The sequence below is a fragment of the Macaca mulatta genome, chromosome 14 (genome assembly GCF_049350105.2).
Source record: "Macaca mulatta isolate MMU2019108-1 chromosome 14, T2T-MMU8v2.0, whole genome shotgun sequence".
Taxonomy (NCBI): Eukaryota; Metazoa; Chordata; class Mammalia; order Primates; family Cercopithecidae; genus Macaca; species Macaca mulatta.
In genome coordinates, this window is record NC_133419.1 from 82,102,062 (window position 1) to 82,174,150 (window position 72,089).

Here is a 72,089-nt window from a genome sequence, read left to right on the forward strand (position 1 = left end):
ACAAACAAGTGAAACAGGGGACTTTTAGGGCATTGAAACTATCACGTATGAGTACGGTATAATGCATTTGGCAAAACCCAGAAACTGGCATGACGGAAAGACTGATCTTAATATACACTATGGACTTTGGTTTAAAATAGTATATCAATATTTATTCACCAATTATAACAAATGGGCCATACCAATGTGAAATATTAATAATATGAGAAACCAGGGAAAAGTGAGTGAGTGAGAGAGACAGAGAAAGAGAAAGAGAAAGGATGGAAACTGTATTTTTCTGCTCACTTTTCTGTAAACCTACACATGCTCTAAATATAATTTTCAAAAAGGAAAAAAAGACATAAAAACCAACTGCACATATGCTTATTTCTGATTTAAAACCTCAACATGTTGAACTCCGTGTTTGTGGTGAATTTCAAGTGCATGTTTCCAAATCCAGCATTAGACATCTTAAAGTCTGACTATATAAAATACATTATATTGACAATGGTTCATTTTCACTGTGACTAGGATGGTTAAAACACAAGTACAACTAGCAGCTAGTTCAAAATAGTATATATTCTTACATTATCTTTATAGCTAATGTAGACACTATTGTCCCCCTTTAAAAACTGAGGAGATAGGCTGAGTACTGAGGTCAAATGTCAGACAAGGAGCAAACAAGTACAGATCCAAACCTTGTCATTTTTCTTAACTTCCATGCTGCTTTTAATAACACAAACATAAATTACATAGGCATTGGATCAAACAAAATATATATCTTGACCGTTCATAAGAAAACCCAAGTCTAACTTTTTACTCAACAGGCAGCACTACTTGTACCCATGATGTGCCAGAGAACCGTGTATGTCCTCAATTTTTTACTCACTTATTGAGCAATATTCTGCCAAAAAGTTATCATTTACATAAAGAGAGCAATAAAGCAATGGACGAATTTTGGGATCAAATACTGTTTGCTAATTCCCCTTGATTTATTTACAGGCATATCTAATGTTTATAGTAGAGAGAATTTCCTTCCCAAGCAAGCAGCTATGATTCTAGAATTAGCCAGAATCACCCTCAGTTCAGCATAAAGCTTGAAATGTAATATATAGGTGGATGTTCCAGTTGAGTCTGTGACTCTTCCAAAGGGTACAAGACTTTCTTACTCCTGGCTTTGGATATACATGACATTTTTTGGTGGAATGAATTGTTCCCTATGCAGAGTGCTGCCCTACATTACAACATACCTAACCTTGGGTTTCATGTGTACATGCTTTCACATGTACACTTTTGAGGACTGGAAATGGCTTCTCTAGTACACAAGTACAGGTGCCTCATAAAAAGTGTTAAAAGAGTTTCACCACTGAACCAAAAATGTAAAAACAATTTACTGAAAGCAAATAAGAAAACAACACAATAAGAATAATGCTGAGATAGTCCCAAGATAATTAACATTATATTTTCAGATAAATATGTTATACCCAATTTATGAACACTTAAATATTAGTTTATTTATTTTTACTAATTTCTTACCTTTCCATGACATCATAAATGTATTATATAAAACAATGTAACTATAGATCTAATTTCCAGGTTACAGATCCTGATATGGCCTATATATTTTTATGAATAATACTTACATAGTGTGGTGTATGAGTCCGTCTTTCCCCTTTATTAAAGACAGTATAATGATCTATTGTTATTATTATCATATAAACTGACTCTACCCTGTTGTGTAACCTGAGATCCACAGTAAGAGTTCTGGGATCTACACCGCACAATCCCCCTCATTTCTTAACAAGAATTATTCAGGTAAATCATTTTACTCTTTGACAAGTCAGTCAAACTTGGAGGTATTTTGTGTGTGTGTGTGTGTGTGTGTGTGTGTGTGTGTGTGTGTGTGTGTGTGTGTGTGTTTTAATACTTTAAGTTCTGGGATACATGTACAGAACGTGCTGGTTTGTTAAATAGGTATACACATGCCATGGTGGTTTGCTGCACCCATCAACCCATCATCTACATTAGCTATTTCTCCTAATGCTCTCCCTCCCCTAACCTCCCACGCCTCAACAGGCCCAAGTGTGTGATGTTCCCCTCCCTGTGTCCACATATTCTCACTGTTCAGCTCCCACTTATGAGGGAGAACATGCGGTGTTTGGTTTTCTGTTACTGTGTTAGTTTGCTGAGAATGATGGTTTACAGTTTTATCCATGTCCCTGTGAAGGACATGAACTCATCCTTTTTTATGACTTCATAGTATTCCATGGTGTATACATATCACATTTTCTTTATTCAGTCTATCATTGATAGGCATTTCGGTTGGTTCCAACCTTAGCTATTGTAAATAATGCTGCAATAAACATATATGTACATGTGTTTTTATAGTAGAATGATTATAATCCTTTGGGTATATACCCAGTAAAGGGATTGCTAGATCAAATGGTATTTTTGGTTCTAGATCCTTTAGGAATTGCCACACTGTCTTCCACAATTGTTGAACTAATTTATACTCCCACCAACAGTGTAAAAGCATTCCTATTTCTCCACATCATCCCCAGCATCTGTTGTTTCCTGACTTTTTAATGATTGCCATTCTAACTGGCATGAGATGGTATCTCATTGTGGTTTTGATTTGCATTTCTCAAATGACCAGTGATGATGAGCTTTTTTTCATATGTTTGTTGGCTGCATAAACATCTTCTTTTGAGAAGTGTGTGTTCATATCCTTCGCCCACTTTTTGATGGAGTTGTTTTTTTCTTGTAAATTTAAGTTCCTTGTAGATTCTGAATACAGAATGTTCTCCCATTCTGTAGGTTGCCTGTTCACTCTGATGATAGTTTATTTTTCCGTGTAGAAGCTCTTTAGTTTAATTAGATCCCATTTGTCAATTTTGGCTTTTTTTGCCATTGCTTTTGGTGTTTTAGTTATGAAGTCTTTGACCATGCATATGTCCTGAATGGTATTGCCTAGGTTTTTTCTTGGGTTTTTATGGTTTTAGGTGTTTTGTTTGTTTGTTTGTTTGTTTTGAGACAGAGTCTTGCTCTGTCGCCCAGGCTAGAGTGCAGTGGTGCGATCTCGGCTCACTGCAAGCTCCGCCTCCCAGGTTCACGCCATTCTCCTGCCTCCACCTCCCGAGTAGCTGGGACTACAGGCGCCCGCCACCAGGCCCAGCTAATTTTTTGTATTTTTAGTAGAGACAGGGTTTCACCATGTTAGCCAGGATGGTCTCCATCTCCTGACCTCGTGATCCGCCTGCCTCGGCCTCCCAAAGTGCTGGGATTACAGGCGTGAGCCACTGCGCCTGGCCGGTTTTAGGTCTTATGTTTAAGTCTTTAATTTATCTTGAGTAAATCTTTGTGTAAAGTGTAAGGAAGGGGTCCAGTTTCCATTTTCTGCATATGACTAGCCAATTTTCCCAACACCATTTATTAAATAGGGAATCCTTTCCCCATGGGTTGTTTTTGTCAGGTTTGTCAAAGATCAGACGGTTGTAGATGTGTGGTGTTGTTTCTGAGGCCTCTGTTATGTGAAAATATCCAAACCTAGTGATATGGTTTGGCTGTGTCTCCATCCAAATCTCACCTTGAATTGTAATAATCCCCACTTGTCCAGTGCAGGGACAGGTGGAGATAACTGAATCATGGAGGTGGTTTCCCCATACTGTTCTCATGGTAGTAAATAAGTCTTACCAGACCTGATAGTTTTAGAAATGGGATTTCCTCTGCACAAACTCTCGTGCCTACTGCCATGTAAGACTTGACTTTTCTCCTCATTCACCTTCTACCATGACAGTGAGGCCTCCCTAGCCTTGTAGAACTGTGAGTCAATTAAACTTCTTTCCTTTATAAATTACCCAGTCTCTGGTATGTCTTTATTAGCAGCATGAGAACAGACTAATACACTAGTATTATATTATATTATAATATATAACACTCCAAACCCATTTCTAGTCATTTCTTTCCTCTATACCAACCACATTTCTCTAGGACTCACCTGAGTCTCTAGTCTTCTGCAGGGCCAAGCAACAGTCAATTGCGCCACACTTTCTCTTCACCCAGGGCCCTGTAGCTCGGCTTCCAATTGTCTCCTCTCGCTCCTTGCTCTCTTACCATAAATATTCTCCCTGCTACCCATCATCAGTTCTTCTTAACCACTGACTGACCAAATCATCCCACATCTTTCAACACTCCCTTAGGAAACACCTTCTCTGTTAACGTTCTCCAGTTTGAGATTTACTTCCCTCCCTCCCTCCCTCCCTTCCTTCCTTCACTTTTTTTCTGTCTTTCTCTTTTTTTATGACAGGGTCTTGCTCTGTTGCCCAGACTGGAGTGCAGTAGTCTGATCATGGCTCACTGCAGCCTTGACCTCCTGGGTGTAATCAGTCCTCCCACATCAGCCTCCCGAGTAGCTGGGACTATAGGCATGCACCACCACCCCTAGATGATTTATTCCTTTTTTGTAGAGACAGGGTCACACTATGTTTCCTAGACTGATCTCTAGCTCCGGGGCTCAAGTGATCCTCTCAGCCTCTCAAAGTGCTGGGATTACAGGTGTGAGCCATTGTGACCAGTAAGATTTATTCTTATAATGTAGACACCTGGGTGCCTTCACAGAATTCATTCTCTCCTTTTGCCTTCCGAACACCACACCAATTTTGTCCTCTTCAAATGCCGGTTTCTCTGACATTCGTTGTTGTTTCAGAGTGAAACTGCTTGAGGAAGAGGCAGAAAAAAAGAGATCTAAACTGGGAAGGCGGTATTCTACATCTGCTTTCTATATGAGAGATCATGAGGTGTGCTGGTCTGGATAGTTGGAGTCAGGGAGATCTGGGTTCAAATCTAAATTTTTCTGTTTACTAGCTGCATAATCTTTGACAAGTTTACTTTTCTGAGCTCCAGTTTGCTAGTATTACAATGAAAATTACAATGCCACCTCTATAAGATTATTGTAAGGCTTAATTGATGTTAAAGGCCTAGAACAGTTCCAGGCACATAGTAGGTACTCAAAGAGACAGAAATCTTTATATGGAGATATAGATAGTTGTTTTTCTGTGCAGAAGACTGGAAGCATTTTCAATGAAACCCCAGTGTCCTTCAGCTGTACTTAATTACAGCAAATATATTGTATAGATAGGCAGACACATACAGACAGAGTAGATGACTATCTATGTTTCTATCTATGTATGTATCTATCTATCTATGTATGTATCTATCTATCATCTATCTGTCTATCTATCTACCTACCTACCTACCTATCTACATACCTCTCTATATCTATCTATCACCAGAAGAAGGAGACAGTAGTGGAGTAGTGGGCAATTCACTGTAGTAAAAGAAGATCCAGCTCTGGAGTCAGATGGATGGGGTTTGAATCACCATCTATGGCACCTACTAGTGAGGTAACCTCAGGCAAGTTACTTAACACTTCTAAATCACATTTACCCTTTTGTAAAATAAAGAAAATAAAATCTCCCAGGATGAGTTGTTTTTAAGATTTAAGAGTATAATCTAGGTGAGATATATATTTTCCCTCTAGGAGCTTCTGTCTTTACTAAGTCAGTGTCTGTGTGACCTTATAGAACATAACTACCATGAATAATGATAATCAACTCTGTGTATATTATACATATAAATTTATATATGACATTTATCTCCTTGAGGATGTTACCTATCCCTGAATAGAATAGATCACTGTACCATCACTATGCTTATTATATACAAAGGTGGAAGAATGGAGGAAAGGTGAGAAGAGAGAAAGAAGGATAGCAGGGACTGAAGGAAGAATGATTGCATGAAAGATGGCTTTGAAACTCATCACAAAATTGAGATATGGCTACGGCTAATGTCTGTTTTCCCCTCCAAATTTGACTGCTAGGTTTTCATAGAAATGTTACTCTAATGCCTTTCATGCTTGGCATCCTGACTCACTGTCAGTTCTCCCGAATGCCAAATGTACCTCCACATGCTTTTCATTTTTCTTCTTAAAAGATTTGCCACCATTTATAGCATCACCTTCTTCATCTGGGTCATCTGCTTTTTCAGTTATGACAAGCTCTTGCTAAATGTGTAAATGAGCTCAGAGTATTCCTTCCCTTACCAGGGCTCTTTATCTTCCTCCCTCTGCCCTGCACTTCATGCTGGGATTGCTTGTGCCCTGTCTGCATGCCATTTTTCTTTTCAAGCCACCTGAGCAAGAGACTGAAAGAGCAATTTGACAAGAAGCAGTAAAGTTATTTTTTGATCTATTGGAAATCTTTGACTAAAACTGATAGTGATAATACTTCCCTGAGTAAAGTGCCAAACACACACCAGGGACCATATTGGGCCTTTTATTTATTTATTTTTATTTTTTTTATTTTGGGGGACAGGGTCTCCCTCTGTTGCCTAGGTGGAGTACAGTGGCATAATCATGGCTCACTGCAGCCTTGACCTCCTGGGCTCAGGCAATCCTCTCACTTCAGCCTCCCTAGCAGCTGGGACTACAGATGCTTGCCACCATGTCCAGTTACTTTTTTGTAGAGGCAGGGTTTTGACATGTTGCCCAGGCTGGTTTCAAACTTCTAGGCTCAAACAATCCACATGTCTCAGTTTCTCAGTGTTGGGATTGCAGGCATGAGCCATCATGCCAGCCTGCGCCTTTTATGTATTGTTATAGGCTGCATATATCTTCCTCTCCAATTCATATGTTGATGTCCTAAACCCCAACAATACGGAATATGTCTGTATTTGGATAAGGCCCTTGTAAGGTAATTAAGGTAAAATAAATTCATATGGGTGGGCCCTATACCAACATGTCTCTTGTCATAAGAAGTGGAGATTAGGTCGGAGGAAACACCGTGGGAAAGACAGTGGGAGAATATGACCATCTACAAGCCATGGAGAGAGACCTTAGAAGACATGTACATTGCTGACACCTTGATCTTGGATGTGTAGCCAAAGAATTATGAGGAAATAAATTTATGTTGTTTGCCACCCAGTCGGTGGTGCTTTGTGTAGCAGCCTTAGCAAATCAATACATATATTTCATTCCCTTGGTTTCCTATGATATCATATAAAGAACAAATAAGTGTCACTGTCCCCCTTTTATAGAATGTGAAAATAAAGGCTCAGAAATAAAGTTTGACAGTGGGTCATCTGAAGTGGAAGAACAACTCACTAATCAATGAGATTCAATAGTTCAAAGAGCAAAAATAATCTGAGGCCAATGGGTTCATAGTTTGATCCTCATATATTAAATGTGTTTTCTATTTCCCCACAGTATTTAATAAACTGATTTTAATCATCTGTTTTGTGCCAGGAATTGTGATCTGTGCCAAAGATACACAGTGAAATAAAATGTAATTTTTTCTCATAGAAGCTCTTGGTCTTTTAGAGAGGATGTAATCAAAACTTTTTTATTCAATAAGTTGTATTGGATATATTAATTACATATATCTTCACCTATTTAATTGTCTCTATAATTGACACGGACATGATTATTCTGTTGGAGATTAAGAAAGTCCTTAGAGATACAATGATGACTAAACTGAGCCTTAAAACATGAGGATGAAGCAATCAGAGCAATGGCCGAAAGCATCTCAAATGGAGAGAAGGACGTATGTTATTGCTATGTTACTTAGGAGCTGGGTAAATAATCAGATCACCAGAGGCATGTGAACTGAGGTGCTTCAAGCCGTTTCAGGTGTTCATCCAGACCAGCCTTGCTCTGACTTGTTGTTCACAGAATATAACATGGCTACTGCTTCCAGTACCTGCAAATGGTGGAAACTCTATCAATCCTGATGATAGACTGACTGAACAACTGGCCCATTTATTTTTAATCTCGGCTGATAACACTACTATGTTTTTCCCTTGGAATGTACATGAAGATAAATGAGGTAATTTATGCCATGAGGTTCTGAACTCCTCAGAAGAAAAATGCTAAAATAAATTCACAGTCATATTATATATTCTTTAATAAATATTTGATCAGATGTGCATAGAATATCCATGATTCCTTAAAAGATTTAACGGAAGATAGCCAAGAAAAGACCTATAAGCCTTAAACTGCCAAAATCCCAGAAGATGATTTAAGCAATGTAATAAGTAAGTAGGTTGACCTATTTCTGATTTTAAGGGCAGAAATAAAATTACCATTCATATGTAGGGAAAGTCTTCCTTCTGTAGTAACTATAAGCCATATTAACACTGAGTTCTTTTTTGTTTGTTTGTTTGTTTTCAGATATATCTCTAAGTTGAGCTAAGAAAGTATGAAAGAAACTCAGAAAAACACAAAAATACATCCATAAAATATAATCATAGTATCATGTCCTTGATTAACAAATTCAGTCCCTTTTATGCTGTCCCTGAGAGGTTGGGGCACATTGTGGACAAAACAAAGGCTCTGAAGACAGAATGATCCAGATTGCATTCCTTTCTCTTCGAATTATAAGCCTTATAACCTGGACAAGTTACTTAACCTGTCTCACTTATAAAATGAAGATATTAATAGTGAATATGCAGATTTATTATAAGTGCTCAGTAAGATAATTAAAAAAAAAAAAACACCTAGTATTCTAGCCAAGGTATGACAGGTGGTTGCCGAAAGTAATATATTGTTCTTACTATAAAATGTGTAGTTTCTGAAAGACATGGCAATGGGTTAAATTTTAGCACATTAATAATGACATATTAAAAGTTAATTAAGATGCGGTAACCTGCTAGAGCATAGGTATTGGTACTATTACTATTTCTCAGATGGGGAGACTGGGCTTTAGTGAAGTTAATGGACTTACCAGGGTCAGAATGTTAATAAGCACGGGACTCACACCAAGATCAGCGTAGAAGGATTGTGCCCTTATAGTGACCACCAGGTGGTCTCTGCGGCAAAAGAAAAAGTTACCAGAAAAATATTAACTCAGGTAAAAATGTAGCCTAGTTCCTGTTAGATGACTATAACGATTATTGATTACATCTCACATTGCACTTGCATGTTTATATTTTATAAAGTTTTTATACACAAAATCTTGTGAAGCAGGACTGAAGAAACCAAGCATCCCCACTTTTAAGGTATAAAAGTGATTCTAAGAAAGTACAGGTTGAGTATCCCTAATCCTAAATGATTAGGATCAGAAGTGTGTCAGATTTTGGATTTTCTCAGATTTTGGAATATTTGCATTATGCCAGCTGAGCATTCCTAGTGGATAAGTACTTCCTTCAAGTATCATGTTTGTGCTCAAAAACCTTTGGATTTTGAAGCATTTTGGATTTCAGATTTTTTGACTAGCAATACTCAACCTGTATGAATAAATCTATCTGATGTTTACATTTATACACACTCAAATAGTGTAGCTTTGCTTTTGACTAATTAACTTCTTTTTTTGGTGCCGATTGCATTTATTTACTATTTTAATCAATAAATAATAAGTATGTTATCTAACATCTTTTAACTTCCAGATTTCTGTGATGAATTAGTTAAGCAACTATTGGGAGAGTATTATATAATCAGTCCCCCTAGAGTTACATGTGGGGAAATGCTGCTGGGTTCTGGAACAAAAGTCCTGGCCTATCACCTCACTTATGACGCTTATTACTCTTATGGACTTAGTAAATTACTTATATATGCTTTGTCACCTGCTCAGCTAAAGATGGGTAAAAATTTTCATGTAGGTTTATTACTTTATCAGAGTGGATAAAACTTAGTCCTATCACCGGCAGCTATGACCCCACAGCTTAGAAGCTACCTTGGGCTTCTTCTATAGTTGTTTGGCTCCTTCTCTCTTTCATTCTAGTGCTTTGTATTTACATTTTAGTGTTCTATCTATCTTTTTGAGTTGATTATGTCGTTGAACTATCTTCATAGTTTTTGTTTCTCCCCAACAACTCTCTCTCTCTGACTTTTCTTTGTATGTTCATGTACTAGAGACTTAAGGCACTGCCCATTCCATTTGCAGCCAGTTCTGGCCCTAGGAAGGTGTATTGCAGCAAGTTCAGAAGTCTGGGCTCCTTCTGGTCTAGAAGAATGACCTGGACAGAGTATGAGAGACAAAGGAAGTGAAAGATGAAAAAAGAGCAAAATTCAAAAGATAATAGGAGAAACTATGAGAAAAATACGGGTATAGGTTGGTTGTGTTCTCCCCTGCGGAGAAGAGTAAGAGAAAAGTTTTCAGGAGGCAAATGTGCTTTCAAAATCTCATGTGACTCAGACACTTTCAACACAAACACCCTTAAAATCACTAACATATTTTGTGGGAACTCTGGAAATACAGATGTTTCATGTCTTATTCTCAACAATGCCTGTGGTAGCTGGCACAACAGGCTGATAGTAGAATAGGCAGATTTGTTGAAAGGGAAACCCATCCCTCCCAAAAAGGTTTTATCATTTAAAAAGGAAATTAATTATTATCAAAATCTAAACATTAAAGCTCTAGGTATCTCTATTTTTCACTTGTGTAGGTAGAATAGAAGCAGATTCAAACAATTTAGATTCAGATAATCTACTAGTGAAATAAAAGAGTGGAAACATGAAGTCTTACTTAAAAACAAAAATAAATGGAAATGAATGTAGGTTTTATCTAGTTGTGGGTCAAATTTTGATGAGAAATAAGCTTAGAAATGTGTTGATGTATCTGGGAGACATCTCCATTTTTATTCAGAATAATTTATGGCAGTCAATACAAGATGTTTTATAAATTCTCTAGTATGTACATTTTAATTTGTAACGCTTCTAAAACTGGGATTCATCTTAAATTGATATGAATTCACTTAATTGGCAGCATTTTAAAATGATAAATGAGATAGCAGTGCATCTTGAAATCTTCTTAATATCACAGCATCAATGAAATATGTTAATAACAGTATTGTGAATAAGCATATAAATAGCATAAAAAGAGAAACCTTTATAATTAATTAGAAACTTTCAATCATTAGTTCTCAAACGTTGGTGTACATCAGAATCATCTGGAGAGCTTGTTATAACACAAATTGCCACCCTTCCAACTGCTGTCTCCAAAGTTTCAGATTCTAAGTCTACATTTGATGATGATACATCTGGTTTGAAAACCACACTTCTAGAAAAACTACTCTAAAACATTTGAGAATGTGTTTTGTTTTGCTTTTTATTATGTGTTTTTGAATGTCAGTTTCTACTGCAATTAATGTTAAAACTTCACTTAGACTTTAACGATATCACACCCAGAAAATTATAATTATCTTCTGAATTATTTTCATACTACCACTCTCACCTCATTCAGAACCATCCTGCATATAAATAGCAAAGTTATTATCTGTTAGTACCTCCCTCCTGAAACATAGGCACACACAGGCAGACACACACACACACACACACACATCTTAGACTATAATTGAAGGCTGTTCAGAGGAATGCTGTAATCTTCCTCATCTAAGTCTAGTTTCCTAAACAATTTGATTCTAAATTCAGCACAAAATAATGTTATCAACTAGTTCCCCAATATTTCAACTTCTTTTACAAATGTATGGCTTTCTACTTGCTGTTGCTTGCTTAGACGATGAAGGCCCACCTCAGTCCAGCACAGATAGTCTTGCATATTCAGATATAATATCATTTTCTATTTTTTTTTCTGAGAATATCATAAAATATTTATTTCTTGATTTGAGGTTTAATAACATTAGCTCATAGTGAATATTACCTAATGATTTTGTGGTTTTGTTTAGTTCCTCCTTCCTCTAGACTACAATAATTTCATGCTGAGCAAATATTTTATTTCATTTAGTTTTTACTTGATTAAGAGAATTCCTGATACATAGTTGGAACTCAATAAATCACGTAAAAGGGAGAATATATGGAATGAAACTGTGTTTTCAACTAAATTAGTACTTTCAGTCTAGCTTGTATACATGTGGGATCAATTACACAGGACATATATTTGTTGAACACCTATAACATGTTAAGTACCTCTAAGAACTTTGTAGACTCAAAGGCTAATAATATCCCACCAAAAGGCAAAATTCTGAAGGAGCCCATGGAAATATTCTATCAAGTTAGAACTTCAATATTACTTCCTTAGTATTCTTCTGGGGTTTAAACAAAGCGCTATCCAAAAAAAAAAAAAAAAAATTAAATCACACTTACTGGGGCCAGAGGAAAGATGGCCCCTTGCTGATGTGAAAGGAGGCAAGTGCAGTTCAGAAATAAATGACTTTACATAGACACAAGGGCCTCTTGAGGGTGGAGTAGACACTCCAGCTTGAAAGCTCTCAGGCTAAATCAGACAGCGAAAGGTCATGACTGACAAAAAGGGAATCTCTTCTAATATCATTTTTCAACCTTAATAAGAAACTACTTCAAGCCTTTTAGTGACTTAGTTTCAAGTGTAAATTGAAGAAAGGCAAAGATAACGGTATACTTTAGAAATTTTTCTAAACACGTACTTGGTTTCAATAACAGTACTCTTAATAAAAAAATAATTTAAAGTATTTTATTTGAAACATACCCGGGAAACAAAAAAATATTCTCAGGCATGTTATCTACTGTCTATCACGATTCCTAGATACATGGCAGAGGCTCCCAAGCAGCAATAGCAAAGGGGAAAGTTCATGGAGATGGAAAATGTGAGACACAGAGATTTTCTAATTTATGTTTTGACCTGATTAACCTTTTAGAAAGCACTGCATGTCTAATTTGTCTCAGACAAAATCTTATTTACTAATGAAAAAACTGACTTTATCAGTATCACACAACTACCAAGTGGAAGTGCGCATACTCAAACCCACTTCCTCCTGCTACCAAGTCCCTTCATCTACCTGCCTCCCTCAACCCCTCTGAATTGCTAAGCACCACTCTTCTGGATATCTCTAACACTGCTTTAATTATTTTTTAAATCTGTGTTTCTGTGACTAGGCACATTCAATGTTTCCATTGAAGAAATGTGTCTTTACCAGCTGATATGGTTTTGCTGTATCCCCACCCAAATCTCATCTTAAATCGTAATCCCCATAACCCCCATATGTGGTGGGTGGGTCCCAGTGAGAGCTAATTGAATCATGGGCTGGTTTTCCCCATGCTGTTCTCATAATAGCAAGTAACTTCTCTCACAAGATTGGATGGTTCTATAAACGTCTGGCATTTCCCCTGCTGACATTCATTCTCTCTCCTGCCACCCTGTGAAGGGGTCCCTCCCACCATGATTGTAAGTCTCCTGAGGTCTCTCCAGCCATGTGGAACTGTGAGTCAATTAAACCTCTTTCCTTTATAAATTACCCAGTCTTGGGTAATCATGGTAGTGTGAGAATGAACTAATTAATACACCAGGTTTTCAGAATATATCTTTCTGAGAATGTTTGTATATATATTTAGAGGCTATACTAATTCTGCATTCAATTATTTAAATCACTGTTCCAAATCTATATACTTAGTACATAGGCCTGTGCTAAAGAGAATTTTAAAGTCAAATAAATCTGAATATAAAATGGTATTGTTAAAGACTCCACATGGGAAACATATCAAAGTTAGAAAAAAATTAATATTTCTTCATCCTTCCAACTTAGCCCTCCTTGCGAAATTTAAATGGAACTATAAGTTGTTCCAGGTAAAGCCAATGTTTTATTCTCCTCTAAAGTACAAAGTAAGAAGTGTGAAATAAAAATTAATTCAGCTGAAAAGTCATCACTTCTCTTTGGCTTTCTCACTTAGAAATGATAGATTTTCAGTGGTAAAGTGAATTGCTCTATAATCTTCTGATTGAAAAAGCAATATCATTTGAATTTTAGACCTGGTTTCTAGAACCACTTAAATTTTCATGAAATTAATATTGTCTTTTGTAAAATATGAAAAACTGAACTTAAAAAGACCAGTATTTTCTATTTATGTCAAGAACAGAACAAAATTCAATGAGTTTATTCCTTGTGAGTGCTTTAATCTTCCATAGTAGGAGGTCTTTTACTGAACATAGTGCAGAGTGGAGGTAAAGATCACTTTCTCTGGTGTCTGATAACTAGGGTTCAAATCCAGTTCTACCACTTCCTGGTTGTGTGACCATTGCCGTAAGATACTAATTGCTCTGTGCCTTAGTTTCCCAATATATAAAATAGAGATTGATGTAATAGTATCTCTCATAGGATTTTAAAAGGTAATCAATTATTTTTAATATAATTTCAAAGTGTTATATATAAAACAAAGTACTTAGAATTATCTGATTCAGTATAAGCCCTTAATATCTGTTTTCCATTTTTAGTAGAATTTGCATTTATCTGAAAGTCTGAGATTCTGATATCATCCAGATCTCTACCTCTGTAAATGTGAAAAAGTTTCTTCATTCATTCAGCAAATATGAATGTATCCTTGGCTAGATAGTGACGATATAATGTTTGGCAAAATGCAGTTCCTGACCTCAGAGAGTTTATAAATCTTTTGGAATGGCAGACTAGAGTCAATAACTCAGTTTGTGAGCCCTTATTTCTCCATGTATGAAACAAAGGACTGACCTATATTATTTTAGTTTTCTTTCTTCTCTAAAAGGCTAAATCTTAAGAACACAGTTTATGTGTAGGTAACAGTTAGTTGTAACTGTATAGCATCAATCTAATATCTGAGGAGAATTGGAAGCACGAGTATCAAAATATTTTCAGATATTCCTTTGTATAATTAGTAGAGAATAATCACCACAAAATAATTTTTCTTTTTATGGTTTTCATTTTAAATCCACAATAATTATTGAAACTTAATTAGATCTATCACTAAGATAAAGTTAACAATGCAAAGCATTTATACAAAAGATTAAATTCCACATTATTTAAATGAAGATATACTACAATATAAAACTATGTTGGTGACAATGTTGAATGTGCATTGAAGTTGGACATAATTAATCTAACAAGACTAGTTATAAGACCATTCCAATAATAAAATGAAATTAACAAAAATTAATTATCAGCATGGCAATAGGATTAGAATAAGGTGGATATATTCAAAATATATTAATTAGATTGTGTTGACCAGACTCAGAAGCTAACTGAACGAGAAAAGTTAAAATAAAATAAGGATGTTTCATAGAATTAATCTCTACTATTTCAGCCTAAATAACTGCCTACATGACAATGTAATTTATGGATTCTAGAATTTTTTTAGGAATGGAAATTGCTGATTTTAGATACAAAAGATAGAAGTTTTGCATAAAGCAATATCCTATAACCATTTGCATCTAAAATTCAGCAAGAATGTTCTACATTAGACATCAGTAGGAGGACTCTTTTTTAGTTGTGGAAATTTGAATAGTTGATGACATATCTAGACTGTTTTGATCAAGATAGATACAACCATACCTATAGTGCATGCTAAGAGAGCCAAAATAACAAAAAGCTCATAAAGTTTATGTTCGTCCTTGTAGAGGCTTCAAGGCTTGAACCCAAGTCAAGCAAGATATTGTACTGAGAGAAAGGTCGAATAGGGGACTGGATAGGCTAGCTGGAGACTCAAGTTGAACAGTCATAGTTAACCGTTCTTAAATGTCCTTGGTACCCTGTTAATATCTAACACATAGATCATCCTAAACAACATAAGATTTTCTTCATCCCCATTTTAGTCTCAAGTACAAAAGAAATTTCTCCAGTATGGTCATGCTTGGATTGTATTGATTGAGGGCTTGAAGTGGAAGGAGACTGATAGCAGGTCAATACTGTATCGTGGTTAGGGGCTGAAGGAGACAGGTGCTGACACACATAGGAGTCATATGTTCACTCTTTTCTAAAGGGCATTTTGAAGGGGAAAACTGCAATTTTCTCAAAGCTCTAGGGAAACACTTGTCTATTGGAAAGGGAGAAGAAAAAAGAATAGCTAATAAATACAAAACAAAGAACATTCCTTGGAAATCCTTATGAAAAAGTCAGATTTCTTGAAGAATTGTGCCTTTCAGCCCTTATAAATGTTCTACAGTGTGTGACTGACTGTATCAGATAGAATCTGTAAGGAGTAAAGCAAATTACATAGCAGCAGCTGTTAAACTGGTGTGGGAGGGAAGGGTCTTCATGCATCATTCACAGCCTTCTCTAAAGTATTAATAAAAGCAGAAAAACAAACCAAGAAATAGAGCTTCTGCTCTAAGATGATAATTTGTGCATGCATATGATTTGAGTAAAGCCTTTATATTGTATAACTCCCATCATCGTTTCCCTTATTTACAAAGCAATATACATTCACCACAGCTATATAATTTAGAAAGAACAGACACAAAGTATAAACAACCATGAAAATTAAATGTTACTAGATAATCTCACCATATAGAAATAACAGCTGTTAAGATATTGATTTTCCCCCTTCCAGTTACATATTAGAAATAATATAAATTGTAAGTGGAATTACATGGTGAATATAATTTCGTATTTTTCCAAACTAAATATATCATAAATATATTTACACATTATTAGATATTGTATATATGTTTATTGCAGAACTTTGAATAATGCATAATTTTATTCTATGACCATGTAATCTCAGAAGCTAGTTCTTTGTCTTTGGACATTTAAGTTGACTCTCATTTTCCAGCTACAATATGCTAACATTATTATTTTTAAACTGTGCTAATATCTATGATTATTTCCTGAAAATAATTTGGTATAAGTTAGGCTTTTCGTCTTACCATCAGCTGTTGTATGACTATAATTTTTCATCAATTCAAATGCTACCTTTAATGCTATCTTTACCATACACTAAACCAAAATCTAGTCTTTTTTTTTTATATACTTTAAGTTCTAGGGTACATGTGCACAACGTGCAGGTTTGTTACATATGTATACATGTGCCATGTTGCTGTGCTGCACCCATCAACTCATCATTTACATTAGATATATCTCCCATTGCTATCCCTCCCCCCTACCTCTTCCCCACAATAGGACCCGGTATGTGATGTTCACCTTCCTGTGTCCAAGTGATCTCATTGTTCAGTTCCCACCTATGAGTGAGAACATGCAGTATTTGGTTTTCTGTTCTTGCGATAGTTTGCTGAGAATGATGGTTTCCAGCTGCATCCATGTCCCTACAAAGGACACGAACTCATCCATTTTTATGGCTGCATAATATTCCATGGTATATATGTGCCACATTTTCTTAATCCAGTCTGTCACTGATGGACATTTGGGTTGATTCCAAGTCTTTGCTATTGTGAATAGTGCCGCAGTAAACATACATATGCATGTGTCTTTATAGCAGCATGACTTATAATCCTTTGGGTATATCCCCAGTAATGGGATGGCTGGGTTAAATGGTATTTCTAGTTCTAGATCTTTGAGGAATCGCCACACTGTTTTCCACAATGGTTGAACTAGTTTACAGTCCCACCAACATGTAAAAGTGTTCCTATTTCTCCACATCCTCTCCAGCACCTGTTGTTTCCTGATTTTTTTAATGATTGCCATTCTAACTAGTGTGAGATGGTATCTCACTGTGGTTTTGATTTGCATTTCTCTGATGGTGAGTGATGATGAGCATTTTTTCATGTGTCTGTTGGCTGTATGAATCTCTTCTTTTGAGAAGTGTCTGTTCATATCCTTTGCCCACTTTTGGATGGGGTTGTTTGTAAATCTAGTCTTTTATCTGTATGTTTCTGCAGGAGGCCATGGTGTTCTAGATATTAAATAACATTTTATCTGTGTGGTATAATTGTCCATACTTATCACATATCTTCAAACTAAATCTGCCCAAATATAAGTAATCCAAAATTGGTGACTTGAAATGATGAAAACATAATTCTGGGAAACAATGATTCCATTATAAAATTCATTCTTCACATTCATATTTTAATAGACTTTAGAAAAGGTTTATAATTTGTCCTCTTCATAGTATTTTACACATTTCCTTGTAAGCTAGTTTCTAGATATCTTTCTGATGCTATTGAGAATAGCATATTTTATTTTCCAATTATTTCTAATATTATAATCATTTAAATGTTCTAATGACTTCAGTTAATTCTCAAGTTTATTTAGGGAAATACTATCAGAAAAGGATAATTTTATCTCTTCTAGTAAGTATACGGTGATGGTTGATTTTAGGTGTCAAGTAGACTGAATTAATTAAGGGTTATTTAGATAGCTGGTAAAACATTATTTCTACCTGTGTCTGTGAGGGTGTTTCTGGAGGAGATTGGCTGGTAGTTGGTGGACTGAGTGGGGAAGATCCACCCTCAATGTGGGCAAGCACAATCTAATTAGCTGGGAACACGAATAGAACAAAAAGGAAGAAGAAAGGCAAATTCTCTGTCTTTGTCTCTTTTTCTCCCTGTCTCTGTTTCTCTCTCTTGGTCTCTCTCTCTCTCTCTCTCTCTCTCTCTCTCGGTCTCGGTCTCTCTCTCTCTCTCTCTCTCTCTCTCTCTCTCCTGAAACTGGGACACTCTTCTCTTGCTCTTAGATATCAGAACTCCCTGTACTTCAGGCCCTTGGTTTCCGGGACACGTACCAGCATCCTCCTAACCCTATACCCACAGCACCAGGTTCCTAAACTTTCAGCCTTACACTGACAATCACACCATCACAGTTCCCAGTTCTGAGGCTTTCAGATTTGACCTGAGCCATGCTACTGTCATCCCTGAATCTCCAGCTTGTGAAAGACCTATGGTGGGACTTCTCAACCTCAATAATTATATGAGTCAATTTCCCTAATAAATCCCATCTTATCTATCATCTGTGTGATCTCCTATTTGTTATGCCTCTCTAGAGAACCATGACTAATACATATACATTTTATTATTTTTCTTATATTAGTATATGTAGATCATCTACTTTAAAGGACTGCAAGTGTAGTTGTAGTTCTTTGATAATCAAACTTCCAATCTCAATTTTCGCAGACTAATTATATAAAGTTTATATTAATCCAGTTATCTTTAGATGGTGGAGTTACACACTAATTACTTATAATCAGTTTTATTCCTCTACTTTTAGCAGTGCTTTCTTAAACAATTTCAGATAAACAGAGTAATCTAAATGTCTCCAAAGCATATTAACATGTTTCAGCTAATATAACACAAACAAAAGATTGGGAGATATAGTGAAGTTCAGGTTTTCATTTTAACACACATCATTTTGTAGCAGGCACCAACAGTTTATGGTGGAATTATCACACTTTGAATTATCCCACTGTGTTGTGATTGCGTATCTGCCTCTCCCTATATAAATACTCTTTGGCATCATCTATCCCAAATCGGTAAAAAAATTTTAAAAAGCCCCTGATAAATATTAGCTTTTTTATACTCAATTTACAAGTAATAGAGGGCATAATTTCAACTGGAAAGGAGAATGCGAGAAATAATGACATTGCATGTCATGGAAATCGTCTCTTTGGAAGAGAGTAGGGGAAGGACTGGAGGTGCTTCAAGACATTGCAGCACAGAGGCCAGTTGAAGTAGTTTCAGTATCCAAGGAAGAAACGAGAAAAAACTGAACCAGAGGCTTGTAAGAATTATTGCAACACAACCTGAAAATTTGGGAACACAATGATTTCCAATCAGATATAAAGAGAAGCTAGAGTTGGATTTTGTTGTTTGCTTACTTCTGATTGCGCATTTATTAGTTAATCTGCCCAAATGTGTATCTTCGCAATATGAAGTGAGTAAAGTCATATTTTAGAATACCTTTACTGTAAAAGTTTTTAGGGGGTTTATTGTTTGTGTTTTGTTTTAATTATTTTTGCATTAAATATTAACTTAGAAGTTTTAGCAGAAAACAATTCAGAATGTCAAAAGTAGGTAAAAACAATGAAAAGAAATTAATTGGTCCTATTCATTCCCTTAGACCCCAATCAACCTGTTTTACAAAATACCTTCAAACATTAAAAGAAAAAAATACACAGTAATGTTCTTCTATACTCAAGTATTTATCTCTGAATGGATATTCTTCCACCTTCTCCATCCTGATTGCCACCTCCAAATCATCATGTATATGTGTCTGTTTATAGTTTTTCTAAAACACAGTTCTGCTAAGGTGATGAATGCATTTGCTCAGAAATATGCAAAATCGCCCCTTTGTCTATGCAGTCAAATCTAAACTACGCAGTCTGTTTAATCTGTCTGTAATCCAATTTTTCAACCTCATTTCCTCATGAGTCTTTCTATTGCCCCATGACTTGACAAACAGTCCTTAGTTCTCTCTGCCCTTCTTTGCCTTTCTCATTTCCATGCCTCTGTTCAAACAACAAATGCCTTTCTCTATTTTCCCAGCCAATAAAGTCCACTCAACTGACGGTTTCTCCATTCTTTCTTGATTTAGTTGTTCAAAAGTAAACTCTCCCTCCACTGAGTTTACATATATTACTTTTTGTATATCACTTAAGTATTTTTTATATTTCAGCTTTAGTTTTCTATTACACATGTTCTGTCTATCCTACAACATGGAAAGGAATAAAAAGAAAAAGGAATAAAAGGTAAATAGATATGGCTGGGCTTATTTAATTCTCAAAAATAAAATAGGAAGGTGTAAAATCATTACTGCAATTTACAGATAAGGAAACTTAAATATAAATCGTGAAATAATCTGGCCAAGGTCTTGTAACTAAAAATTAATAAATTCAAACCTGAAATCAGCAATGCTCAAATCTATTACACTACACTATTTTACCTCTGGAAAATGGACATAATTGCTATACAGGCTTAAAGAGCTATCCAAACTGAACTATTACCAGTGTTTTTATCATTTCCATTTTCATCTCCATTGCTCTTTACCTCCATCTACTTTACTTCCCCGCCCTCTATATCTCCCTTTACTATTCTGTAGTTGAACATGGGTCTCTTAAGACCATCATCTTTTCTTTCCCAACCATTATAGTCTACCTTGAGCTTAAACTCTGAGGCATACACATGAAAATCTTTTCTTTCTCCGCCCCATTTACAGATTGACCATTTATTTCTAATTCTATTGCAGCCTTGGCAGGATTAGACATCCAACTGGAGCCTCAGTACTGCTGGAATTCTCAGGGGGACACATTGCTTAGGTCCCGTGAAGACTCTGATCAGAGTAGCGTTCTGTGTGAGCAAGAGCAAGAGTTATTATATACAACTTATTATTATATATAGTAAGTAACATGAGAAATGGTTCTTTAGTTCCTGGAATATGTCTCGTTCACATTTCTTGTAAGATTATTCTGTCATTGATTTTCCTTTTCTCTGTTTTTTTCTTTATTCCTCCAACTTGTATGTCTGCTCTGCCACCTCTTTTATCTGCCATTCATTCACCAACCAAATTTGTTGATTCATCCCTATTCTTGTTCATATTTGTTAATGTAAGACAAGGACTTGCATTTAACTGATCTTCAATAACTTCCTAATATTTTCTTCTCTCTAAATTCATCTTCCAACAGTTCTGAAAATACAGAGAAGACTCTTGACATTTTCTGAATGACTACATATTTATTTGTGTGTTTGTATTTCTTCTACTGCTCATAGGAAGCATTGAACTTATCTGATGGAAACATTGTTGTAAATTTCTCTGACATTGTACATCTTGCCAGTATAAGCACTAATCCCTGCTCTATGATGTTCCTACTGGGGCTTTAAGGTAGATGGATCCGGGCTAAATTTCCCTTCCTTATTCTGAAGTTTGAAATAATAACTGATGACAGTTTCCTTCTCTCTGTCTAGAATAACTTACTTTAATCAGATGGGTAAATGCCCAGGGTACTGTAAGAGAAGCAAGATCCATTACCAAAAACACAAAGCCATAAGCTCACTGGTGTACTTACTTTCATCCCCCACTAGAGAAAGAGATGTATAAAAGTGATATGCTTAAGAGTAAGGTCTCTGACGGCATTACTAGATTTTAGTCTTGCACCTGCTGCTGGCTAGCTCTGTGAACTTGAACAAGATACTGTATTGAATAGAGATAATAATGACTACCTTAAGCATTAAATGCAATACAGTGGGTAAAATTCATTGTGTATATAATGTTCAATCCATATTTTCTTGGTGTAACGTGAACTTTTAACAGATCAGGGATGGGTTTCTTATTTATTTTGCTAGTTCCTGGCACATATAGATTTTCAATGATGTGATAGGATGGAAAGTACAAAAAATAGAGAAGGAAAGGAAAGAGAATGAAATTGTCAGATCAGACATCATAATAAATAGACTGCAAAACTTAAATGCCAAGTTAAGAAATTGCAGCCTTATTCTGTAAACGATGTATAATTTTTCCCATTGTAGTTACAAGGCTGTCATCTGCAGCAACCACAGGAAAAGCTCACTTTATACCACGAGCTTTGGGAAGTTCATACTTTAGTCAAACTGTCCTTACTTAAATAAATTAATGAGACGTAGAAGAGCCATAAGCAGGGGCAGATAATCAATTGCTATACATCCAAACTCATATCAATTAGTACGAGTCATTATATGAGTTTCACTCACTACATTCTTAGCAATATATTTTTTTCTTTAGCCAACATTTACTGCTTCTGTTTTGTATCTACCTCCTATACTACTCACATATCTTTTATTCCATGCCCATATGGTGGGCCTCCTATTGCTACATTAAGACACTGCTTAATCCTGCGGGGCTTCCTCAGGGCTCACGCTGCTCCCTTCAACTGGATTTTTTTTTTCTTGTGCATTTAGACACAGAGTGAATAATAAAGCAAACACAGATGTTTGCAGAGTTATTTCTGTGTGTCGGGCATGCAGCTGAGCTCCTTATGCCTCATTTGGTTTTACACTTCACAACAACCTATGCAGCAGCTATAACTATTATAACCATTTTACACTTAGAACAACCAAGGCAAAGAGACATGTACCAACTTTCTTAAGAACATAGAATTTGTTGTTATGATTGGAGTCACTGTTCTGCTTGACATTATTTAATGGGAATTAATAGATTAAACATCCAGATTCTCATTATACCTCCACTCTTTATTCTTTGTGTCTATCTCTCTCTTCATGTTTTAGATAGCTCTCCTGATGTTTTTAGATATCTCTCTTGATTTGTTTTGAAATTTTGTTTCAATGATATATAGCACTGAATCACAGTTCATATGGATGATATGAGGATGAGAATACCTCCCAGATATAATGTTCCTTTCAAATGCAATGTTGACATCTTAGTCTTTCTTTGATTCTGAATCTGTGCCGAATCAGTTGCTGAAGATACAGTAGTTAACAAGTCACAAGAATACCCCATCTAGGAGGTGAGAAAGATAATAAACAGACAACTGCAATGCTATTAATATATAGAACATAGTATGGTGAAGATACACAGAATGTGATGGGGACACACAGAGAAGGAAGTTGTTTACTGGGGCAAGGGTATCCAGGAAAGACTTTTCTAGGAAAATCAACATCTAAGCTTAGCTTTAAAAGACTATCCAGGCAAAATAATGTAGAGGACCTTATAAGCCAATGAACGATCTCAGTAAGGGTCTAGAGATGATAGATCTTGACAGAAGCTACAAATGATCCCTGATACTTGGGGTGAATGATTTGAAGGAGACACTAATAAGAGGTAAAGCAAGATAGGCAGGCAGAGCCTTCTAATAAGTAAATGGCCTTTAATAACAGCTTAAGAAAGCTAGACTTTCTCCTGATTGCATTAAGGATCATTATTTGGGAACTAGTCATCAGAAACAAGTATGAAGTAAAATATATAATACAAGCAATAACTCACCAGTACAAGCATGAATATGCAAAGAACCTGAAATGGTCTATTGGTAATCTGAATTATGAAATATTTTAAATTTATTCCTTCTGGTTTATCTGAAAGTCAATCTAGTCTCACTAAGTTTTTAAAGAGTATTTCAAGTATCAAGATTTTTCAATATTTTAATTTTATATAATAAGTAATATGATCAATAAATTGGAAGGTTAGAAGCCTGAGTTCTAGTTCCTAATTTACCATTAACAAACTATGTGTCCTTGCAAAGGTCATATAACTTCTAGTGGTGTCAGTTTCTATAAAAGGAAGATACGTAACTAATTTAACACTAAAGTAATTTTCAACACTGTGATTATGAATATTTATACCTGAATAATATAATCCATGGATTTGACCTTTTGTTTGTTTGTAACTGAATGCTTTCAAATTGCTCAAGGAATTGAGAACTTATTTTTAACTGACCTGGATCAGTCACCTTGATCAAATCACCAAAATCTCTTTACCTCATCATTTTATTTGCCAATTGGACTTAATGGCAATATACACTAATTAATAATGCTAATCCATTACAGCCTAAAACTTCAGTGTACATATGACAATTTAAGGATTAAGACCATACTGTCTCTTCTCCCCCCTCAGTCTATTTGATTTTTTTCTGGCATCACCATTGTTAATAATATTCATTAGAACCTAAATATTATTTTTATACTCATTTATTTATGTTATGTATTTCTCACCCTAGAAGCATATTTTAACAAGAGATTGCTGAATCAAGCTGGGAATTATAATTTTCATAAATGTCAACATTCATTCTCATGAAAAATAAAGAATTAAGTCAAGATTCTACAGAAAGAGAATAAGATGATTAGATCTTAAACCTAGTAAAGTTGGCTAGATAATTAAGTTAATTTTCCCAAAGAAGATCCAATTTTATTTATATTCTCACAAACGGCCACATTTTCCAAGAGTTTAGATTTAACTGATAACCAACATTTAGTGATTTAGAAGAGGACATCCATTTCAAATACTTCTTAGGACACATTCTAAGGCCACCATTCACTGATGCACGATCCTGCCAAACTTTACTCTTTGTAGTGAAAGTTATAATGTTATTTTTTCTTCTCCATGAGTTTAACATAGACAAAGTATTTTTAATATTCTTTTACCCAACTTTGATTTAAAAATCACTGATCTTATCTCATCGCTGATCAGTTTTATTTGCAAAGTGATTAATGCACCTGGGATATTGTCATTAAAAATAAATTCTTAACGTGGAGATGAGTGAAACAAGAAGATAGATTCAGCAAAATCATTTAAGTAACTTTTAAAAAATATCAGTGTTAATAAAAATTTGAAATGATGAAGTGCTTCTATACAATAACAACTCCCACAGAAGAGTATAGAACATGTACATAAATTGTTGTTATACAATAGAAACCATCCATTTAGGGAGTAGAATTAATTATTTCACATAGATACAAAGTTCATTTAAATAGGAAATATAATATTACTAAAAATAATAAATCAGGTTTTTGGGTTTTTTTCCTCAAAGTTATTTATTTATTTATTTTTGAGATGGATCTCGCTCTGTCACCCAGGCTAGAGTGCAGTGGCATGATCTTGGCTCACTGTGATTTCTGTTTCCTGGGCTCAAGTGATTCTCCTGCTTCAGCCTCCCGAGTAGCTGGGATTACAGGCACGTGCCACCACGCTTGGCTGATTTTTTGTGTTTTTAGTAGAGACAGGGTTTCACCATGTTGGCCAGGCTGGTCTCGAACTCCTGACCTCAGGTAATCCGCCTGCTTCAGCCTCCCACAGTGCTGGGATTACAGGCATGAGCCACTGTGCCCGGCCAGTAAATCAGTTTTAAACATATATTGAGCACCTATACTATTTATATGCTAGCTATTCAGGTATATCATCTCTAATCATCATGCAGCCCTATATGGTATGTATTTTCATGCTTGTACTATGGGTGAGTAAACTGAGATAAGATGTGATTACAGTACTTGTTCAGAGCCACACAGTTAAGAAGCGAAATTGCCAGACTTAAGGCCCAATTCTACTCATCTCCAAAGCCTATTACTTTTTATTACCATCTGGCCCCTCCCATTTTATGGATTATCCCATAATGTCTAAAAATTAAAGCATCTTTATTATGTTGTCATTGTCACTTCAACTTCTCCACTCAGGCCATGATGCCCAAATTACCAGTATCAAGCCCAGCCTCTTCTATTAGAGATGATAATTTTTTTCATGCTTGAATTCTCATAAATCTGACAACTGACCTAGGTTGGCCAGTCCAAAGATAGCCCCAGATTCAAGAAACTATTAGTGTCTTTGTGACTTAAGAAATTAGTATGGCCACTCATGCTTCACTTTTATTTTGTGCTTGTAAGTTTTGGGCTTCTTTAGTATCTTTTGAGTGAAAAGGGACAAAGCTGAGCTCTTCAGCAGAATCTCTAGGCTACAATAACTCTCTGCCCATATATATAACATTGTGAGAACTGGAATGGGTACAAGAGCTTTGTGCAACATATGGCATATATTTTCCATAGAATGAAAGATATGCAACATTCTGATTTCTTAGAAGTGGTCGTCCAGAGTCTCTGACATTTATGAAACTGGCTATTGCCTAAATTCATTGTTGCAATATTAGTCATATCCTCATATTTGCACTTATATTTTGGGCATCACAAACATGACACACAGGTACACACACTACGTAGATTATGCTCAGCAGTCAGTATCAGCAGCTTAATGTGCAAGGCAAAGTTAATTACATTAAAATGTGGTCTGTATCCAGTTCTGTATAAAGGTAAATGGGCCATTTAGCCCATTTTCTGGCTCTATCCTTAATGAGGTATGTTAATTTGGGTAAATTAAATATCGTCCCTGAGCCTATCATGTTGGATGTCACATGGGCATAATACTGTTGCCCATGGTATGTCTGGTGTGAAAATTAAAGAAGAATATATAGAAAGAGCATATGGCATATACATAATACAGTCTAGTGATGAACACACACCAGTGAATAAAATGACTAAAATGTGTGGTAGAATTGAGCTGTTGGATCCCTGATGTACCACGACCTAGGCTGGGCACTGAAGTGTGGCACACCTTGTGGTTAATACAGGTGGTGATTTCCATATAATGATCATTACTGCAGAAGCTGACACCATGGACTTAAAAGCACATGTATATGTGTACAGGGAGCAGAGAATAAAAATAACTTAAATTTTCAGATTTTGAAGAATAAGGTAAAACACATCAAGCAATAAGTATAGAAAAAAGGCAAACCTCAGTTTCTGAGGGCATTTTAGTTTATGCTAAAACAAAGTCAACTTACCTGTTGTTTTCCTCTTTTATCCCTCACATGTCATAGTATGCTTATGTTCAGAAGTCACTTATAAATATTATTGAAATAAAATATTGTAATTATCTAAATTCTAACTACAAATGCATTTTGAACATAGAATATTTCTTCCTTATGACATTAAACACATTTAATTAAGAAATAGATATTGAAAGCTACTATGTGCAGAATATTCCATGAAATCCTCGAACAAATGATGGAGACTGAAAAAGACACAGGAAAGCTGACTGCTAAAAAGGAAACATTAAGTGTTTAGAACATTAAACAGGGAATCAAAAGAGGGAGGGTTTATTTCTAGCTTGGCCCCATAAAGGGTAATATTGGCTACAAAATTATGAATAAGTTGCTTTACTTTTGAGGCTACTTCTTCTTTTTAAAATAGAAATAAAAATTCTTAATTTATCAGGGTTATTTTAATTTGTAACTATGACAAAGGATGTGAAAGTCCTTTCTACAGAGTAAAGCTCATATACTTAGAAAAACAACATGGTTATTAATAGAAAAACAACATAGTTATTAAACACCTGCTCTGAGCTGTTGAAGCATTTTACATACCTTACCTCATTTAACTATCACACACACGCACACACACACAAAAAAACTCTAGGAAGTAGATATTATTATTATTACTATCTCAATTTTAAAGATGTGAGAAAGAGATGCTCAAAGAGTTTAAACAACATCCCCAAAATTCACACAGGTGAAATGTCATAGAGTTACGATTCAAGCCCAGAAAATATGATTTCATTATATTAAAATCATCTCATCTTAAATTTCACAGTCTGTCTCCTTCTCTACTTTTTACAAACTGAAAATGCTATAAGCCTACGCACAAAACCAGGGGCAGCTGAAAGCAAGTAACGTGAAATGACAAACACACACATTCAATATCAGCATCATGAAGAATATAGTTGGGTAAGAAACAAAATATGCGAGAATTTTGTTAAAGCTTGACAACACTGGGAAATGTTACCTGGACAGACAGTATCCCAGGCCTCCAGGGAGCACTGACATGATGAAAAAGAGATGAAAGGGAAGAGCACTCAGGCAAGCATTCATCAGCCAGAGTGGACTCTGAGACTCGCCTGGCCTGCATGCATCAAGAACAGGTATGAAAGCAAAGAGAACCACCCTGTAAGGACAGAAAGGCCCAGCACACCTGGTGAGAAGAGAGGAAAGGGCCCAGGAGGCAAAGGCACCAAGAAAGTACACCAAAAGAGCGCCAGAGAGGGCTAAGGGAGGAAGAGGACTTTAATTATCCTATTACAGGCCATTGGAAAGGCCTCTGAAAGTGAGGGCTCAGCTTGCTGCATGTGGCTATGGAAAAACTTGATGCATTCAAACTGTATGCCACTCAGGAAGGGAGTTTTGTTCTCTACAGGGTGTTTTACTGTGGGGACTAAGGAAATACATTTTATCAAAATAGATTTGTAGGACATATTTGATTTATTCTGTGACAGTTCCAAAGCTAACTCTTGGAGGCCAAATGAAAAGAAAGTAGGGAAGGAAAGAAGAAAGGAAGGGAGGAGAGGAGAGAGGGAGGGAGGGAGGGAGGGTGGGAGAGAGAGAAGGAAGGGAAGGAAGGGAATGAAGGGAAGGAAGGAGGGAAGGAAGGTAGGGAAAACATGAAAAATTGCAGGAGAAAATAATGTGACAGGACAATAAATAAAATTATCCTCATGTATGACAAATAATTGAAGCTAAAAATAGGTTTAAGAAAAAAAAGTAGAGCATTTAGCTCTAGGGAAGAAAAATCATGTGAAACCTAGATATGATCTGAGTCAGTGTCAATGCCCGACATGTGCAAACCTCCACTTCCAACCCTCTTCCCTGTGTAGGTCCTAGCGCCTCAGGAATTCCTCTGACTCTGCAATAACCCTTCCATTCTCAGTCATGTGGGCATGTGACAGTATGATAAAAGTCAAAAAGTCCTGGGGTTTTTCATTCAATTTCTTAAAAGATACTAGCAACACCCAGAAATGAATGACTCATTGGATTTAGCAAAAGTGTTAAAAATATAAGTGTTTAAAGTGCCATGCTCAGGTAGACCAGGAAAAGAGGGGTATTTCTGTGACTATAAATATGGGCTAGGGCCTACTGTGGATCTGAATTCAAATCCTTGCTTAGCTACTTTTTAGTTTTGTCAAAGATTGACACATTAATTATGCTCTCTGAGCTTCAGTTTATTTATCTGTGATGATATGCTACCCCATGTTTTTGTGCAGACTAAGTTACATTTTATGAGCTTTTTCCTTTTTTTTTTTCCTTTACCTGGTACAATAGGTATCCAAGTACTGTTAGTTCTCTTTCTAGGAACAAGGCATGGTGGCTCACACCTGTAATCTCAGCCTCTTCTGAGGCTGGGTTGGGAGAATGATTTGAACCCGGCACTTTGAGGCTACTGTGAGCTATGACTGTGCCACTGCACTCCAGCCTAACTATAGAATACTAATTTTAGTGTTCTTTGCTTCGAATTCCAATGCTGTTTCTGCCTGAAACCTTTCCTCATGAACCTCTAAGGAATTGTACTAGAATTCTTTTTTTTATTTTTAATTATTTTTTGAGACACGGTCTCACTCTGTTGCCCAGGCTAGAGTGCAGTGGCATGAATGTGGTTCACGCAGCCTCAATCTCCTGGGCTCCAGGGATCCTCCTGCCTCAGCTTCCAATGTAGCTGGGACCACCAGGCACATGCCACCATGCCAGCTTATTTTATTTTATTTTACTTTATTTTATTTTATTTTTTGGAGAGATGAGGTGTCACTTTGTTGCCTAGGCTGGTCTTGAACTTCTGGACTCAAGCAATTCTCCTGCCTCAGGCTCCCAAAGTGCCGGGATTACAGGCATGAACCACGCACGCAGCTTCAGAATCCATTTTAAATAAATACGTGTTTGAAAGATAGATATGAAATATTGTTTTATAAATACCAAATAATCCTTTTCAATTGTACAGAGTTGTTTGTATATGTGTGTGTGTGTGGCTTTTTGCCTCTTTTTTTACTACAGAACCACAAAATGAGATATTCCATAACCATGACACTAAGGTAGAACCTGATTTGAGTAATAAAATAATCAAACATTACTGTCCATTAGAGTATATTTACAGAGGCAAAGAAAGAGAAAACAGACATTTTAAGGGAGAAAAAAGACACAAGATATAAAACTTATTTTGCCAGATTATTCAATTTCGTACCAGTCCAGTTTATGAATTAATGTTTTATAGATTTTGTGAAAGCTCTTAACCTTCTTCTCTAAAAGCATAGATTTAGAGATTGGAAATGATCTGTAGCGATGCCTTTGCCATACATACAACATTTATTTCATTAATAGTAGATGTTATTGTGGGGATTTATTGACTTGGGGTTCTTTAAACCTTTTTTATTAATCTTTTTTTAAATGTGTTTATGAACCTGTAGAGAATCTACATCTCCCCTGAGATTATTTGCAAAATAGTCTGTGAAAATCCATGTTTGCATTTTCTAAGAAAATGACCTGTGGGGTTTTGTAAGATTCTTTAAGAAGCATGTGAACTTCTTAAGAAAAACATTGGCTAATTCAACATAACAAATGCTAATTTATTTTCAAATATTTTTTGAAGTTTGGTGTTCGACGTTTTTGTGTTCCCACTATGAATTTGGTACAATTGTTTTGTTTGTTTGTTATTCATTGTTTTGGGATCCCTCAGTTAAATAGGGGTCTCAGTACCAGAGCAGCTAGGAAACCTTCCCAAAGGGGAAGTGAAAGGGAGCTGGACATGGATATTTACAGCGCACCTTTGATGGAATACTTATTTTATCTGGCAGATGGCCTAATGCCTTGTCATGCAACCCTCACATGGCAAATATCCTTAAGGCTCCTCTCTGACCTGTGTCCAGTTGATGCCTGCCTGACCATAGCTCAAGGCACTGGCAACTTGACTTTTTTCCTCATGTCCCAGAAAATACTTGGCCTGGAGAAGCCCCTGGATCATCAGATGGAAGGCACAAATTCCATACACCACAACAATAGGAAACAATTCAAAGATTTTTACTTACAGATCTTAAGCAAGGACTTCATAATGAGTCGGGAAGGTAGACCTCTGTCCTGGGTCACACAAGGGAGGAATGAAGAATGAAGAATCGGGTAGAGAGACAAGAACATATGACTACTAACAGTATATATACGGAAATAGAGTGGACCATTTAAAATTCATGGGCAAATGCCTAAATGATCCATGTAAAGCAGAGATCCTTATCTGTTAGGCAGGAGAGTGCTTCTAAGTTCTTATTTATTTGGGGTCACTGGCTTGAGCCACTTTGGTGTGATGTAGAATTGGAAACTGAATCAAGGCTGACTGAGACCTTCTTCTAGTATGAGAAAGTTAAACCTGTATTCAAAATGGATGCAACATGTCTTAGTCTATTTTGTGTTGCTATATAGAAATACCCGAGGCTGAGTAATTTATAAAGTAAAAAGGGTTATTTGGCTCGTGATTCTGAGAGCTGAAAAATCCAATGAACACCTACAGTTGGTGAGGGCTTCAGGTTGTTTCCACTCATGGTGGAAGGTGAAGGGATGCCCCTGTGCACAGATCACATAGTGAAAGATGAAGTAAGAGAGAGGAGGGATGGGCCAGGCCCTTTTCGACAACCTCCTCTTGGTTAAGGCTGTGGTGAGCTGTGATTGCACTACTACACTCCAGCCCAAGCGACAGAGTGAGACCCTGTCTCAAAACAAACAGCAATAACAACAACACAATAATAACAATAATTTAAAAACTGGCTCTGTTAGGAACGAACAGAATGAAAACTTTTGCCATAGGGAGGGGCATTCACCTATATGCGACCCAAACACCTCCCATTAGACCCCATCTCCAACAATGGGGATCAAATTTCAACATGAGGTTTGTAGGGGGCAGATATCCAAAACATAGCATGGAGGCAATATGAAATTGTAAGAATTCACTCTGTAACATAGTAAGTAAAAATACTGGCAATACCTATTTGAAAATTTGCCTATTTAGAAAATATCATAACATGAGATGGAAAGAAAAAAAAAAACTGGATGGACACTGGTCTTTTCTCATTGAGGTAAGCTGAAATTTTATTTTATAATAATGAAATGATACAATGGATATAGCTTGGTGTGTCACGTGGAGAGGTATCAAATTATGTTGCAATAGCTATGTAACCACTTTTGGCATAATATCCAGAAAATAGAAAAAACAACATGTTTATGAGTCTCCTATACAACTTTAATAAAGCAACATCTAGCAAAGGTACATAATTGGACAACAGAGACTAAAGGCTTTGCATTAAAATTCACAGGGTAAGTAAATCAAACATTCTAGACATGAGAAATATAAAATCAATTAAAGACAAACTGATGCCTTAATAGATTCTGCCATTGATATCAACCTATGAAAAAATGGTGGAACTCCTTACAGAGTTTCTCCAAAGTCCAATTGATGTCATCATATGTAAGTTTAGTTGACATCCAGCAGCATTTTAATTGGCTATATTCTTTATTTCTAAAGGGCAATTTTATGCACGATATCTAGGTGTTCTGTGTTTTCTATTGCATTGACCTTTAGAGATTCTTAGAAATAGTCTTTGAGGTTTTATTTCATTTTTTTCAGATTAAAAATAGCTTATTACATTGCTTCCTTTGAGATAATAACCATTTATAGAAGGTGTATATGGACCTACTAAGGCTGTGTCAATTATATCCAAAGCAAATACCAATACTACTGAATTTAGGCCATTTAAATTTTAGTTTAAATGACTTTAGTTTAAATGGACTTTTAGTTTGTTTGTTCACTTAGTTTTAGCTTTCCATTGTGTTCCCTTGTCTTGCTTCATAAATATAAAATGGTCAATTATGGTGGGAATATTTAATTGGCAAATAATGTTTAAAATAGCAAATGAAATAAAATTGTTTTTATAAAGGGTATGGAGATCTCACAGGATAAAAACGATGTTTGTTTGGAATCTATGCTGTGCCAGGTCTTTATCATATTTTCACCTAAAAATATCATTTATGATTGGGGGAAAATCAAGCCTTATTAAAGAGCACAGCAACTTGGAAAAATCACACAAGTATTTAGTGATGAATCTGGCTTCAATCCAGTGCCATGGGTTCCATAAAGTGTTTTTTGTTTGTTTTTTCTCTTATTTAGTAATATCACCTCAGCAAAGTATCATTGCCTCTGTAATTACTATTATTTCCTACTACCAAACTATGGAATCAGATTGTCTTATGATTTGAAATCATCAGTGCATGTTATTAACTAGCCCAGTAGTAAAATTTAGACAAAAATAATTAACTCATGAAGAGCCTTTAAAGATAAGGTCTGTGACCTTCAAGGTATCAGCATATTCCTCCCTGAATTGCCTCAGATGCTAAAGGATAGTTGAAAGTTTGCTTTGCTGATACATGGCTGGAGAGTGTGTAAAGTCTGCATTGATGACAAGATAGGAAAACAGGCTCCTCAATCAGATTAAAAGATTTGGTAGTACTGGTTCCTTCAGTACTCATTGTATGAAGTTGGGTAAATCATTTAACTTATTTAAATTTTCTTATTTATACATTTAAGATAATAATATTACCTACATTTTCAAGGTTTTGTGGTAGTATGCATAAAACTTGCACCACAAGCTGGAATATGGTAATTACTAAAAACAAACAAATAAACAAAACTAGTATATGAAAGAATTTCTTCATTTTAAAAGGACAAAAATTCAAACCATTTTAATGTAAAAGTAAACCTGTGGCATGTATAACTAGGAATTCCAAAGAGCAGACCTAGCTTTAGGCATGGATGGATCCAGGGGTTTAAATAATATAATCAGAATTATGTTTTTCCCTCTCTCAGATCTGTGTGCTTCTGCCTGGGTTTTGTAGACAAGCTCCTTCTATGGTTCTTTAATATGGCTATGATGAGGCTGAATCTACCAATGGTCCTCTACTACTTCACAATTCCAGAGAGAATATGAACAAGCCAACATAATGGAGACCTGACTGGTCTAACTTAAGTTGCATGTTACGACTGCAATAATCACTGGCTAGAGAGATGAAGCTCTGATTAGCCAGTCTGAGCCATGCACCCACCCATAAGCTCCTGCAGTCAAAGCTAGTGGGGTAATAGTATGAAAAAAAGAGAGAAGAATGCTGGGTAAACACATAGATACACACACACACACACACACCACCACCACCACCACCACCTCCACAACAACAACAACAAATATCCAGCATAGTAGTCTATTATGCTATGCATTTGCTTATTTGGAACTAAATATAATTTGTAGTTAACTTTATTCTAGGCTGGCCAAATCTGTGCATAGACATTATTTACTTAATTCTTGTTCATTAATGGACTGTTCTTCATTCCATAGGAAAATATTTGTCTAGTGCAAATTAATACCATTCTAATGTAAACATTAGTCTAAGGGAAAATTAATTCTTCTGGAAAGTAAAATAGCATTAGAAAATAATTTTAAAAACATATTTATTTTCAACTTTTAATTAGTAGCTTTATTAATTATGAAAAATATTCCTAACCTCTTTGTCCACTTTTGCCATCTATAAAATGGGTACAGTTTTGCATATAAAAGTATACAGAGTAATGTACCAAAGAGTTTAACAAATCTTCTGCTTTTAGTAAACTTTTCACAAACACCAGCTTAATTGTTAATGATATGATGTGTTAAGAGACGCTATATAAGTTACAGAGCATCAATATATTTTTCAAAGTTGTTTTAAAAAATATGTTTCAGCTTCACATTATTAGTGTCTCTTAGAACCTTTATGAGCCCTGGTTTCTTCATCTTTGTAACTTGTGGCAATGATAACACCTGTTTTATAATGAAATCAATAGAAAGTATCCTTGTCTAGCTCTACAAATAATTATTTGAGATCTTACAGATAATTATTGAGCTTCTAACAAATGTACGACAAACTAGATTAGAAACTGAAAATGCAAATAAAAAATGGTCCTTGCTTTTGAGTAAATTAAACGATGACAGGTAAGACAGTGAGAATAACTATTAATTTTTATTTGTTATTTTGGCTTCAGAGACACATAGTTCCTGAGGGTACCACCTATTGTTTAATCTTAATAACATGAAAATAAATTAGAAAACACAGGACATTATTCTCTTTGAATTAAAATATCAGCAAATATCTTCTCACTTACTGAAACTAATAATAAATTACAATATATTAAATGCCTTGTATATATAAAGAAAAAGTTTAAAGCTTAGAGATATATAATGGAAGCATGTACACATTCCTGCATAGATATCAGAGAATACACTTTGTTTTTTGTTGTTGTTGTTGTTGTTGTTGCTGTTGTTGTTGTTGTTGTTGTTAAAGAAAGTCCTTACAATTACTAGGTGGGTTGAAGGTAGGGAAAAAAATGAAATAACTAAGATAGGGTAAATGAGTAGCCATATTAGTGTTAACTCACAAGCAGGGAATGGAATTATTTATGTAGTTGTATAGATGAAATGGTTTCAACAAATAACTTTTGAGTGTGGGGACCAATCTGCTGCTTAATGAGATGGAATAGAAGCAGTGGTTTATGGAAGCTCATCCAAAAAATCAAGACCAAGTGTGTAAAGGACAACTCTGGCTGAATTCTTAGAGGAATTTAAGATCCAAGGAGGAAAATATATACCAGACAATCAAATAATAACTGATGAAAACTGGTGTAGTAATATCAGCATGAGCCAGAAAGGAATCTTAAATACAATTAAAAATAAGGTATAACAGAAGCAGGAATACTATATAATAAACAAAGTTAGATTTATCTAGGTAATTTCATTTCAAATAAAGACCGTCAGTCACAGAAACTGGAAATCATAAAAATAATGATAATAGATAGGATTTTTTGAGGTACTTACTATGGACTGTACAAAGCAATAGGAGCACGTGGTAAGCATTATTTTGTTTCTATTTTATAATTTAGGATATTGAGGCCCAGGAATCTTGAATAACTTGGCCCCCACATTTTCTATTAATAAGAGATTAAAACAGGCCTTGAACTCAGTTACCTTTGTTCCAGAATCCTTACGCGTAACCACTGGGCTACAGAGTAGGAATGGGATGAAAATGCAGATCTTGTCTGGGCATGGTGGCTCACGCTTGTAATCCCAACACTTTGGGAGGCTGAGGCGGGTGGATCACCTGAGGTCAGGAGTTCGAGACCAGCCTGGCCACCATGGTGAAACCTTGTCTTTACTTAAAATACTATATATATAGTCTAGTGCAAATTAATACCATTCTAATGGTATGTGTGTGTGTATGTGTGCATATATATACATATATATGCTGGGTATGGTAGTGAACATCTGTAATCCCAGCTACTCAATAGTCTGAGGCAGGAGAATCACTTGAACTCGGGAGGCAGAGGTTGCAGTGAGCCAAGACCTAGCCATTGCACTCCAACCTGGGCAACAAGAGCGAAATTCTGTCTCAAAGAAAAAAAGAAAGAAAGAAAATGCAGATCTCAACCCACTCTCTGGAGGACAGAGCAGCTCTCCATTGGAATCAAAGACCTAGAAAAGAGGAAGTCTTAAAACCTCAAATGCATATGCAGAAAGAGACATGTAAATGCATAAATCTGACCTGTCTTGTTGCTTGATCCCATGTGTAGCACATAGGAGGTTCTCAGTACAAATGTTTAAAGGTGAATTGATGCAGATTGTCCTCCCCAAAGGGGATGGAAAGGTATGTTGCCATCCAAAACCTTCTTGAAGTATCTATGTGTCCCACTGGCTCCAGTGGTTCCAGCCTCTAAACAAAAATGTTTAACATACTGCTTCTGAACCAAATTGACTAATGTAAAAGGAGCAGCTATCCTACGAAAATTCTACTGGATTCGGGTCATTGGGCTCTTCTTCAAGGGCCAGAGGACCATTGTAAGAAAGTGAGGTGATGGGACCCCAGAGTTGTAGCAGGCTTTAATTTCCATCACAGCTTACAATTTAATTTTAGTTATCCATTGAATTTATCATTTTGAGTAATGTAGAGAAATAACATATGCCTTTTGACTGAATGATCTCATTCTAAATATGACAAATGGAAAATTGAAACATTAAAAAGTATCATGATTCTTTCAGAATAAAAATACACTGTTTTCTAATAGGACATTAGGCTACAAATCTGCCATTTAGTGGGATTGTAAGACTGGATTTATTATTTAAAAGCTTTATTTAATTACTAAGGTTTGTTGAAATTTGGGTTTTTCTTCTGTGAATTGAGGTTGGTGAATCTCATAAATTCCTTAATTCTGTTGTTTTTAAGTTGGAGTCTACCATTTTATTGCAGCCTTTTTATGGGCAGACAGTCTTCTCTCTCTTATTCATTTATGTATTCTTTTGTTCATTATCTAACCAACAAAGAACAGTGTTGCTATATTTAGAAACTATGCTAAGAAACAAGGATACAAGAAGGAACTACAATAGTGCTATTAAACTCACACTACTATTCCTTTTTTACATACCTCCAGACACTAAATAAAGCCAATGGCAAAAGGTATATGATGATAAAGCCGATCAATAGTGAGGAATAAATTAGAAATAGTAGACTCCTAGGAGAAGCATGCACTCAGAATCAGCCCATCATCTCCTAATATAAGGGAAAAAAGATTGCCGCATTAGAATGATGGTTGGGCTTCAAGAGTGGCTGCTTACTTTTGCTGATATTCAGGCATGACCAGAAAACCTGTAAAAACATAGAGAGGACTGTTAAGACAAACATTAAAATAAATAAATTTAAAGTTTTCATGTTCCTCATTGGATCTCTGGGAAATGAAAGAAAAGAGATATGTAAGTTGATGTGGGGAACAACGAATAACTAAATGTTCCTTTCTGAAAGAGTAGTCAGTGGAAATATTTCTTCTTTGGTTGGATACCAGACAGAACAATGTGTCTCTAGTTGAATTACTGATAGATTGAAAGATCTTTAAAGACACAGACTTGGACAGATGCATCTTTGTATTTCTTCCACCCTATCCCAGTATATTGCAACAGATTTCTGTTTACTAAAAGGGTACACTTTTATAAAATGTGTTATATTATATTCAGATATTACTGATATTTGACTCCTGAAATGTTATTTCATCTTTCCTTTATGTCTACTTTGCCTCCTCAACTGCTTTGCAACCTCCTTGATGATAGAAAATGCATGTTTGTTGTCTCCTTGCTCTTGGTTGTGTGGATCATCAATGGATCACTGTCATTATGAAATACACTAAGTTTATGTGTCAGTCTCCATCAGATCCAATAAAGCACTTTTTCCATCATATTAATATCTATTCTGATGTCTAAGCAAATGTTACTAAAGAGAAAAAATAATCCTAATAGAGTTTGAAATCCCAACAATAATATGCCTGTAATGACAGCAATGTTTACAAATAATGAACTCTCTATTAGCAGAAAGATTTAATAATATTATAATATTTGGAATATAAGTGGAGAAAAGCAGGGATACTTAAGGCTATCATAAGACTGTACATGGTACATGAGATGGCAAACAAAATTTACTTTTAAGTGATGTTAAAAAACCTTTACTCAAACTTATTTGAAGCTTTGATATTTTATTTTTAAAAATTAATGTTTTGAGATCTGTAATGAGCATATCAAATATCTAATTTTGTAGTGTCAACAACTGAAGTCAGTAGCAGTGAATACAAACGTAGAACTATTTTGGGAAACATACGTTTGCTTTTAATGAAACTGTTTATGGATGAGTTCAACAAGTAGAATCATTAATTTTATTGGGTGCAACTTTAAATTAATTATGAGGATTAACAGCACATTTATAGTCAACTTTAAAATGAGTGGGAAGTCTCTCATATGTTGGAATTAAAACTCAAATTGATTTTATCAATTTAAAGTAACGAAAATAAAATCTTATATTTGTGAGATAACTGTGAAGCCGCAATATAAAACTTCATCAAAATCATCTGTAAAGATCCACCATGATGATAACTGTGTCTGTTCTACTAATCCTCAAGTTTAACATTATACACACACACATACTCTCTCTCTCTTTCCCTCTAACACACACACACGCACAAACACACAATAGTCAAAACTTAATGTATACTTTTTGCTTATTCTGTGATTATTTATTGGTCTATGTATCTTAATTTCCTAATGTTAGTTTAAAAAAAAAAACCAATGTATATACATGTTTTTAAACCTTGGCTTTTCTCTTTATTCATTTTTATTTGCCTATTCATTTCTGATTCTTTTAAGAATTATGTCTTATTACAGAAGGACTTGCTATATTTAAATATTTATTTCCTATGTAATATCTTTTTAAAAGATATTTAAAAACATTTAAAAAAACTATTGCAATCAATTTTCTGTATGATTTAGGCTCTATGAATATTTAGAATATTTTAAATGAAGGAGAAAATTTTTCTTCTCTGATTTTTTCCCCAAGTTCCTCTTGAATATTTTTAATAGCATTTTATTCAGGGAAACTTCATGGAGAAGAGAGCTATTGCATATCTATAGGCAGTCAACAATTAACATTAAGACTTCTATACTGTGGGAAGTAAAATTGTCAACATCCATTTATTCTGAAACTTAGCCATTATATTTTATTATTTTAAGTAAGAAATGGGGAAGACCCTCACTATGTACTTAGAAATGGAGGCAAAAGGATTTTTAAAAAATTAAATTCAGGGACACATATGAAGGTTTATTACACAGGTAAACTTGTGTCATCGGGGTTTGCTGTACAGATTATTTTATTTTATTTTATCACCCAGGTATTAAGCCTAGTACCCATAAGTTATTTTTCCTGATCCTCTCGCTCCTCCCACCCTCTACCTTCTAATAGGCCCCATTGTGTGTTGTTCCCCTCAATGTGTTCATTTTACTTGGACATTATCATGTAAAACTTGCAACTATCTACTAAGGTTTTCATGATAACTGTAATAAGCAACCTACATAAATTCTTTAAATTTTCTCAGACTCCCTATAGATGGGGTCATTGTTCACATTATATTTATTCTGAAAGTCTTCTACTTGTTCTCTTCTCTGGGCAAAACTGAAGCACACAGTGACTAGCTCAGTTCTTTTTCAGGCCCTACACTCTACAGACAATAGTCTAATCCTGTCCACTTTCTTCTATCCATCTTTTAATAGGAAAAACAAAAACTAAGAAAATCAGGCACTTAAGCTTTCTAGCTGTTACAATCTCATTCTTTAACAGTTCAGGGAAACCCTTACTCTTCTGAGACTTGGTTTCTTTCCCTATATATTGAGATGGTAAGTTTAGCTGAAGCTAGTTTTTTCAATTTCGGCATTCTCCAGTGCCACCGCTAACGTCACAGTGCCACCGCTAACGTCACAGAAAGCACTCCGGTTACCCTAAATTTTCTTCTGCTGCCCTTTCCAGTGAACAATGCTGTCTCCCATCAGAGGTACCTCCTGTAGTGTTTCCTGGAGAGATTTTTTTTAGCATGATTTGCAGAGAATACAGAAGACATTGTTTTCTCATGCTTATTGTTTGGTGAGCAAATTTCACTCCATTGCACTGGCATTTCCCACATCCTGCAGAATCAACATGATACTCTGAACTTCATATGTGAATAGGAGCAATGAAGGTATACTATTTTCTAAGAAAAGAATCACCATGGGTCTGTGCTTTGTTTGGAACTTTGAGTTTAATATCTCTCAGAAAAGGTTTCCCTGTAGTAAAATGTTAACAACAATTTTCTCTGGGAAGGGAAGGAAGAGGAGGATTGTGGGTGGTCCTTTTTTTAATCACGATTATTATCTGTTACCCTGTACTTGTCTTCAGTCCACAGTGATTGCATTTCTGTTATAAATATACAAGTTTTATTTTTTTAATTAAATTTACCATGTAATCAGCAAAAAATAAATAAAATTACTTTCTCAGGAAGATAACATTTGCATTTGTTTTAATATCTTTCATAATAGCTAATAATGCAATTTGTTTATATTTCTCTATACATGTTATTATAAAACAGCATTAAGAGTCGTAATAGACCTAAAATGAGTTTAGGCCTATTGATTTCCTAAAACATATTTGCATCTTATCTCTCTATTTTCACAGAATTTACGCCACGTGGTTAGGCTCATTATTATTCTGGATATATTAAAAATTTTAAAAAGAGGCAGAGAGAAAGAGATCCAAAATCATTACGAGCACTATATATTTCTACACTAAACAGTTGGTTCAAAATAAACAATGATAGCACAGTGATTATAAAGGTATGGAAATACAACTTGAGTTAGTTTAGTTCTAGCATTCTATGTGACTACTTGGAATTTCACTTTCTCTTTAAATTATTTCAATTATAAGGCTACTTGAAAACTTCTGGATCTATCATAAAGAAACACACAGTATGAAAATTTCTAGAATTTCTTTTAAAATGGGATTTGTCGTGACTCTCACACTCTATCTCAATCTCTGACTGCATATAAATATACATGTAAAATAAACTTCTAAAAATAAAATAAAAAGTATTTCTGATCATCTATAAGCAGAGGCAGATTGACAGTTGATGGATTTAATTATAATGGTTATTGTCAGTGAATATTGGAGCAGATCAATTTTGATGCACCCATTGACAACTTTGCAGAAGTTGGGGCTTGATAACTGATATTGCACTGTTAATTCATTGCTAAGATAGTAATACACTGATATAAGATTTCATTTTTTAAAATACATTATGTTAATTTGAAAGTACAAATCAATTGTCTTTTTTTGAATTGTACCTTTTAATTTTTTGTTTATACTGGCAGGATTTTAATTTATGTAAAATTTCAACAAAAGAAAATTTTCACTAAGCATCTTTTCTGTCCATCATTATTAGTTACTTCATTACTTGAAAATATATTAGTTAAAAAATTATCAGTTCTGCATCTTAAATATACAAGGTGCAGCCTGGCAACAGATGTTTTCTTGATGTATTTGACATCAGTAATCAGAAACACTGTGCCCATTGAAAACAAACAAACATCCATCAAAGAAACAACTGCAAATCGCAGTGCCATTGAATCATCTCACTCTGCATCTTCAGGAACCTGCAATTCCATTTCCTGGTCCTTGATATAATATCATGGATTTGAATGTGTTTAAAAGTCAAATAAATAGTACTCCCCTGTATTATTTCAAAAGCATTCTCTATGTGATATCTTATCTTCATTAAATCATTCTGTCTGTTTTTGTTTTTGTATTTTTTTCCTTGTCACCTAAATGAATTAACACTGTGTTCCCTTTGATACTGTTTTGGGGATATCTAGATGCCTTTTTTGAGATTGGTGTATTTTCTGTTAGGCATGTGCACACATTCATCATTTTATATAGAGATTAAACAATTGGCAGTTAATGTTTATACCTGAGATAAAAATAATATTAAATTTATAAATTTTACTTCTGAGTAAATTTTCTTCTCAAAAGTACTTTTAAAACTTAAGTCATACCACTTTGACTAGAACCACTTATTTGAAAAAATATATTTGTCAAATCAGACTTTCTGATGTCAAATAGTGAAAACCAGATAGAAAAACACAAACAATATCATACAGTTTCTACATTTCAGTCTAAATTAAGCAGAACATAATTAACTCACAATTACAGATCTGCAGGGACAAGGTATCTAAATAATTCAAATTGGCAAATTAAAAGTAATTTAGATGATCAACACAGATTTTTGTATGTGGGTTTTAAGGTAGATGTTTCATAGTCTGTGCATATGCTTTATAACTAATAAAGACAAATTAATTCAAAAACAAACATCTCAGGTAAAAATATAGAAATTCTTCTTGAGTCTAGACGAAATCAATGATTACATATTAAAAATACATCAGAACAATAAAACTAACTTCAGAAATGTTTTATAAATCAAAACCCATCCTTCCTCCAAAAAGTTTAAGAAGGATATTTTGAAATCTGAAAAGAATCTGTTTTGGTTTGTCTATGTATTTTTTCCTCTCAAAATTAACTTGGAGGCATAGAGCCCAGTGGATCACAGACAGTGTTCATTACAGTGACACAATTATGTCTCCAGATTAGATGATAAGATCATTGGATTTACCTCACTCCTGGGGGCTATCCCTACTCTGAAAGCCAAAGGGATAATTTTATTGCACTTACATACAGTATCATTCCCTCATCCATGTTCATTCATGCTTAGTACTTATTCCTAGATGAATCATTGAGGTCCAGATATGTGAAGTAAGTTACTTAAGGTCAAAATCAAAGTCAAGGCAAGACAGTAACAACTCCCCTCAATATACCTGGTCTTTAGCACTTTCCATTACCCTTAATTTTTGCAATCACCAAAAACCAAAGACAGAGGCCAAGTCAGTTCTTGCACCACTATTGCCGCTGAGCAAACAACCACCCTCTGTATATATTTGCTTTGATTGTACTAGAAAATAAATCTTCAGATTTTGAGAAATGCATATAGAAACTCTTCCACTCTAAGCAGTCCCTGTGTGCTATGGCTTGAAAAGATGAGTCTTCAGGGCACTGTTGACAAACCATTGATTTCATGAGGTTGTTGTAGGTTTTCCTTGAGTCTTTCTAACTTAGAAAGACTACAAGCTACATGCTTTAATCTCCTAGTTACCTGAATTTTCTTGACAGTGATCTTTTAAATAACCAAACTGAATACTAGGGCTGACAGATGTTCTAAGGATGATGACAGAAAAATTAGAAAGGAAACTACTAACGAACTAAACATTTGCTTCCTGAAGTTGTAAGACATTTTTTAACATATACTAATCCTTCAACTTTCACAAGAATTCTCCAAGACATATATTATTCCCATTTTATCAAAAAGGAAAGTAAAGCTCAGAGATATGCCACAGCTTGCCCATTGTTAGGCAGTCACAAAAATAGAGTTAGGACCTAGTTGTGGCTGATTTGAAAACCCATTCCCAATCTTTACATTGCACTTATCCATTGTATTTTCATTTGAGGTATATGTTGTCCAAACACAACTGATGTAAAATCTGTGGTAACATCATAAGTCACCAAAGCAGCACTCATCTGGGACCTGCCTCAGCCTCATCACCTTTCCTTTGTAGTCCTTGAGTTGAAGCACTTCTGTCTCAGAATGGTTAAGAGTTTGTGGCTTTGAGATCGAAATTGGTGATTAGCTCTGGCTGACTTAACCCCACTCCCTTACTTAGCACTTTCCTGAAGGTACTGACTTCTAGAAATAAAACCCACTCTCAGCAAGATGCAGTACCTGTTCTCTCATATTTTTTCTGAACAGCACATTGGCAAGGTTGGCCTCATGGGTGTGCAACCAGAGCAGTCAAACGAAGTCCCACACCCAGAAGGGTCTTATGCTTGGGGTTTAATGTTCTACACTCACTGTTTTTAAATTCTTAATAAGTTATATTTTAATTTGCATTTTGGCAGTGAATTCCAATGGGTCAATGAAGCATGCTCTGGGAGCTTCGAGGTTAAGCTCTTTGGCAGCCTCACTATTTTCCCACCTCCCTGAGATGAGTTTTCCACTGCATGCTTCACTGCCACCTGGCATTTTGGGTCCCAGGTGGCCTGCTCCTCCCATGCTATCCAGGAACCAATGCTGCCCTGCAACCCTGGAAGGGGCCTGTGCATGTTACAGAGTCAAGATTAGGTAACTGAGGACTCCAGCTGGGATATAAGGCAGTCTTCTCCGTCTTGGGCTGGCCATGTTGTTTAGCAAGTGAGCGTAGAACAGAGGTTACAATCACTTGGATGTGGTCTATCCCTCATGGGTTCAGGCAGGCCAACTCATGGGAAAGGAAGATGCCTCACTTTACTTCCCCATCCTGGCTGGTGGGAAGGAGAATCTTCCAGCCGGTGGGTCATGGTGCTTTCATGCAGATTTGCAGGGTAGGACTGGTGAACCTGTGAGGGTCTACACATGTCGGGGAGTAACCCCTGCCTGAAAGAGTGAGACATTAAATAGCAAATAAAAAATAACTACAACAGGTCAAGAAAGAGACCCTGAGAGAGAGATAAAAAGTTTTATATTCTTGAACAAAAGTAAGTCCCCATATTTTTATTATGCATCAGGCATCGTAAATAATGTAGCCAGCCCTGACACTGGTATAAAGGGATTTGGGTTTCTCTGAATAGCAAGTAAATCAGTGAGCATGCCTGAGCCAGTTTGTTCTCTTTTTCCTGCTCCCTTGCCTGATGAAATCCTGGGGAAAAAAATCTCACCCCTCTGTAGCTCTCTAGTGCATTTACTTTTTCAACTTTATGACACATGTTTTGTATATTAAAAAGTGATGTCCTATATTATAATTTGGGTTCTTAAAAGGAAAGAGCCACATTTTCTTCCTTTTTTCATTTTTTGAATGTGTGTTATCCCTGTTCTAAAAATGAAATGTAATAAAATGAATGTATAGTATATATTAGCATTCTGAAACCTGATTAAGGAAATGCTGTTTAGTTCCACCTTTCCTCTATGTGACGCACTCAAAATAAGTCTTCTAAAACTAAACTAAGCAAATAATAATTAGTTTAACAGAATGGACTCAGGTGTAGAATTGTGCAGGTTTGAGACCATTATTTCCCTTTTGAATGTAACTGTGTGATGGTCAGATGAGCCATTCACTCCAGAATCAGTTACTGAGCGTGTACTGTACACCTGTCTCATACTAGTTGCAAGGAAAAGGAGAATGACATGAACTCACATTTACTGTGCCAGACACCTTGTGCACGCTCAGTCATTTCCTCCTCACAACAAATTAAGAGGTAGATATGGTTGGACTGGCTTTCTAAACAAAAACATCAAGGTTCAATTTGTTAAGGTAAAAAAGTCAATTTTCAGTTAGAAAATGGGAAGGTCATTCAATGGTGATGTTAATGAGAAACCTACCATTGACAGTGACTGATTTTTTTGTTTGGTATTAATATGAAGACTCCACATTTAGGTTAACCTATCACACCCTCCCCTGCAATGTTTATTCTGTACTCCTAGCAGGAGAAGCAGAATATAGTGCTTGGCACCTTTATGTGGTTATCTTTAAAATAAATGGTGAGGCTGAATGTGCACATCTCAGTGTTATTCTCAGCAACTTGTAATCGAAGCCCTTCCTGTTTCTATTAGAATTTGTCAATTGAAGGGCATTGTTTCTAACACCCAGGAAGAAACAGCCATTGGGAATGCACTTTCAGTTAGGAAAGAACTGGCTGTGTTTGTCCTAGAGAAGAAGAAAGATTTCTTACTAATCTAACACCTAGCCACTCCAGTGTTGGTCATGTTACGTCCTGCTTGGAAAAATAACATTCTGCCCATGTCCAAGTTCAAGCTCTTAAGGAGGTCTCTTGTGCTCCCTTCCTTAACAAGTGTGGCTGATGTGTTTTCCCTCAGAAATTACTTAGTATTTTACAGAGCCTTTGAGGAGAAAATCTTGTAATGCTAATTAGCTAATTTACAAACATTAATTAACCAATTCTCAAAAGAGATATGGATAGAAAGTAGGCTACTCTATGCTAGTGTAGCAATGAGAAAGTTCTAGTTAAATAATTCACCCTATCAAGGTCATATTCTGTGTCGAAGAACAAGGAAGGATGGATCAAAGAGAAAAGACCAAACTGGCTGATGTCTTCAATGAGCAAAAATCCATTTCCTCTTAAATTCCAAGTAGAGGTCTTATTTTTCTGCTCACTCTTTCCTTGTTCCAATCCATGTAATTCTATCCCTGAAGTTGCACCTTATGCTTTAACTCATAAGGATATCTCCTTTCTCCAGTACATTTTCATCTATATTACTCAAATCAGTTTGCAAGTGTGTTTAATTGTATAATGCACACACTTGTTATTTTCCCAGAATAATCTTTTAGAGGACAGAGAAAAAGGCCACCCCGGATTGGGAACTCCTCCAATCTCAGTACATGGTGGGAAAACTACTTAACAATTTCCAGTTTGATTTTACAGACTCCATATTGCTTTCACAAGACATGAGAACTAATTATTGTTACTCCACCATGCACATGTGAAAATTGAGGCTTTGTGTGGCTAAAATGCTTCCTAGGATCATGTAAATAATATGTGACAGGGTAGGGTTACATCTCTTATTATTCTTAGGCAAAAATAGATAATACTAGTATGCTTCCAAGTTTACAAATGAGAAAACCTAGGCTCAGAAGAAGATACTGCTTGCTGAAGATGAAAAATCATGTTACAGAGAAGTAGTATGGTATTATAAGAAAGAGAAGACATGAGCAATTAACTACCAAAGGGAAGCCTGCATAAAATGGGTTGACATGCCAGGGGCAGTTGCCCTTGTATGAGTCTCAAAGCAGCTGAACAATAGCCTTTTTGGACCCTGTGTGCCGCTACCTTCAAAATAAGCTTAGAGGCTTGAGTTACAGTACAGAGTTGTAGATTGCATGAACAGGTATGGCAGATATGACGGGATGAAATACTTAGGAATATTCATCATTGGTAATTCTTCCACTTTACTACAGCTGTGAAGTTAAACATTTCAATCTTATCATATGGACCTTATCCAATGGACAACCACCACCATTTTTTGAGAGACTACCAAGTTCTAATCCCAGATAAGTGCTTTATAAGCATTAACTTAATTCTTGAATTACCATGAGGTAAGAGTTGTTTTCCTCATTTTACAGTTTGAGAAAAAAAGCTTGCACATGCATTTATTCATTAATTCATTAGACAGATAATTAATTTCCATTGTGTGCCAAAAACAGTGCTCAGTGCTGGCTAAGAGTTATGGACCTAGTAGACAAGACACCTTCTTTCCTCACGGAGCAACTAATACAATAGTTAAAGACAAACAAAGAGGTAAACATAGATATTTGTGATTTTTATTTGAGAAAGTAACAGATTGCTATGATGGGAGAAAATTGGGATCATGACTGGAAAACTATGTGTGAATGCCTAGAAAAGGTGATCAGGAAAGGTCACATTCTAACTTGAAATCTAAAGCATGAGGCGACTTCTTTTCCAAGAGCTGATGGCAGGGCCATTTAAACTCACTTGACAGTAAAGATTAAAGTTCTGACATAGAAGAGATTTGGGTGTTTTTAAAAGTTGAATGTGGCTTGGGTGGCTAGATCAGTTCAAACATAGAGAAAATGATGGCATAAGATGACCCTTTAGAACAGGTAAAGGAAGAGAAATGAGAAACTATTTAAGAGACTTGGTAAGTTGGTGAGGAATGAAGGAAGAAGGGGCATTGATAGTGTCCCATAGATAGAAGAGAAGCAGCTAGAATTTGTGGCCAAATCTATTTGACCTCAAATCCATGTGCTTGACCATCTAATTCCTACACCTTTACCACTAAATTCCCAGCTTGACAAAATTGACTGACCTAGTCTTGTGACTGTATGGGAGTCAGAGACCATGATGTTTATCCTGGAGAAATTCAAGCCCAGAGATGCTGCGTTCTAGAGTCATAAGACTAGTGTGGGTGTTAGGAAGTAGAGTGGGAAGAAAAAAGCTTGGTCCAACATACTGGTGTTGGGAGTCCGAGAGACAGAGAGTAGAACAGAAACAACAGAAGAGAGAAGAGAGAAAAGAGAATGCGAGTGAATTAAATTATCACATCTTATAGCTAAAACAGATCCTTGACTCCACTTAGACTAAATCATCCTGTCACTGAATCTGAGAGTTCAGTGACTGGCTAAGATTTTACAAGAAATATAAGCATGACTACACTAGAATCCACTTGCCCAGATGCTTGAGAATGAATGTAAACAAGTGACAAACAACAAAACATAGCAAATGTTGAAAATACATATGCATTTTGTAATGAGTCTGGTTAACACGTGACTACAGGCTAGGTGAGAACACAGAGAATGACTATGTTTGAAATTAAGGTGAAGATAGTTTTAATTATCTCCACTGTGAAATGATTTGCAGGTAATTTGTAAGAGCTTGAAGCAGAAAGCAAACACTTGTCTCCCAATGCAGGTGATATGTTGTTCCATGTGTTCGATTTTCACTGCACTCTATAATGTAATAGCTTTTGGATTTGAGAATTTAGTCGTTACAAAGAAATTGCTCTAAAATTAATAAATCCATATTGTAAGGGTAGAGGAAAGCACTTTTAATCCCTCTTTTTCCAACTTTTCTTCTGAAAAATGACTGCTCTTATTATAAAATAGTTGTTTTATTTGATCAGGTTATTATTTTTCCAAGCCTTTTCATCACCTCTTCATTTAGTGGCCTATCAATCTCCTTTCTACCCTCTTTCTCTTTGGGGAAAGATTTATACACCACTCTCCAAACTATGGAAAAACCAGAAGCATCTTTAAAGGGGAATATAATAGATACCTCAAAAGATTTACGGAAGCATTTAAAATTGTTTAAAAATGTTACCAAAAAATGGCTGAAGAAACCCAGCATAGTACTTTACATAGAGTAAATGTCTTCCTATGAGGAAGCTCCTCCCTCTGTGTTTTCATGCCTAATTCATCTCAACATCAACTTCCCCTGTGTATGTTCCACTACAATCTAGTCTGTTTTTTTAGTAAGTTCAACTATCAAGTAATCTAGAATGCCCTGCAATTCGCAGTCAAAGTTAAATGGCAGATTTGTTTGAAAAAGCAGCCAGTTAATTCAGTACTTTTAAAAGAATAACCTCTTTTGTTAAGTGCAAGTTAATAATGATTCCAAGTTAGTATTGGATCTGATTTCCAGGAATGATTATGCCTAATGCAACTTGCATCTAAAACACCATCAACTATATGTCTATAAGAAAAGCAACTCATCTAAAAGACTTGATATACTTACAGTTTGTCTGATTATTTTAGATACGGTAGAATTATATTTAACGTGACTCATTTACTAAAAAAAAATCCTTTGGCCACTTATTGGTCCATCCTAGGTTTTCAGGGTGCAGAAAGAAATAAAGAAATGCCACTGTCTTTTAGTTGCTAATACTTTTTTGTTTTATGGATTTATTGGATGGATGGGGAATAATGCAGATTATCATTTTGATATGGGCTGAAATATGTCTCCATTAAAAACATCAAGCAGAATTCAAGATCGATATTATTCAGTCACTTATATTAATATTATAAAAATAATTAATAAAATTTAGAGGTATATATTATTCCCATATTCACTATACATCATTTTATTTCTATTTCTTATCAAATATATTTAGCAATTATTTGACTAATTCCTATAATTTTCATAGGTGCATCAAAAATGAAAAAGGATAAATAAGTAAACACCTAGTATGTGTTAAGTCCTTAATATATGGCATTTAATCCTTATAATTCACAAGAAACAAAATAAGCTAAATGGAGAAAATGGCAATTGAACTGATTCTTCAATACACAATAGACTCTGGCTTACAGGAAAGAAGAGGTCATGTGTGTATGTCTCTGTGTGTGTGTGTGTGTGTGTGTGTGTGTGTGTGTGTGTGTGTGTGTGTGTGTAGGTGACTGAGGCCAGGATAGGGAGTACAAGTATTTGCGAATCTCAAACCAAAGGGTAAATAGAAACAAAACCCTTCACACAGAAAACTATTCAGAGCATGGTTATTTAAGAATAAGGCACACCGCTAAATGATTGGAGCATAAGGCATGTGCAAAGCAAGGCAAATGTCCTGACCCCTTTGGCTATTGTACCTGAAAAAAAAAAAAAAAAAAAGACCAAGACAGTGAAACAGAAGGTAACCTGCTCATATTCCCCCCAAAAATAAGAACTCTACACCCATCTACAGCTTCATGACTCACGTAAAAATTTGTGAAACCCAAGTGGAGCCAAAGACCTTGAAGGATCATTTCGAGAGTGCAGACTGATACTCAGATAGCTTATCCTCTATGCTTGCTCCCTAGTTCACATCTGGAAATGGCCCGGTCTTCCCAGAGGTTTGGTTATAGCTCAGTTTGTTCTCGAGCCTGCAACCAAAACCATCTGTCAAGGAGTCCAGGAGTTGTGTACTCCAGTGCGTTGGTGGACATGCTTGTCTGCCCAGTGATATCACTCTAGAAAGTGAACCTGAGAGTGGCCCTGTGGCTTCACTCCAGTTCCACTCAGCAGAAGTCACAGCTCAGAGCCGTGTGCACAAGGACCTAGAGGGAGATTCACTTATATCTTTCAGCCCAGGAGTCTGAGCCTCCTAGGTGAGTTCACTAACCTCCTTCTGACAGCAAATCTAGGGGACCCGGTTTCAGCTCCAGCCCCTTCTGCTGCAGTCAAGGAACTATCCTGTCTTTGCAGGGTCCTCCTGGAAGATGCACGTCCCTCTTAACCAATGAGATCGGGCTTTTCAGCCTCTGTCCCACAATAGGTGATGAAGGGATACGGACCCAGCTCCAGTCCTTCTACTGCAGAGAGCTATCCTGCCTGCACTGGGACTTGCTGGGAGACTCGTGCTCCTCGGAACCAAAGAGATGAGGATCTCCAGCTTCCTCCTACAGCAGATCCTGAGGGCACCCACTCTCAGCTCCAGTGCCTGCCTGCTGTAGTCAGGAAACTATGCTATCTGTTTAGAAACTTGCTAGGTAAAATGCACCCTTCTGAGTAGAGACAAGACTTTCCAATCTTCTATCCCATAGCAGATACCAAGGAGGCTCAGTCTCAGTTCTGGCCTCTCCTGTTACAATAAGAGAAAATATCCAACTTGTGCAGAGACCTGCTTGGTAATGTATACCCATCAGAGCCAATTATACAGGCCTATTAGCCTCCTTCGCAAAGCAGATCCTGAAGGGGCCCAGTCTCAACTCCAGCACCTTTCACTATAGTCAGGGAACCATACAACCCATGTGGAGACTTGCTGGGAAACATGCTTACTTGGGTCACCAGGAAAGTCTGCTGGTCTCTGATACTTGGACAGCATTCCCACACAACTCAGGTCCTTCACTGGTCTTCCCCAGGTCCATCTGGGCCCAAAAGATACATCAGTCTTGGAGTCCTCATGAGAATCACAGCTAGCCTGGGCTTATAAAATGTCTTTTAGTGCTGAAACAGCTGCAGTGGTCACAAGTTCAGTAAACTTGCGAGTCTGCTTAGAATCCCTGGAAGGTCCTCTGAAGATGTACAAACACAAAGTCAGAATACATACACTAAAATAAATACCTAATCCCTCAATGCAGAGATATTATTGCTTGACAAAAGCACCAGGAACATTCAGGGGCATATGACCTCACCAAATGAACAAAATGAGGTGCCAGAGACCAAACCTAAAGGGGTGGAGATGTGTGATCTCTCAAATAAAGGCTTCAAAATAGTTGTTTTAAGGAAGCTCACTGAGCTGAAACAAAATGCAGAGAATTAATTCAGAACTTTATCAGAGAAATTTAACACAGAGATTGAAATGATTTTTTAAAAAATCAACAGAAATCTTAGAGATGAAAAATACAATGGATGAATTAAAAATGCAATAGAGCATTATCAATAGAATTGATCAAACAGGAGAAACAATCTGTGAGCTCCAAGACAGACTATTTGAAAATATACAGTCAGAGGAGAAAAATTTTAAAATAAAGGAATGAGCAAAGCTTTTGAGATAGCATAAAAAGGACAAATATTTAGGTTATTAATGTGAAAAAGGGGAAACTAGAAAAACAAAGTAGTGGACATAAATTAAATGTTACTCCAAAAATATTTAAAGAAATAATAACAAAAAAATTTTCAAACCTGAGGAAAAACATAAATAAACAAGTAATAGAAGGTCAAAGGCAACCAATCAAATTCACCCTAAATAAGAATACCCCAAGACCTATTGTAATCAGATTCTCAAAGGACAAAACATTGAGAGGATCCTAAGAACAGCAAAAGGAAAGAAGGAAACAGCGTATAAAAAAGATCCAGTACACCTGGCAGCAGGCTTCACAGTAGATATGTTATAGACCAGGCAAAAGAGGGACAATACAAACAGAGTGCTGAAGAAAAAAAAAAAAAATCCCTGCCCAGAAAATTGTACCCAGAAAAGCTATTCTTCAAAAATGGAGAAAGAGGCTGGTTCCAGAAAACAAAAGCGGAAGAACTTTATTGCTACCAGATCTGACCTACAAGAAATGCTAAGGGGAGTTCTTTAAACCATAAAAAAAAAAGAATACTAACATGATTGTTACACTAATATTGTAACTATGGTGTATAAACCACTAATGTCTTTACTAAGAAGGTTAAAAGTCAAAACAATTAAATGTAATAACAAAAACAATTTGTTAAAAGATAGGCAATGCTAAAAATGTAAATCGTGACATAAAAAACTCAAAATATAAAGAAAGAAGGGGGTTAATGCATATAGTTTTTGTTTTTGCTTCTTTTTTTCTTTTATTTTTAAATTTTGCAGTCAAAATTAAGTTGGTATTAGTTTTAAATAACTTGTTATAATGATAGAATTTTTTTGTAAGCCTTGGAGTACAAAGCAAAAACTTACAATAGATACACTAAAAATAAAAAGTGACAAATTAAAATATATTACCAGAGAAAATTGCTTAACCACAAAGGAGGATATTAAGAAAGAAAAAGAGGAAAAGAGAAGACATTAAGAAAGAAGGATAAGAAGAGAGAAGCAAGAAAACAAGTAGAAAGCAAGTAACAAAATGGTGGTAGTTAGTCCTTACCTATTAATAATAACATTGAATATAAATAGACTGAATTCCCCAATAAGAGACATAGAGTGGTTGAATGAATTAAAAAGCAAGACTCAACTATATGCTGCCAACAAAAACTCACTTTACCTATAAAGACACACATAGACTAAAACTAAAGAAATGGAAAAACATATTCCATGCAAATGAAAACCAGAAAAGAGCAGAAGTGGTTAAACTTATTTCAGATGAAATAGACTTTAAGCTAAAAACTATAAAAGGAAACAAAGAAGGTAATTGTATAATGATAAGGGGGTCAATTCAACAAGCTAATATAACAATATAAACATAGATGCACTCAATACCAAAATATGTAAAGTATATTTATATACTATATATATATATATATTTATATATAACATATACAAAACAAATAATAAATCTAAAAAGAGAAATAGACTGAAATACAAAAATCATAGGAGACTTCGACATCCCACTTTCAGCAATGGACAGATCATCCAAGCAAAAAATCAACAAAATCACTGAATTATAGCCCTTAACAAATTTTAAAAAGTCAAAATCATGTCAAATATCTTCTCTGACCACAAGAGAATAAACTTAGAAATCAGTAACAAATGGATCTGTGGAAACTAAAAGTATGTGGAAAGTAAAAAACATGTTCCTGAATGACCAATGGATCAATGAAGAAATTAAGAAAATTTTTTAATTATTTTAAAAAATAAAAATAGAAACACATATGCTAGAACCTATAGAATACAACAGAAGCAGGGAAGTTTATAGCAATAAGACCCTACATCAAAATAGTAGAAAGATTTCAAATAAAAAATCCAATGATGTACCTCAGGGAACTAGAAAAGCAAGAACAAGCCAAACTTAAAATTAGTAGGAGGAGAGAAATAATAAAAGTCAGAGCAAAAACAGTGAAATGAAGGCTACAACAAACAAACAAACCAACTCAAAGATCAATAAAACAAAAAAGTCATTTTTAAGATAAACAAAATCAATAAACCTTTAGCCAGATTAAGAAAAAAGAGAGAAAGCCCAAATACATAAAATCAGAGAAGAAAAAGAAAACATTACAACTGACACCACAGACATTGAAAGGATTATTAGAGACTACTACAAACAACTATACACCAAAAAATTGGAAAACCTGAAAGAAATGAATACATTTCTGGACACATGCAACAAGGTTGAACCACGAAGAAACAGAAAACCTGAACAGACAAATAACCAGTATGAGATTGAAATAGTGAAAAACATGTCACATCTAAGAAAAACCCAGAACCTGACAGAGTCACTGCTGAATTCTTCCTAACCTTGAAAGAAGAACTAATACCTATTCTACTCAAACTATTGTATAAAATCAAATTGGAGGGACTACTTGCAAAGTTATTCTAAGAGGCCAGTCTCACCCTGATACCAAAACCAAACAAAGACATAAATAGAAAATTACCGGTCAATAACCCTGATGAATACAGGTACAAAATCTCTCAGCAAAATACTAGCAAACCAAATTCAACAAATGTTATTATTCACCATGATCAAGTAAGATTCATGTCAGGGAGGCAAGGATGATTTAACAAACTCAAATCAGTAAATGTGATTCATCACAAAGGTCAAATCAAAGACAAAAACCATATGATTATTTAAATAGATGCCAAAAAAGCATTCGATATAATTTAACATCTCTTCATGATGATAAAAACTCTCAGTAAATTGGGTATAGAATATACCTCAACGTGAGAAAGGCCATATATTAGAAACTCATGACTGGTGGGGCACAATGGCTTATACCTGTAATCCCAGCACTGGGGGAGGCCGAGGTGGGTGGATCACTTGAGGTCAGGAGTTTGAAACCAGCTGGCAAACATGCTGAAAACCCATCTCTACTAAAAACACAAAACTTTGACGGGCATGGTGGCATGGGCCTATAATTTCAACTACTTGGGAGGCTGAGGCACAAGAATTGCTTGAACCTGGTAGGTGGAGGTTGCAGTGAGCCCAGATTGTGCCACTGCACTCCAGCCTGGGTGACTGAGTGAGACTCTGTCTCAAAATAAATAAGTAAATAATAAATAATAAATGAACAAACAAAAAACCCATGAATAATTTCATACTTAATAGGGAAAATTAAAAAGCCTTTCTTCTAAAATCTAAGACAAGACAAAGATATCCACTTTCACTACTTCTGTTCAACGTAATAATGGAAGTCCTAGCCAGAGCAATTAGGAAAGAGAAGGAAATAAAAGGTATCCAAACTAGAAACACAAAAGTCGAATTTGTTTGCAGATGATATGATACTATACTAAGAAAAATCTAGACTCCACTAAAAAATGCTTAAAACTACTAAAGGAATTCAGTGAAGCTGCAGTATTCAAAATCAACATACAAAAATCAGCAGCATTTACATATACTAACAATGATCAATCTGAAAAATAAATAAAGAAAGTAGTTATGCTTATAATAGCTACAACAAGGAGAAATATCTAGGAATAAATTTAGCCAAAGAAGTGAACGATTTCTACAAAGAAATCTACGAAACACTGGTTAAAGAAATTGAAGAGGGTACCAAAAAAATGGAAAGCTATCCTATGCTTATGGAGTGGAAGAATTAATATTGCCAATATACATATACTACTCAAAGTATCTATAGATTCAATGCAGTCCCTCTCAAAATTCCAATGACATTATCAACAGAAATTAAAACAAAAATTTAAATTTGTATGAAACCACAAATGACTTGAATAGCTAACAGAACTCTAAAGAAAAAGAACAAAGAAGAAGGCATCACACTACTTGATCTTGAATTATACTACAAAGCTATAGTAGCCAAAACAGCATGAAACTGGCATAAAACCAGACACACAGACTCATGGAACTCAATGGAGAACCCAGAAATAAATCAACACACTTACAACCAACTCATTTTATAAAATCACCAATAATATACGTTGGGGAAAGAACAGTCTCTTTCATTAATGGTCTGGGAAAACTACATATCCATATGTAATAAGAATGAAACTAGATACCCACCTTTCACTATAAACAAAAATCAACTCAAAATGTACTAGAGAATTAAATGTGTAATCTTAAATTGTGAATCTATTAAAATAAAACTTTGAAGAAACACTTGAGGACATTGGACTGGGCAAATTTATTTGATAAGACCTCAAAAGCACAAGCAACAAAAGCAAAAATAGATAGGATTACATCAAGCTAAAAGACTTCTGCACAGCAAAGGAAACAATAAATAAAGTGAAGAGATAGCCTATACAATGAGAAAACACATTTGCAAACTATTCATTCAATTAAGGCACTGATGTGGGGAATACACAAGAAACTCAAACAAACCCAGAAATAAATAATACAATTTAAAAATGGGCAAAGGATCTGAATAAATGTTTTTCCAAAGAAGACATAAAAAATGGCCAACATGTATATAAAAATATGTTCAGCATCTCTAATCATAAGAAAAATGCAAATCAAAACCACAATAAGATATTATCTCTTTTCAGTTAGAATGGCTATAATTAAGAAGACCAAAAAAAAAAAAATAATAATGCGGGTGAGGATGCAGAGAAAAATAAACTCATATATTGTTGGTGGGAAGGTAAATTCGTACAGCCATTATGGAAAACAGTATGAATGTTTCCTAAAAAAGCTAAAAACAGACCTACAATATGAACCAGCAATGCCATTACTAGATATATATCCAGTATGTTGAAGAGATATCTGCATTCCCATGTTTATTGCAGCATTATTCACAGTAGTCAAGATATGAAATCAACCTACATGTCCATCACCAGATGAATAGAAAAATAAAGTGTGGTCTATATACACAATGGAGAACTATTCAGCCATAAAAAAGAATGAAATCTTGTCATTTGCAGTAACATGGATGAACCTGAACGACATTGTATTATGTGAATGAAGTCAGGCACAGAAAGTTAAATACAACATGATCTCACCCGTATGTGGAAACTGCAAAAGTTGACGTCTGAGAAGTAGAGTATAATAGTGTTTACCAGAGGCTGAGAAGGGTAAAGACGCAGGGGAGAGGGAGAAACTAGTTAACAAATACAAAATTATAGCTGGATAGGAGGAATTAAGTTCAATTTTCCATAACACTGTAGGGAGACTACAGTAACAGTAATTTATTGCATATTTTCAAATAAAAGAGAGGATTTTGTTATAAACCTGAAAAAATGATAAAGATTTGAGTTGATAGATATGCTAATTACCATGATTTAGTCATTACACATTATATTCATGAATAGAAATATCACAATATATTTTAGAAATAATTTAGTATGTGTCAGTTTATACACACACACACACACATATATATAATTAAAACAAAACAAAACAAAACAGAGTATCCTCATCGTGGATTTTAAAACTGGAAATTTGCTTCTTCCATTGACCTGCTGATTGTAGAGCATAATTAATCCTTGACTCTTTGCACCAATCCTGGACACAGCTCTGAGTGGACCTATCAGCTTGCTGCCTGTATATGAGGATTCAAGGATTCTGCACAGTAACATTTAAGATTTCAAAGTTAAGAATATTAGAACTACATCCAAACTAAAATAAAAAGAAGTATTATAGTAAGTTGGAATAAATGTATTGATTGGAATCCTGTCATTGAGGCCAGAAAGCAGGGCTAAGCAAATCCCCTAACCCAGCACAATTACCACTATCCTGTTCTCACTAGGATTTTCTCTCTCAAAAATTGTATAGAAGAGGATAGGACAAAGATATAGACCAGCTCGGCTACAAAACAATTGGTTTTTCTCTTGAGCTCAGGAAAAGAAATTAAGAACCCACAGACAAGAATATGAAAACAAAAATAACCTAACCAAAGTGCCAGTGGGAGGAACTGCTTCACAGCAGTCAACTATGCAGCCATTACTGACCAAAAATGATGGCACATTTAGTTTATATAACACTCAGTCTTCTCAGAAATATTTAAGAAAATACAGAGTGTACACCTATCTTCAATCTCATTGAGTTCAACTTAAGATCACCAGAATCCACTTATATGAATGAAAAAAAAAAATTATAAAGTTTATTTTCACCCTAGTAATTTCCAGTAACAGAGCATCTATGTTCAATGAATATCTCAGAAAGACTTTTCTTTTACTTTGAATAAATATTTAAAGAGAAAACAAAAAACAATTTAAGCATTGACAGTAGGCTAACTTGAAAACAAACAACAAAAACAATCAAATCAGAGTAATGAATTACTCTTCTAATGAGATTTGAGAAGCCCAATCATTTCTACAGATCAGAAGCTATAATTTTAACCACAAATAAGTATTATGAGTAGAAATGTAAAGTGGTACTAAAACAAAGAGTGCAAAACTAACTGCAGCTCCTCCATGAAAAAGGTAGAATCAGCATTTAAGTAAGTGTTCACTTCTAAATAAGAGCAAACTATTAGCCTTTTGCAGTGTTAAACAGCTTAGAAATATTACCTTATTTGTGCTTCAAAACAACTTCTAATACAAAGGCAATTGTATACATGTTATAGGGTGAATAAAGTCCTTCAGAGAGCTTCCCAAATCCACATGGCTAATTTATGGTAAAGCTCGTGGTACCCAGCACGCTCACCTCTCCAAGGCAAATCATTGGACGACAGATGTGGTATTAGGTTCTAAACATCTGATGCTACTGATTTCACTGGATCTTACAAGGAAGACATATTTTATGACTTTACAATTATAATCCCTTTTTTCTGTAACTTGTATTTCATAAGTAAATAAGTATAAATCATAGTAAGAGCACAAAATACCTTTTCCTGAATTATCACTCATGTCATGGAAGTTTTGGGCACTCATATTTCTTTTTAATACTTATGATACCCAATAGGGTAGAGAGTCTTGTGTGCTCCAGAAATAATTATCCCTAAAAATCTTGGATCTTCTGGCCGGGCGCGGTGGCTCAAGCCTGTAATCCCAGCACTCTGGGAGGCCGAGGCGGGCGGATCACGAGGTCAGGAGATCGAGACCATCCTGGCTAACACGGTGAAACCCCGTCTCTACTAAAAAAATACAAAAAACTAGCCTGGCGAGGTGGCAGGTGCCTGTAGTCCCAGCTATTCGGGAGGCTGAGGCAGGAGAATGGCGTAAACCCGGGAGGTGGAGCTTGCAGTGAGCTGAGATCCGGCCACTGCACTCCAGCCCGGGCGACAGAGCGAGACTCCGTCTCAAAAAAAAAAAAAAAAAAAAATCTTGGATCTTCTTTTTTTCCTAAACCAAAGTTATCAATACCAAATGTACTAGAGCAATGTTCATAAGAATACTAGTGGAACAGTTCTATCATTTTTAGTATCACTTTAATTCCAGGTTTCATATGTCAATCCTTGGGACTAGGCTGGGAGAACTATCAAAGTGGCAGATATTTCATCTTATGTCACCCTCCTATCAGATCCATCTCTTAACAGATGCAGGGTGGAACTATTCTGTCTTCTAAGTGAGCCTGAGGTAACAGAATGGATTTTAATTACATCCATATAAATGTAGGTAAAGCATACCTAGATTGATAAAATATTTTTACAATCACTTATAGAAAACCTTCCAGCAGCAAATTACTCTCCTATGTTATGTAGATACAATGACAAAGAAGACAAGCCTAGTTTCTGATACTAGGAATGTTTCCGTATGGGTGAGAGAGAAAAGTGAAACATTATCACATCAACTAATAAAGTTACATTATAATCATGACTGCAAAATTACACAATATATTACTATAACTGGGATGAGCACTTGGAAACATATAATTAGGGGAGTTAATCTAGTCATGTAGAGCAAGGGGAGGAGGGGGAGAAGGTTAAGTGGAGTTTATCTAAACAAGGAAATAGTTAAACAAAAAAAGTTTAAAATTATTAAAAGGAGGCTAGCAATGAGAGTGGTTAAAGATATGAAAATAATGTCTATATTGTATTGGGTAAATAATGTCATATTAAATTGTATGTAAAGCACAGTGTCAGTTAAGTGAAAATGTTTTTAAAAAGATTAAAAATAGATAAAACAAGATACAACTTGACTATTCTTTCTTCTTTTTTCTTTCTTTCGTCTTTTTTTTTTTTTTTTTTTTTTTTGATTACAGAGTCTCACTTTATCATCCACGCTGGAGTGCAGTGGCACGATCTTGGCTCACTGCAAACTCTGCTGCCTAGGTTCAAACAATTATCCTTCCGCAGCCTCCCAAGTAGCTGGGATTACAGGCGCCAGCCACTGTGCCCAGCTAATTTTTCTATTTTCAGTAGAGACGAGGTTTCACCATCCTGGCCAGACTAGTCTTGAATTCCTGACCTCGTGATCCACTCGCTTCGGCCTCCCAAAGTGGTGGGATTACAGACATGAGCCACCGTACCTGGCCATAACTTGACTATTTCTGAAGGCTGCTATTATTATTTATTTAAAAAATAGATTTGTATTTAAATGTTTGTATTACAATATTTGAATAAGAACACCCTTAGAAGCAGGAAAATGAACTTGACTTCCTTGGGGAGAAGGTATTTTTCAGCTACAGTCGACCCTTGAACAATACCATTTTGAGCTGCATGAATTCACTTATATGCTAATTTTCTTCCATCTCTGCCACCCCTGAGACAGCAAGACCAAGCCCTCCTCTTTTTTTCTCCTCCTCAGCCCACTACAGTGAAGGCAATGAGGATGAAGACCCTTATGATGATCTACTTCCACTTAATGAACAGTAAATAAATTTCTTCTTTTTCATGATTTTCTTAATAACATTTTCTTTTCTCTAGTATTCTTTATTATAAGAATGTAATATATAATACATATTTTGTAGAAAATGTGTGTTAACTGACTGTTTATGTTATCAGTAAGGCTTCTGGTCAACAGTAGGCCAATAGTAGTTAAGATTTGAAGGAGTCGAAAGTTATACATGGGTTTTCATCTGCGAAAGGGTCAATACCCTTAAGTCCAACATTGTTCAGGGGTCAAGTATACATGTTTTGCTTCATTATCTATACCAGTTCATTTAGGAAAGCAAACTTAGTAAACAAGATATCCTAAAGTCTATGAAAAACCCAGCGCAAATTGTGAATACTGTGTGTGTGTGCACATAGAAGTCATTCATTTAAACATGAGATTTCATGGTCACTATTTGATGTGTTTGAAATACACCTCTAAATTCATTCATCTGGTCATCATTAAACATGAACTCAGAGAGAATATTGAGGAATGCGTGAAAGTCATCTTATTTTTATGACTAAAACTTTAATTTTCAGAAACAAAAGTAGAAGTAAATTGGACAGAAATCAATACTGGCACTTAGGAAGTATCTAATATATGCCAACAACTGCTCACTGTTTGCTCACACATGTCGTTTTATTGCTTTTCACAAAACCCCTGAGAGTAAGGTTTTATTATACTAATTTACTAAATAAGATCAAACTGAGCCATAGAAGGGTGAATAATTAGTTCAGCCTCATAAATTAGCAACATCAAAACTGTGTTAAGGCCACTAGATGCCAAGTCTTAAAATTATTATGGTGATTCTCTATCTCTATATATTTTTACCCTTATATATAATTTAAAATGAAAGTAATATAAAACCATACTATATGTGTAAGCAAGTCAACCAATATTCTAATTTTCCCCCAAACCTATTTTGTTGTTTATGTCTGAAATAACAGATATCACTTCTTCTTTTCCTTTTTTTTTTTTTTTGAGATGGAGTCTCTCTCTGTCACCCAGGCTGGAGTACAACGGCGCAATCTCGGCTCACTGCAATCTCCGCCTCCCGGGCTCAAGCAATTCTCTTGAGTAGCTGGGACTACAGGCACACGACACCACACACAGCTAATTTTTGTATTTTTAGTAGAGATGGAGTTTCACCATGTTGCCCAGGCTGGTCCTAAACTCCTGACCTCAGGTGATCCACCCATCTCGGCCTCCCAAAGTGCTGGGATTACAGGTGTGAGCCACCACACCCAGCCCAGATATCATTTCTTAAAAAAATAATAATGTTGGGGCTGGGCGCGGTGGTTCACGCGTGTAAGTCCAGCACTTTGGGAGGCCGTGGTGGGCAGATCACGAGGTCAGGAGATCGAGAGCATCCTGGCTAACACAGGGAAACCCCGTCTCTACTAAAATTACAAAAAAAATTAGCCGGGCGTGGTGGCGGCGCCTGTAGTCCCAGCCACTCCGGGCGCTGAGGCAGGAGAATGGTGTTAACCCGGGAGGCGGAGCTTGCAGTGAGCCGATATTGGGTCACTGCACTGCAGCCAGGGTGACAGAGCGAAACTCCGTCTCAAAAAAACAAACAAAAAAACAAAAAAAAAAACAATAATAATGTTGCTTGTGAACAAGCATGTTCCTGGCATGCCTCTTCGCCTAATGGCAAAGCTAGATTTTAGCACTGACCATGCCTATTCAATTCATCATTCTAATACTAAGGGTGACTTGGGGTTTGGAATAACGATGTTGAGGGAGAGAAGAGTTCCCAAAAATAAAATGTTAGAAGGGGTAAGAAGAAGAGTGGTCTAAAATAAGAAATATTATTCATGCTTGAATAATTGAAGGCATTTTCTCCTTTTGAACATTTATTCAGCATTTCCTGTTTGCAAAATAATATAACAGGCTCTGAGGACATGGAGATGAATGAGGTGTGAAATTTGCATACTATTCGAAAAGAATTACCGGTAAAGAAACAATGACAATGCGAAGCTACACACTATGGAAGAAACAAGAAAAGATTAGGGTACCTAATCCAGGTAAATGTGTTAAAAAATAAATAAATAAATAAATAACGCTTCTACTAGGTGATGATACTTGAGCAAGTCTTTGCGAACTGAACCAGAGGCTCAGAGGCAAGAAACCATGGCCATAGGAGAAATGTTGGGCACTCCCCATGGTTGGAGCTTAAGTGTTGATGGGAAAGTGGTCTTATATAAACCTGAAAGACAACAGAGCCCAGGTCATAAAAGAATTAGTAAAACCAAAACAAATCAGGCTCCCTCATAAAAACAATGGGATGTCACTGAAGATTTCAGGTGAAAGAATCACATAATCCATTTTATATCATAGACATTTCACTCTGAGTCCATGGTCAGTTTAATTCTGGATTCGAAAAGCTCTTGGAAGGTTTTAGAGCAATTATATTTTCCCCACAGTGTGACATTACTTCTATATATTTTCCCTACGGTGTTTAGACTTGAGTAATCTTAGAAATACGTAGGGACATGGTCTGTCTTTGCTAGTGCTGGAGCACGGTTTAGAGGAAGTGTGTGGATGTAGAAAGAGGCCAAAATGCCAACACAGATGTCCATATTATGGAGTCAGGTAGTCCCCTTAGCAGGACTGAGACATCGGACACATGTCCTAGAACCCAAGCACTCACATGGGCTGAGGAGAGTCAAGATTTCATTCTTTACAAAGAGAGTAAAAGTTTTGTGATAAACCCATGTGTAATTAAATCAATCATTTAATGCTAGTTCCTTTATTTTGCCATCTAGTGTACTGAAATGTAACTAGAGAATAATATAAGAAGAGGCAAGAGAAAAACAGAATGAAGATTAAAGAACATCTTAAAACCTCGGTTATTGAAAAGTTATGAAATTGAAAAAAGATATCAAATTCTAAGAGGGTATTCCACATTTTCCTTTGATCTAAGATATTTAATGTATATTAGATCATCTACTTAACAGTTTGGGACAACCCAAATTTTGGATGGAAAAAATAAAAATATGTTTGAGTGACCAGGGGTTATATGACAGAAAAGGCAATATGTTCCTAAAATATGTGACATTTTCAGTTTTTGTAATCTATCATCAGATTCTTGATTTTTTTTAAGTTCAGTGATTGATTGATTGATTGAGACTGAGTTTCACTCTTGTCTCCCAGGCTCACTGCAATCTCTGCCTCCCGGGTTCAAGTGATTCTCCTGCCTTAGTCTCCTGAATAACTGAGATTACAGGCACCCACCACCATGCCCAGCTAATTTTTGTATTTTTAGTATAGGTGGAGTTTCACCATGTTGGCCAGGCTGGTCTCAAACTCCTGAGCTCAGGTGATCCTCCCGCCTTGGTCTCCCAAAGTGCTGGGATTACAGGCATGAGCCACGGAGCCTGGCCAGTGATAACTTTTAAAGCATAAAGCAAAGCCTCTATTAACATTTTACTGTATGTTTGCTGTATTAAGGTGATGTTATTAACCCTGTGGGATGATGCTGAAGAATAGGTGGCTTAGTCTCCTGCAGTCTTAGTCCTATTTGGAGAGTTTGCAAGAAAACAAGAGCCAGATCCCCTTCTGAGTTCAGAAGAGCTATCCACACTACAGTCCACAAAAAAAAAAAAAAAAAAAAAAAAGTGTTACTCACATCCTTTTTCACAGATGAGAAAGTTGAGAGTCCAAGATATTCCACTATTTTGCCCAGATAGTAACCAAATAAATTTTGGAAACATCATTTGTGCATTGGTCCATCTGCCTGCAAAAGTTACATGTTTTCCATTATACATCCCAGGCTTTATAAACGTATCAGAAAGTTTTTCTCCCTGACTTGACCAAATCCTGGATGCTTTTCTTTCCCATTCTATCTAGGAAAATGGAGCTAGTTGCCTCCTCTCCATCCAAATTTACATATTCAAAAAGAGTTGTCGCATCCTTGGAGGCAAATACATACTATTGTGTTGAAAACTGAGCATTCTTAGTTAGAAACAGATCAACTTCAGCAGCTCACAACTGTGGCTTTAACCTGAGAGAAGTACTGGTAAAGAAAAAGGGCAATTAAAATCAATTCGAAAGCATATCAGCAGAATACATTACAAAGTAACAAAAGTAAAAAGAAAATTACCAAAGGAAACATTTTTTTTTTAAAATAGCAATGGAAGACTTAGTAAAGGCTTGCTAAATTATAATATTTAGATATGAAGAAACAGGCATTCTGATCAAATGGAATTGCAAATTTATTCATCAGTGATACCTGCTTAATAATTATTGATTTGAGTGTGTATTTTCCATCTAAGTAATGTTCCACAGAATATACCTTCAGAAGCATTAATTTAATGGAAGAGAACACTGGACTAGTCATTGTTTCAGAACATGATTTTAAATCCCACTTGATATTAACTTGCTGTGTTAATGTGGACCACCCATTACTACTTCTTAGTAAGGAAGTTAACATAGAGAAATGGTTCTTAAAATATGGTCCCCTGACCAAGTGATGACCATAATCATTATCATCACTTAAGAACTTGTTAATAACGTCAGTTATGGGGTCTGTACCCAGAACGATTGAATCAGAAAATTCAGGTGTGAAGTCCAGTTATCTACACTTGAATAAAACCCACAATGTATTATATATCTGATGCACACTAAAGTTTGAGAATTACTGACCTAAATTACCTGTAAATATTCTCTGGCTCTATAAATTATTTTTTAATAGTTTAACTTATGGTCAACTAACTCCAGTTCATATCCATTACCTATGTAACTCACAAAGAATATAATGAGGATACTAACGTGAGAAAGAATCAGGAACTGAATAAATTAAAAAATTGGATATAGTAAGGAGGCTACAAAGACTTTAGACCTTGGACTTAGACTTGTACTGATGAGGAATCATAAAAATAAGAGATAAACAATATTTAAAAGGATTCAAACTTAAAAAAAATTAGAACAATAAAAACACATTATCAAAGTAATGAGAACAATCAGACTTTTAGGATTTGGGGACACAAGAAGTGAGAAGAGTCCTAACAATTCATTTATTTCAACTGTCTCATTTTGTTCATAAGAACCTGAAACACAGATAAAAGAGGTACATTATCTCAAGAGCCAACTTGTGGAAAAATAAAAACATGAATCAATATGTAGTAGGTGATTTTAAAATACTTATTGAACTATATCAAGTGGATTCGTTGAGTGGAGGTAAGACAAATTAGTTTCTATATGCGGATGACTGTGTACTTCACTGAACAATCTGGACATAGCTTTAAAAAATTCATGTAGGAATCCATTTACTATGCCACCGTCTAGAGACATTTTTGGAACTTCCAGGATTAGCTTTCAACTTAAAATTATCTAGAAATGAGTCATGTTCAACCTATTTTATCATATCTTGATTTCTCATTACACCATGAATCAGAAAGTTGGCCTCAGATCTCTATATAGGGCTGAATCTTATGTAGCCCTAGCTAGAGCTGACAGCAGGTCTGGTCTCATGCCTGAAAACAATACAAAAAAAAATTAAAACAATACAAAAACAATTTTCCAATGGTTAAGAAAGCATTTTCATATGAAACGTCACTGAATTTCTCATAAAACATTATTGAAAGAGATGATGCGATTTAACTGTATCACTTTGGTATGATGATGAAACATACTTAAACAATAAATCATCTTTTAAAATTTTTCAATCATTAAATTTAGCAGCTTAAATGTTTGATGTTTAATAAAACTAAATGGTCTCTTCTACTGTATGTCAATTTTCTTTTCATTTATTCAGCAAACATTTTGCACTTACTGTAGGTCTTGACAATCTGAAGATGGCTACAATATTCCTATCCTAAGGAATTTATAGTTCAAGACACCAGGAAAATATAATCTAATCATTGTTATGAAATGATCTGTTTTAAGCCTAAGCACATACAGAATTCATCAATTAATTTTAATGAACAAGTCCATTATACATTAATTCAGAATTTCCAAGGTAATCTAAATTATGAAGAGTTACTAGAATCATTAGATATTTAAGCAACATAGGTAGGATTCAGAGTCAATTAATGTTTGAATATTTCTGACATTACAGATAGAGAATTAATCATATTAACATATAATTTTATTATTTGGAGCAAATATAAGATAAATGTTACCTATATTTTGTAGGTAAGGAGACAGAAAACCAGGAATTTTTAGTGACTTTTCAAAGTCACACATCAAGTCAATGGGATTCAGGATTCTTAGTCAAATCAAATTCTGAGAGCAAAGTTTTTTTCTACTCAGTAAGAATATTTTGCTTTTTAGGGACAAGGAGAGAGTCAAATAGGGAAAGTGTGATCAAGGGAGAAAGAGATAGACAAGGGGAAGAAAAGAGAGATTATAAGTATAAAGTTTTCTTATATGTCTTCTTTACATATTCATATTCATTCATTTATATAAGCAGCAAGTAATTGACAATTTTATAAGCCAGTAAACATTTATCAACCTAGACATCACCATTTTCCAAGGAACAGGAAGTTTTAGCCAATCTAGAGATGTAAAAAGTGGAATATTTTTTATTGTCTTCTATTACTTTTTCAGCCTCAAGTCATCTAGGTCTTCTAAGATATATTACATTTTTATATTTTATGTTACTTCATTTTAACATTAATAATATTTTTTAAAAATCATGCCACAGAGAATAGGATAGCCATAGGAAGGAGTATGTGCCACTATTCACAGAACCAATTTTTAGAATCTGAATAAAGTTGGAATGTTATTAGTGTAACTTGCCTTTGAGAAAGGATAGAATAATTTATTACTTGCACAAACTGGCTCTGAGTAACCCTAATGATGAATTTTGTAACACCTCCTTGGAGGAGTCTTGTTCTTTGTCAGTTTCAAAGTTATTTTCCCTTAATATTCTTTTTCCTATAGAGAATCCCTGGGAGCATACACAGAGAATCACTACGTTATCCATAGGTAGAGGGAATAATAACATTTTTCTCTTTCCAATAAGAACAATTCCAATTACTTTTAATTGCAGGAAGATTATACATTTTTGGAAGATTGTCATCTTTGCCACCCTTAAGTTGTTGTCACAGTCCATTATTGCTCTGAGATACCTTTTGGTCCCATGTCCCTCCCTGGTGTAGAAAGTCACTATGACTTCTTAATAGAGGATAGAAGTTTCTCCATATTTTGGCATTGTCCACCTCTTGAAATATCATACTTTGTTACCCTTCCTATGTGTCCTGCATTCATCCTCTACCTATTCTCAGAAAACATCATTTGTTATCATGTCTCTCTAAAAATGTGATACTGTTTTCAGGGCCTCAGGTACCTCTCATATATCCTTTAAACCTTGCAGGTTTCTACTACAAAAGCAAGGTGAATAGTTGCGACCATTGTGAAAGCTTTTTCTGGTAGAATGGGTACTTACTATCATGATGTCTCATATTCATTATCTTGTGTCTCATATTCATTATCTTGTTACAGCACCCACTATATTCTTTTTCAAGTGTTTTGTCAGTTGTGTCCAAGCTCTGAGCCCAGAGGCGATACTGCAGTCTTCTTTGTAGCTCTAGCATCCCTTCCAGAGTTGGAATGCACATGTCAACATAGTATGCTCTACAGAATAAAGAATTATATGAAGCCCAAGAGGAAATTAAAAAAAGATAAATTCTGGCAAATATGATTTTTTTTTCAATTGTCGAGATGGAAACAATAAAATTATATCTAACACTTAGAAAGTGACTGCTTTGTGTCAGGCACTGTTCTACATGCTTTATGTAAATGTGCACCTAATTAATTCTTACTCCCACTTCATGGGGAAGACACTATCATTATCTCTGTTTTATCAATCATAAAATGGACACACACATTGGTTAAGTAACTCACTTAAGACCACCCAATTTGGGCACAGAAACGATATAAACCAGGTAAATGAATTAGCATGAGAAAGGTAAAATATCTCATCAATAATTTTTATGTTGATTACATGTTGTCATGATACTGTTTGGGAGATATTGAGGTAAATGGAAATGTAGTATTAAAATTAATTTCACCTGTTTCTTTTTACACTATTAAAATGTACTCGTAAATTAAAAAAAAAAAAAAATACCATACTCTACCATCTCTCACCAGTCTTGGGAAAAATGTCTAGGAATAGCTTAGATGTATGAACTCACTTAATTCCACTTCCTATAGAGTGAGCTTTAGCTTAGTTATTAGCAAATAGTGTGCTGGGGATAGATCTAAGGACGAAGAGATATTTAAATACTGGTTCTACATTGATTACCAGTTACCATTTAAGTTGTCTTATTCTGATCAGGATTTTTGTAACGTTTTTATAAATTCATAGGGTTTCAATATCCTCATCTCTGAAAGGAAAACAGCATAGACCCAATCTTCCTTGATTGGCTTGAAGATGAAATAGGTAATGCTCAAGAAGTGCTAAGCACAGAATCTACTGCAAAAAGAACCAAGTTAAAAAGATACAACCAAGAAGATCCACCTCTCAATGTGATTTCTGTTAAAACTGCACTTTTGGCTAGTCAGGAATTCACATGGCAACCATGATGATAATGAAAGAGGGGAGATACAGTGAATTGGAAAGAAATGAAAGGTGAGGCACTACACTTTTTATTCCTTTTTTTAAAATTAAAAAGTAGTAACTCAAATATCAAAATTGTGCAAGGCAGTCATATGAGTTACTTGCAGACTCTCTTCATTACCTCTCTATGAGGCTATCTTTCATATGACATATTAGCTCCACACTTCCTAGCTTGTGACTCAGAATGTTGTGTGAACACTTTATTCTGACCATCTATGATACATCTGAATTATGACCCTGTTCTCAGTTCCCTCTACCCCTGCAGGTAGACAATACAAGTACTGAGTTCTGAATCAGAACTTAGATTCATTTTCTAAGCTTCTGAGATTTTTAAAAATCTTGCCTATTTTATTCAATGTTTTCTTCTACAAAAGCTTAGCCAAGCAAGAGATTTATGCACAACCGAGAGATACAAAAATGAAAGGAAGTGAAAGAAATTTTTCTCACATGCTCACCTTCTGCTCATGTGAAATAGGCCTTATTCTGGAACCATGCAGAACCTTTTGTGCCTTTTCTGTTTCCTTAAACTAAGGCTCCTAATTGGTGTTCTCTTAGAGGATTAAGGAAAATAAATATGTATGAGGCCACCAAAATTAGGATATTGGTGGTCTTTCAACATTCCCTAAACAGTAGATTTAATGTAAATCAAACTGAACATATCCTTCCTACAGCTTATGAAAAGTCTTTGAGTTGACAGTTTTACTATGTTGCTTTGAGGTGTATTTTCCAAGGAGAAAACACTGAGGCTGAGAGACAGATTTAGAGAAAAAGATTTGTTTTCACACATTCATATAGTACTCAATCTCTCTAAGTTTATGTAATAGTTACTCAAACTCCCTTGATACTTCCCTAGCCCACATTCTGGGTTGTCTCTCCCTACAGCAAACTGAAACTACACTGAAAATAAATTAAATATTCATCAGCCTAAAAGGATCTCTTCACATGTCCCCAGGGAACAGCCACAGGGAGAAATGCAGTAATAAAATATTTTTTACAAACAACCCAATATGCCAGTATTGACAACAATATCTACTTGTTACATGTTATCTTTATTTTTCTAGAACACTGCAATTCATAACTTTAGTGTTTCTAGTTTGCTTTTTATTAAAAAAATAAACTAGCAGCTACCTCTCACTCAGATAATTTTTACTTAACAATATAGACTCATAAAACATTACTTTTACCGATTTGCAACATGCTATGATTTTTATTCTTTGGGGATGACAATTATTTCACTTTTCAATGCTTGTTTTGTTTTTCTTTTTCTGACCTATTCTGTTTATGTCTCAAAATATATTCTTAAAAGCATATCAAAATGCAAAATGTCAGAGGCAAATAAGGGTCAAGTTTACAACTTACTGTTCTAGCAGTGGTATACTGCTCTCACATTTGCATAAAATAATATTATATTTATGAAATATAGTATTTATATCAAGGCTTTGTTAAGTTTTAATTCTATGATCTTCACTGAAGTTGAAATACTTTATTTGGACTTATAATGGATAGTGAATTCAATTTTATAGTACAGACACAGATTTTAAAATAAAAATATTTAAACAGAATTACACACACATACACATATATATGTTTTATATATATACATATATATGGATATATGTATGTATATGTATATACATATATGTATATACATATATGTATGTGTGTGTATATATAAAATCAAGACTAAATTCCAGATTGAGCTGATACCCATAACACTGCTAGAAGTAAAGCAGCAGCTAATTTAGACATGCCAACAATAAAAACAAGAATATGAAAGAGATGGGTTCACGGTCTTGGGTCGACATAATTTTTAATATAAACTAAGAGAAGCCAAATTACACAACACACTTTGTGTCCAAAAAAGTATTAATTTATACTGTAAATATAAACACAAATATAGGCCAGCCACACTGAAACCAATGGGAGATAAGAATATAGTTACAGCACAGGTATGTGAGCTAACAGTGTTTATCAGGTGTGTGACAGTAAAACTGCTCTCGGTAATTATTTAAGAGAATAGAAAAGTCTCCTGAAGATTGATGATGAGAAAAAGTAAATTTGTAAGTTTATCAACCACTTTACAACAATTTTTTAGAATGGATTAGCATTCATAGAATTTGTAAAGATTTCAAGAAAGTAGTGATTATGGAAGCCTACCTGTGTTTACAAGAAGTCATGCCAACAATATATTTTTCTTTCACACTGGATCTCTTAATAAGGAATTATTTTAAGAGGGAGTGGTTTCAGTAAAGTTTTGACAAAGTTTCACATGAGGTAGATCCTTACCAATAGAATGAAAGCATATAGAATAAAGGATGTATAGTCAAATGAATTTGTAGTTT